Source organism: Canis lupus, chromosome 19 (genome assembly GCF_003254725.2).
Source record: "Canis lupus dingo isolate Sandy chromosome 19, ASM325472v2, whole genome shotgun sequence".
Lineage (NCBI taxonomy): Eukaryota > Metazoa > Chordata > Mammalia > Carnivora > Canidae > Canis > Canis lupus.
Window position 1 is genome coordinate 25,823,244 of NC_064261.1, and position 72,089 is coordinate 25,895,332.

General features: G+C 36.8%; 1 long non-coding RNA gene across 1 annotated transcript; it reads left to right on the top strand.

Annotated features, from left to right (window-relative positions):
* The first annotated feature begins 10,894 nt into the window (after positions 1–10,894).
* On the top strand, positions 10,895–40,887 carry LOC112652479 (uncharacterized). The gene is made up of 4 exons (XR_003131494.3): positions 10,895–11,102; positions 17,917–17,981; positions 18,847–19,090; positions 40,702–40,887. It is a non-coding gene; the product is annotated as an uncharacterized LOC112652479 (long non-coding RNA).
* The last annotated feature ends 31,202 nt before the right edge of the window (positions 40,888–72,089 follow it).

Here is a 72,089-nt window from a genome sequence, read left to right on the forward strand (position 1 = left end):
GTCTGTCTCTAGATTTCCTCTCAGGTCATGATCTCAGGGTCCTGGGATCGAGCCACATGTAGAGCTCCATGCTCAGTATGCAATCTACTTGAAATTTTCTCTCTCTCCCTTGGCCCCTCTTCCCCACTCTTTCTTTGTCTCTAAAATAAATAAGTAAATCTTAAAAAAAAAAAAAAAAAAGTTACCAGAATGAAAAAAAAAAAGTTACCAGGATGTAGTGATGCAGTTTAGTTGCATGCACATTTGATTTCAGTCAGTTAGTGCAGCAGTTGAATGTGTGGGAGGGATTATTTTTAATTTGGTAAATGATTTTAGCTATAATTCACAGCTATTTATATCAATTCACATCATATGCCTACAAAAAAAGTAAAAGCAAATAAAACAGATTTTCTAGTCATCACCAGATATTACTTAATCATTGAAAAATTAATCATTCAAAATTATCTTTTTTTTTTTTTAAGTTAGAAATAAAAAATAAATGTGGAGAAAGGAAGAAAAAAGAAAGACAGTGACCATTCATGGAACTCTGGTCTTAATTACTGCATTGCATCACTGCATCTAAAATATAGACTTCTATTTATTATTATGTGAATTTTATAATAATTATTAAAATTTATTCAATAAATTATGTGTGTGCACAGAGAATTTCCTCAGGTCTTAGTCCCAAGGACAGTATGCTTTATGTTATTTTAGGACCCCTGAACACTTGAAAATTGGTCAATTTCCTTCTATTTTCTTTGCTGGGAAGTTGAAATGCCTTTTTATGACCCATCTCAAACCCTCTCTGAGGACAGAGGCCCTGACTCTTTGTAATTCCAATCTCATGCTAAATTTAAGGAATTTTCTGATTGTGTTTTTCTTACTCCAAATCTTGGGTTAAAAATGGAAAGAGGGACAGTTGGCTGGCTCAAATCATAGAATATGGGACTCTGGGGTTGTGGGTTTGAGCTCCACATTGGGAGTAAGGTTTACTTAAAAATAAAATCTTAAAAAAAAAAAAAAAGAACAGGAAAGAAAGTAAAAGGAAAGAACAGGGGGGAAAGTCTTAAAATATGGTATTATCTACTATCTCTAAAATATTTGGTGAACCATTTGTGCTAAGAGTGGCTCTTCCATGCTTTGCAAAGACACAAACACCCTGACCTGAGAAGTCCCTTTAGCTTTAGCACATAATCAAAACACAAAAGAAACAGGTAGCAGCAGAAGGGTAAGGAACAAAAAGCTGTTGTGTGTTCAGAAGCACAGGGAATATCCTACCTTACAATCAAAACTAAAATAATTTCAGCATGTAGATGAAGATTTGATTTCACACCCAAATATAAAACTTATTTGAGATAATAATCACCATAAGAGGGCCACATAGGCTGCAGTAATAGCCGTGTAGCTGAGGGCCACCCCATTCACTGCTGTATATTTCTCTTTACCCATTAATTTAAAAATTGACAAAACAGTGCCCATCTTTTAGAATTCTTATGATTAAATCTTGTGCAACCAATAAGCTACACATAGTAAGATAACTACATGTTTATATCTTTATAGGTTACAAAAGAATACTAAGCCCCAGAAGAAAAACTATCACAGAGTAGGAGACCTTGACTGTGCCAAAGATAAGTTCCATTGCTTTCTTATTTTGACTCATTTCATGTGGTTAAACATCCAGTATGTCTGGAGCCTCTAAAACTCCTCTCTTCAGGGAACCTGGAGGAAAGGCAACTGAATATTGCCAAAATATTGCCTACTTAAATAACTTTTTTTTTTTTCAGTTAGCCCCTGAAATCTATAATGCTAATTTACCAGGACTTGGAAGCCTATTTTAGTTATCTTGAAATCACAGTTTTACTTTAGACAGTGAGAGAGAATTATCTTAATTACATGCAACTTAAATTTCTTACTCTGGGAGATATACTATGACCTGTAGTACCTATGGGCTCTCACAAATTATTTTATGCTGGGTCCCAAGATTTTAGCAACTTGTTGTTGCAGCTAAGAATACAATCAGTGCTGAAAACCCATGGACTAGCCAATGGTGGGTTGAAATGGAAAGATATTATGAAACCCAGGGTGCAGATTCTCAGCCAAAGGGAAAGCAAGCCAAGGAAAGTGTTGAGAAAAATTATGTCAATCAGTGGATTGGGTAGGAATATAGTTATTAGCTTTCAAAATGCCACCTCACCAAGCAGCTATTCTGCAAACAGCTGTATGATGTGTTTGAAAGTGAAAGCAAGGAGTTTGTTCCAGGCAGGAAAGGATATAGAGTTATTTATAGGTTGGCTCTTGAAAGTAGGTATCTAAGGGCTTTTTTTTTTTTTTTTCTTTTTTTGTCTCCTGATGATAGTCTGTAATAGGTTAGTGGGATTGTGAGCATTACATTCCCATCAAGCTACAGAGGTCTAGGAACCAGTTAATGTGTTTCCTTGCCTCTTTGGCAGATGTTCTAGCGCAACAATTTTTGTTCACTCATCCATTAATTCATTCAAACATTTTAAAACTGTGTAACAGGCTCATTACCAAGATAAAATAGTAGAGAAAAGAAGTATCTTCCTTATAGAACTTATAATCTCCAAAATAATCTTTCTCTCCTTTTTGTAAAGAACAAAGGAAAGTAAAAGAAACAAAGTTCAATAGACCCACAGAAATCAGTTCTGGAGAGATTTTTATGTTCTTCTAGTTCAGTTTATATTCTCTTTTTAAACATTTTTTAAATTTTATTTTTAAGAAGAAACATTAAATTTTAGAAATAAATTACTTTGTAGAGGGCAAGAAGTATATGTGCCATTTTCTGTTTAACTTTAATTAAACAAAAAAAAAAAAGGAAAAAGAAAAATATCTCCAAACCTAAAACTTCTGTAACATCCTCCTAAGAATTTAGTTTAAAGGAAAAAAATGTGGATGGACACTACAAATCCTTTAGAAATAAATAACAATGAAAAATACTAAATACAAAAACTTCTATATATTAGTAAACACAACCAGTGTTGTGAGAAAAGTGATAGCCTAAAATATTTTTGACAAAACAATCAAGAAAAACTGGAAAAAAGTTAACTAAGCTTCAATACAAGAAGCCTTATTATCTTTAAGTAATAAAAGCAACTAAAAGAATAAGAATAACAATTTTTAAACAGAAAAGGCAAAAATTAGAGAAATAGATTTGATAAATATGATTATATATTTGAGAAATTCAGAAAAAGAAAACAAGACACAATTAAAATGTTACAAATAAATAGTAGTGATACATTAAAGATATAAATGCTTTCTTAAATTATCAAAAAATGGATAGGTAAGCTATCATTTTTGAAAATCTTATGGTAACAAGTGATTTTCTGAAAATATAGAAACTACACAATTCACAAAACTTTTTTTTTTTTCCTGAGAAAATACAAAATCTGGTTTGGCAGATAAAATAAATCTCAGTGAAAGTTTTGTACTTCTATTTTACACACATAGAAGTACAGTGCATATAGCCTGCCCAGTAGATTTATTTAGTATGTTTCACTTTGGCAGTAAGAAACAGATAACATACATGTTACATATTCTGTTTCAGAGCCTAGAAAGAGAGGCATAGCTAATTAGGTCATCTATTAGGCTCGTGTAGTACCAATTCCCCGTGTAGAAAAGAAACATACAAGAAAACTCTAGAATAGTATCACTGTGAATAGAAAGTCAAAATTTCTTCATAAAACCTTGGCAAATTGAAAACAGAGCATAGTGAAAGAAGCCTCCAGAAAGCCAGTTCTAGCTTTCCCAGAATCACAGGACTATTTGATATTAAAGAGAGAGAGAAAAAAAAGGAAACCTCGGTATTAATAAATTGTGGGAAAATATTATTGCCTCAATATAACGAAATTAGTAGCTAAACCATGCAGGAGTGTAATACATAATTTCAAGCTAAGCTAGCAAAACTCAATATTCATAGAAATAATAAATAAAAAGGACTTTTCTGAAACTGTTAAAAGAGTGTCTAAAAGAAGAGAACATTTTTGGTGGTAAAATATTAAAAATATTTTTAAAGGAAGATGTGGATGTCTGCTATTACTTTCATGATTTAATATCTTTTGATGAGTCTTCAGCACAGCACAGAAGGAAGTAAAAAAATAGTCATGGGATATACTTACTGAAAATTAAATATTATAGGTGTTCTCTTTCCAGATGTCATAATTGCCTACTAGGAAATCTATGTGAATCAATGGAGGGTATATTAGAAACAAAAAGAGAGTTAACATTAAGCAGTTTAGGTGGAAACGTCTTCAAAATACCCAAATCAAAGCTTTTCTTCATATTGAATACTATTTCACAGACCAAAATACTACTAAAATGTCATACTCAAAGCATAGCAAATTCCATTGCCTTCCTCCCTCTTGACCATCACACCTGAAATGCTGTTTCTTGGCTGCTTGGAAGGTCAGTCCAATCAGAGCCATTAGGGAGACTTTCTGTATTATAGCCTATCTTTTATTTTTCTTTTCCATGCACTTTCTCAGCCAGGTTTGTAGTTCCTGCTTAAATACTGGTTATATTTTTTATTTCCTCTTTTTCCCTTTCTACATGTTTTTCCATGATTGAGCGAGTCTCTTTTTTCTCATTTTTTTCATCAAATCAATCTTAGTACATACACAAAATATTAGGACATGTCACAATCAGCAGAATGTTGAAATGAAGTAAACATTATTAAGCCATTTGTTCATTTTTCATCCATTCCCTTCCAGATTTTGCCAGACTCATCCACCAGATGCTTGCATAAGGGTTTTTCCAGTGGAAACAAATTTAAAAGTGTTTTACAAAAATTGGACCCGTTCAGATAAATTTAAAAAATACAATTGTTAAACTTTCATAGGGAGATTATCTTGAATGTATTTTTATTTTGTGTTTGTATTGTGTGTAGGTGTGACAGAGAGACAGGGACAGAGACAAAACAAACAAAAACCCACAAGAGACACTTGTGAGCTGAGCTGTCAAACAAGTAAGCACACTTCCAAAATAGAAGACTACTTAAAATTAACTCTCATATTTCAACTTAGTTCCTATAAATTATTTGTTTTATTTTCTAGCACCATCTCTATGTATGATCTTTTCACAGAAAAGACCGTAAAACTCATAAATACTTGATTTTTAATTCCTATATTAAGCATGTGACTTATTGCTTATTATATTCTATTGACTCACAGCATTTTTTTAGGAAAAGAAGAGAAAATGCCAGTCAAATATATTGCTGCAAAATTGACGTATATTTTATTTTTCCTTTTAACTGTTTATCTGTGTTTTAAAATAATGGTGCTTGCTCAAGAGGATCTGTTCCAACTTTCTCCCAATTATACCCTTCAGAGAAGCAGGTCACTGTGTGCACATTCAATTGATTTAGCAAGTGCTCTTAGTTTCTTGACTTTTTTGCCACCTCTGCTCCTCAGTCTAAAATATTAAAATATAATTTAGTGTCCCCCAAGTGGTAGTATTCTTTTTACTTAGATTTACCATTAAAGTCACCATCTCCAACTAAAATTCTATTTGACATGAGTAATTTACATATTTAATCTGCAAAAGTCGTTCTGTGATATGCACTGGAATGATCCCGTGCACTCAGATGCTCTTACGTCAAGGAATAAAGTTACACATTAAAATACAAGAATAAGTAATCTAAAAATACTCTGACCATTTAAACTGTGTGTGTGTGTGTGTGTGTGTGTGTCTGTGTGTGTTTGTATCTCCGTATATGTGAAAAGTGGAGGAAAGCTAGTATACTGTTACCAAGAAATAACCTAGATTCCTTCTCAAAGTAATGATTTGTCAAGAACACTTATACTGGTATAAGTACATTGCCTAATTCTTTTGGATTTGGGTGTTTTTCACTGAATTCTAAGTTTGCAATGACTTTTTAAACATCTCTTAAAGGATGAGGAAGTAGATATATACCCACAAATTATCTCGTGAATGTCGGGTTACAATAATAGCATTTGAATTAAGTCAAATTGTGATTTATAGTAATATAATTCTACATAGTGAACAGACATTTCACTTTTATACCCTTTGTGTATAACTCTTCCTAATGTTTCACATTTCCTGCTTTTATAATTTTCTTTCTATTTATGGAATTTCCTTTCACCATTATTTTAGAGTATGTTTGCTGTCCACAAATTATCTTAGTTTTCTTCTCTGGTGTCATTAGTTCATTCCTGAAGGTCATTTTCACTTGGGTACAGAATTATAAGTGACAGTTCTTTTCTTTCAGCATTTGAAAAATCCTGCGCCTCTTTCTTTTGGCCTTCATGGTTTCTTTTTTTTAAAAAAAGATTTTATTTATTTATTTATTGATGAAAGACACAGAGAGAGAGAGAGAGAGAGAGAGAGCGGCAGAGACACAGGCAGAGGGAGAAGCAGGCTCCATGCAAGGAGCCCAATGTGGGACTCGAACCCAGGAATCCGTGATCACGCCCTGAGCCAAAGGCAGGCGCTCAAATGCTGAGCCACTCAGGTGTCCCTACTTCATAGTTTCTAATGAAAAAAATCACTGTGATTTTAATGGGTTGTCCTCCTAGGAAAGGTATCATTTCTCTCTCACTGCTTTTAAGTTTTTTTTTTTTTTTTCTTTGTCTTTAGCTTCAGAAACTTGGCTATGATATGTTGTGGTATGGTTTCATTACACTCCTGATGTTTGGAGTTCACACGGTTTCTTAAATCTGTAAGTTTATGTCCTTTGCCAAATTTGGGAGGAAAATTGGAAAATTTCAGCCATTTTGTTTTCCTGTGAGTACTTTTTCAATCTGACCCACTTTCTGTTCATCTTCAGGGATTTCAATGACATGAATATTAGATCTTGTTTACACTTATACAGGTAAACTGTTAACTTTTTTTTTTCCTTTTAAATCTATTTTTGTGTGTGGTGTGTGCTGTTCATAGTAGATCATGGCTATTTTTCTATCCCCAAATTCACATAACCTATTCTTTATCCCCTCCATTCTACTGTTGAGCCCATCCATTGAGCATTTTATTTGTTTATTGTATTTTTCTCTTCTAAACTTTTCATTTGGGTCTCTTTAATGTCTCTTCTTTCTTTGCTAAGATCATATTTTTTCATTTGTTTCAAAGGTGTGTGCAGTTGCTCATTGAAATACTTTTTAATTACTGCTTTAAAATCTTTGTCAGACAATTCTGACATTTCTGTTATCTAACTATTGGCATCTGTTGTCTTTTCTTATTCACTTTGAGATCTCCCTGTTTCTTGGTATAATGGGTGATTTTCTTCTGGAACATGGACACTGGATCTACTTACATCTTCTGTGTAGGGGACTTCCTCCGATAGCATTCCTGCAAATGAAGGGGAAGAGATGATGTTTTGATTCCATGGTTGTGTGAGTAGAATTCCATGCTTCCCATTTGGCCTCAGCTAACTGCTCAGCAGGACTGTGGGTTCCAGATGTACCAGGCCTCTCATGATACCCCTACAGCTTAGACAGGTGTCACATGGTCTCCACTGACACCACTTTGGTGTGGGAAGAAGATGGATTAATTCCCCTGGAAGTAGGGAAATTCTTGACTTCCTTCTAAGTTTCTTGTGTCATTATCTTGGAAAAGAGTAGGAGTCACCTTGTTACTGCCAACTGGGGATAGAAGTCTGTGCTCCCAGCATGGTCCCAGTGACACCATAGGTGAGGCTGGGTGGATTTTGGGAGCTTCATTACTCCCTGGTGAGGAAGAAATTTCCATCTCCATAGTTGATATGGTGGCCAAGGACAGGCTGCCCAAAATGTACCACTTTGGCATATTGATTATTTTGAATACAAGTTACTTGAGGAAGAGCCAGTGCAAGGACCCTTGAACCTTCCTCTGTATCCCTTAAAGCAGGACATAAATCTTCCATATGAGAGTTACCTTCCCTTTAGTAAGAAGAAAAAGAAATCCTTATCACTGGAGTACAGATAGGAACTTTAAAGCCTAGAAAGCTTTAGAAATAAAACATGTTACTTTTTTACTAATCTACTACATCAGTTCAAATTCCACTGGTCCTAAATAAAGTTCCCAAACATATGTTTTCTTTATTCTGTCAATTCCTCACATTTATTGTCTCTTTGTCTAAAACTATAAAAACTCCCTGCTCCGGTCATTTTTTGAGGTCTCAATGTTACTGTTGGGCCTCTATATACACATAATACAATTTGTGGACTTTTTTTCCTCCTGTCAATCTGTCTCATGTAAATTGAATTCTTAGTGTAGCTGGAAGATCTAGAGAGTAGAGGGATAATTTTTCATTCCTAATATTGGTCTTCTCTGACATGTCCTTAGGGGACAGCCTGGGGAGTGTTGGCTGCCTGTTATTATCTTGAGAGGGTGGGAGGAGTCCTGGCTCCCCACAAGACCTTTGCTGGCTGGTGGGAGTCCAGCACAGCTTTTTCTGTGCCTTTGGCTAGATTAGGGCAGTTATTGTCTACAAGTTTTCTGTTTTCTCATGCTGCCTCTTTTCTGATCCTTTGTGTAAAGAAAGCAGACTTCTGCATTTTTTGTTTTCTTTTCTTTTTTTCCCTGCATGCCTTGCCAGCTCAATCTGTGGCAAGTCTGATATATGTGAGATAAAAAGAAAACCCAGAGAGCTCACAAACTGGTCATCTGTCCCGAAGTCTCCAGTCAGTCTGCTTTTTTGCTTGCTTTATTTTTTTAACCTTCAGAGCCTTCATGTTTGTGTGTGTGTGTGTATGTATGTGTGTGGAGTATGTGTGTGTAAAGTGTGTGTAGAGTATCCAGGGCTTAGTAGTACTTAACAGGAACAGAGCAAAATACAAATTGGACAAAATACAAATACATTTTCCCAGAAGCAGTTGTCCCCTCATTCATTCAAAAATTATTTCTAAATTGTGTATACAAGACTTATTCTATTTTAGGTGCTGAAAATATAGTCTCCTGCTCAGTGGCCTGTCTTTTCACTCTCACAGTGGTATTTTTTAATAATATTGCCTATTAATTTTAATATTGTATAATTTAGCAACATTTTGGTTAATGATGAGTACTTTTTGATTAGCTTAAGAAGCTTTTTCTTTTTAAGAAGTTTTTTCTTTGCCTAAGTAATGAAATATGATCCTGTTATCTTATAGAAATACTATCATACTAATAATATCTTTAATTCATTTAGAATTTATTTTGGAATATTGGGTGAAACAAAGATCAATACATTTTTTGCACATTGATATTCAAATGAGTTATTATTATTTATTGAAAATAATGCTTTTCCCTATTGCAATGCAATAGCAACTTTAACATAAATCAAGTGGCCATATATATGTGGGTATTTTTTAGTATTCTCTATACTGGTCCTTTAATTTCTTTGTCTGAATTTTTTAAAGATTTTATTTATTTATTTCAGAGAGAGAGAGAGAAAGCACAAGTGGGGTGAGGGGCAGAGGTAGAGGGGCAATACTCCTTGATGCAGGACTCACTCCCTGGACTCTGAGGTTAGGACCTAAGCCAAAGTCAGATGCTTAACTGACTAGCCACCCAGGTGCCTCTATGTGTCTGAATTTTTCCAATAGAATAATCTGTTATTTAGAATGGCTTTATAACAATTTTTGTTCCCAGAAGTGTAAATCATCTCATTTTACTTGATTTAGAAGAATGTTTTGATTTAGCTTGTCCACTTACAATACACACCTATACTCATACACATGTGTGTACGTACACACACACACACACACACACACATACACACAGAGCAGCTAAAATGTTGATCAGAATGGTATTAATATACTGATTGTGGATTTGACACTGTTAGAGTGTTAAATCTTCCAGTACATGAATAAAGGAGTATAATTTGTCTTTTAAAATTATCTCAAGAATGTCTTACACTTTGTATTGAGCACTTCTTTAGATCTATGCTTTGGTATTTAACAATCTTAGATGTTATTGTAAATGGAACCTTATTCTTCATTTTGTTTTCTATTATTTTATTGTTCATATAGGGAAAAAACTATTAAATTTTAAACGTATATTTTTCCTTGCTAAATTCACTTATTAATTGCAATAGCTTAAACATAGATTCATTTTCAATCATCTACATACGCAATTATGTCTTCCGTGAATGGAGCAAGTTTCAATTCTATTGTCCCAGCTATTTTTTTTTAAGATTTTATTTATTTATTCATGAGAGACACACAGAGAGAGGCAGAGACACAGGCAGAGGGAGAAGCAGGCTTCATGCATGGCGTCTGATGTGGGACTCCATCCTGGGTCTCCAGGATCAGGCCCTGGGATGAAAGTGGCGCTAAACTGCTGAGCCACCTGGGCTGCCCTGTCCCAGTTTTTATACCATTGTTTGACTGGTTGGCTTATTAGGCTAGTTAGGACCTTCAAATAAAATATTACACAGAAGCTATGATAATAGGCACTTATCAGGATTATCACCTACTTTTGTTCCGTATTATGTTAATATATTGAATTATATTGATTGTTTATTGAATGGAGCACCATTTTATTTTCCTGGAGTAAGTACAATTTAGTCATGAAATATGATTAGTTTCAGTATATGCTGAAATTGATGTGGTACCATTTTGTTTTGGATTTTTGCTTTCTGGTCATAAAAGATGTTCTTTTCTGTTTTTGTAATGTCTTTATGAGATTGTGAAATCAAGATTATTCTGGACTAAACAGATGAGTTCAGTTTGGCAAGGTATCATTTTTTTTTTGTTTGTTTTTGCTTCTGCATAAAGATTACCACAAATCTAGTGGCTTAAAACCACATAGATTTATTATAGCACAATTTCCATTGGTCAAGAGTGTGAACACAACACAACCGGAATCTCTGTTTAGAATCTCATAAGGCCAGAATCAAGATGTTGGCAGGGCTGTGTTCTTTTCTGGAGCTTCTGGGGAATAACCTATCTGTGAGCTCATTCTAAATGTTGGTTGTTGTGGAGATGAGGTCCCCCTTCTTCCCAGTCTGTTAGTCAAGGGGTATGTTTCAGTTCATAAGACCACCTTCTCCAAACCCCATAACTTTTTCTCACATTACCTCTTCATCTTCAAACTAACAATAGTGTGTCAATAGTTCTCTTACTCCTTGTGTCTCTGACCTCCATTTCTGCCTGCCTTTTCTGCTACCAGGCTGAGAAAATACCTCCTTTTTAAAGGTACATATGATGATATTAAGCTTACTTATACATTTCCTGTTTCTTCAATAAACTGGGTTATATAACATAACACAATCATAGGGGTGATATCCCATCATTTTCACAGGTACTGGGAATAAGGGAGGATGTAATCTTGAGGAGGGTGAGCATTCCTAGAAAAATTTCTTAGACAGATAACATTTTATTTTCTTAGCAAGGGATTTCTGAAAATCTTTGTGCAAAGTTTGTGTTTGGTTTGGTCTTCCGTAACTATTCTAGTAGTGGCTTTCTTTTTGAGAAGTTGTTATTTTATTTAAACTTCAATTTCTTTTGTCATGCTTCAGAATTTTTGCTTCTTAGATATATTAAGTGATTTTTAAAAGGAATTAACTTATGAAGACTTCTACTTTCACTGGAATAGCCATTTTAAAAATTTGCTCTCATATTTACGGTTTCTAGGATATAGTGATATTCCATCTTATTCTTAAGTTATTAAATTGTGACTTGTCTCCTTTTTTCCTGATCATATTTACCATATACATTTTCTTAGACTTTTCAAAAGACTAGATTTTGAGGCTACTGATTTATCTTTTGAATTGGTGTTCACTATTTTGTTTATTTCTATTTGGTTATTTCTTTTCTTCTAGTTTTGAAGGTTTATTTTGTTTTCTATTGTCTTCAGATGGATACTTACCATTAATCTTCAGCACTTTTGCAGCATATGCATTTAAGGCTAAAAATGTCCCCTGACCTACTTTTATCTTTATCCCATTAATTCTGATATAACTTAGCTCTACTTTAATTCAGTTAAAATATTTGCTGCTTTACACTTTATGGAAAATATACTTTATGTTTTAGAATAGTGTTATGTTATAGCAAAATTGAGTAGATAGCACAGAGTTATCATATTATCCACACCACCCCCCACACAATGCAGTCCTCTATTATTAATATCTTACTTTACTATGGTAAATGCATATTGATTATTGATACATAATTATTAACTTAATTCCATATTTTCATTAGGTTTATTTAGTTTTTACTGTATCTTTTTTCTCTTCCAGGATACCTTCAGGAGATATTATATTTATCATCATAACTGCTTAGATTTCTCTTGGGTGGGACAGTTTCTCAGACTTCCTTGTTTTGTTTAACCTTGATAGTTTTGAGGAATACTAGTCAGACGTGTTATAGGATGGCCCTCTTAGAATTATTCTGATGTTTCTTCATAATTAAAGAAGGGTTATTGTTTTTAGAGGAAGTTCACAGAGGTAAAGTGACATTTCATTATACATCAAGGGTCTGTGCTATCAACACGATTTATGACTACTGATGTTGATCTTATCACCTGACAGAATTAGTGTTTCTCTGTTTTTCCACTCTAAAGTTATTACCCCTGCCCTTTACAGAATTAACCTTTTTTTTTTTAAGATTTTATTTATGTATTCATGAGACACACAGAGATAGAGGCAGAAACATAGATAGAGGGAGAAGCAGACTTTCTGCAAGGAGTCTGATGTGGGATCGATCCCGAGACCCCAAGATCACTACCTGAGTCAAAGGCAGATGCTCAACCACTGAGCCACTCAGGTGCCCCTACAGAAATAACTCTTTGGAAGAAAATTATTACATACAACCTACATTTAAAGAATCAGTAATTTATTTTTTAAACAATTGTGCAGTGGGTCATATTTTGCTTAATTGCAAAATAGTAATTTTTCTTGTTATTTGTGTCCTTTTTTAATGCTAGCTTAATTTTACACTTTGGTCAGGAAACACGCTGGGTTATTTCAGCTTCTTGAAGTTGTCCAGATTAGCTTATCATTCATCCTATATACAATTTTGGTAAATTGTTCTAAATACTCTTCAAAATAATGTGCATTCTCTCATTGTTGGCTACAGAGTCCTACATATGTGAATTAGACAAATTTGTTCATTATATTGTTCACAACTTCTAAATATTTAGCAATTTTTATCTGCCTCTATTACTAATAATGATAAATTAAAATATTTCTCCAGATTTTCATGGAAAAAAATTCAAAAACAAACAAGAAGTAGTATTAGATTATAACCCAAAGTCTAAAATATATATCCATGAGTCTTTACTGACATAATTTAATGACTTATTAAACAAATTGAAGGGAAGAGACACATTTCTAATGAAGAATTCCAAGTAATTTATGTAGCTTTGTTGCCCTCAAGATGGTAGAACATAACATACCCAACAAAGACTTTGTAGCCAACAACTAACAGTTACTATTCACCCAGGCAATGAAGGTCAGCATTCACAGTGATAAGGCATTTTATAGTATGTACCCTTGGTACAATGTGATGAGAATGACATTTCACCTCTGTGGTCTTCTTCACAAAGGTCACAGCTCCAATCTAATCATAAAAAATCAGCAAAATTTTAACTGAAGGACATTGTCCAAATACCTGATAAAAACACCCAATACTGTCAAGGTCATCTAAAACAAAGGAAATTTGACACACATTCACAGCCACGAGGAGCCTTGGGAGACACAGCAACTAAATATAATGTGGTACCCTAGATGGGATAATAGAGCAGAAAAAAAGATCTAGAAAATGAAATAAATCTGAATTCAGTATGAAATCTATGTAATGATAATTTATCATTATTGGCTTACTAATTCTAACAATTGTAAGATTCTTTTTCTCGTGATGAGAACTTTTAAGATCTATTTTGTTAGCAGCTTTCAGAAATATACAATACAGTACTGTTAGCTCTAGTCACCATGCTGTATATTACATCACCAGGACTTAAATTTATCTTATAATTGGAGGTTCATACCTTTTGACCCTTTACTCATTTCTCCCACCCATCCTCTCCTGAATTAGACATTTTTTAAAGCATAAACTCATTGAACCAAAAACACAGGATAAAGAATTTACAGAAGGAAGAAAGAGAAAGAAAAATATAGTTATTATTATAAGTTCAAAGATGTTAATTCTATTTTGACATTAAAATGTTCACATTCGAGACCCTCCTTGGTTAGGTCAAAAGGTATGAAATATGAAAACACATATACTTTTTTACAGTAATAATGTGATCTTACAGGTTTCACTAATTAGAAGCAAACACATTATAAAGATTATCTATTTTTTTTTTTGAAAACCTGTCTGAAGTGTATCTTTGAAACCTCAATAAAAGAATGACTCAAACTTTATAATACAATCTTGCAAACTGGCCAAAGTGCTAAATAATGGCACTTCAAGTATTTGAACTCTTGGTGTTCAATCTATCACAAATTATGTACAATTAGCAAAGAGAGAAAAATATAGTACCACAGAATTGAATACATATTTTAAAAAACATATTTTGTCTAAGAATTTTGCTAACATTAATTGCTTGGGTAGCAATATTAAAGAGATTATTTATCGTTTTGTTTAAAGGCAGAGTACTTAAATTCAAAACATCTTTGTTGTTGTTGTTATAGTATTTTCAAGTTTTCTTTTTCAATTTTTACTTAAATTCTAGTTGGTTAATATACAGTGTAATACTGGTTTCAGTAATAGAACTTAATGATGCATCACTAATATACAGCACCCAGTGCTCATCACAAGTGCCCTCCTTTTTTATCAGCTTTTTTTTTTTAAAGATTTTTATTTATTTGTGAGAGACAGAGAGAGAGAGAGAGGGAGAGAGAGAGAGAGAGAGAGAGAGGCAGAGACACAGACACAGACAGAGGAGAAACAGGCTCCATGCAGGAAGCCCGATGTGGGACTCGATCCTGGGACTCCATGATCAGGCCCTGGGCCGAAGGCTCGTGCCAAACCACTGAGCCATCCAGGGATCCCACAAGAGCCCTCCTTAATAATACCCATCACCCTTTATTTTTTATTATCTTTTTAAAGATTTATTTATTTATTTATTTATTTATTTATTTATTTATTTATTCATGATAGACACGGGGCGGGGGGGGTGGACAGAGACACAGGAGGAGGAAGAAGCAGGCTCCATGCCAGGAGCCCGACGTGGGACTTGATCCGAGGACTCCAGGATCGCGCCCTGAGCCAAAGGCAGGCGCTAAACTGCTGAGCCACCCAGGGATCCCCCCATCACTCTTTAACCCATCTCCTTCTATCAACTCTCAATTTGTTCTCTGTAGCTAAGAGTCTCTTATGACTTTCTTCCTCCTCTTTTTTTTCTTTTCCCTTCCCTTATGTTCATCTGTTTTGTTTCTTAAATTCCACATATGAGTGAAATCAGAAGATATTTGTCTTTCTCTGACTGACTTATTTCACTTAGCATGATACTCTCTAGCTCCATCCACATCATTGCAAATGGGAAGATTTCATTTTTTTTTTTTATGGCTGCTTTATCCATTCATTAGTCAATGGACATTTGGGCTCTTTCCAAATTTGGCTCTTGTTGATGATGCTACTATAAACATCGGGGTGCATGTGCCCCTTCAAATCAGTATTTTTGTATCCTTCTGGTAAATACCAAGTAATGCAATTGCCTTATTGTAGGGTAGTTCTGTTTTTAACTTTTTGAGGAACCTCCACACTTTCCAGAGTGGCTGCACCACTTTGCATTCCTCCCAACAGTGTGAGGATTTCCCTTTCTCTGCATCATCGCAAACATCTGTTGTTTCCTGTGTTGTTAATTTTAGTCAAATCATGACACATGATTTTTGCCTCTCTCTCCCCTTTTATTTTCCCTTTTTTTAAAGATTTTATTTATTTATTCATGAGAGAGAGAGAGGGGGGGGGAGAGTAGAGAGAGAGGCAGAGACACAGGCAGAGGAAGAAGCAGGTTCCGTGCAGGGAGCCTGATGTGGGACTCCATCCCGGGATCACGCCCTGGGCTGAAGGCGGTGCTAAACCACTGAGCTACCTGGGCTGCCCTCTCCCCTTTTTTCAGTATCTCCTTTTTTCAGCATCTATCTTGTAATCATGAGCTGGTGATCAAGAAACCCCCTCTGAAGATACGATAAACAGACCACCAAGATAGAACTATAGCTATAGAGAGTGCCTGCTCACCTCATGACTCTAACTTGAAAAGAATAAACCCCTCAGATCTAAGCCACTGAGTGTTAGCTTTTGTGTTATTTGTGTTATTCACAACCAAATTGAGTTCTAATATATTCAGTTCTCCATTAATTGTTGAGTGTGTTAATAAATAATATCTTTAATATTATTACAAAGAAATGCATGGCATTTTGTGTATCACTTAAGATTGTGGAATTATCTCTCTGTGCAGTGGTAGACTGGTCTAGATATAGAGAGCAAACAATGAAGAACATCTCTATTGTCCAGAATATATGGGAAATAGAAAAAGTTTGGATTGTTAAGGCCCGACAAATTTGAATTATAATCTTTGTTCATCCATTCAGTAGCTCTATGTCTCTGGATAATGCAATGAACTTTTTCAGGTCTTAGTTTCCTCATATGTCAAATTATAGCACCCATTCTTATATGGGAGTTTTTACAAAATAAAATAATGAAATAATATATGGATAGCAATTTTTGCATGCCTGGCAAATGACAGCCACCAAACAAATGTTAATTCTCTTTCTCCTTTGTTATAAATCTTCTGGCAAAACTCTACTTTATCAGGCACCCATAGTACCTCACATAAGTTGCTGAGAGGTGAAGAGAAAGTTACCTTCTCAGTACTAGTGGCAATTTTTTACATCGAGTTCAATGTGTCTATTTCTCTTCTACAAACATCTTTGCTAGTTATAGAGTATAATTCATCTAAAAACCATACTTATATAATAAATATTATGATTCTCATTTTATGTTGAGGAACTGGACTTCAGAAAGGCTTGGTAACTTTGCAAACATCTATAGCACAAAGAACTGCAAATATGAGATTAAAATGCATGGTCCTGTTTTCAAGTAAAGGTTTTCATTTTTTTTTTCTGCATTCTATCTAAGTTATCCCAACTAGAAAAAGTATTAAGGGTAAGTAAACTGATAACTTAGAAATTGAGTACTTAGGTTTTCTGTAGCTGATAATAACTTCCATTTGATTAACTTTACTGATTCCAAAGTGCTTTCACATGTGTTCTTGATCTCCCCAAAACTTTAAAATATCCTTAGCTAAGTAAGCATTATAGTCCAAATTTCCAGATAAGAAACAAATTGCAAAGTGTCAATGATTTCTCCAAAGTCATACAATCCATATGTGGCAGAAGGGGTACTCAGGCTGTGCATTACCTCTTATCTCTGGATCTTTCCACTCTCCCAGGCACTGTCTATAACTCAGCTGATACAAGTATTTGATCCTGAAATGTTCTTGCAAATGTTATCACATTTCCTTTGACCAGAGGTCTTTATGTTCTAACATAGTTATAATATAAATGCATTTATTTATTGTTTTTAAGATTTTATTTATTTATTCATGAAAGACACAGAGAGAGAGAGGCAGAGACATAAGTAAGGAGAAACAAGTTCTCTGTGGGAAGCCCGATGTGAGACTCCATCCCAGGACCCAAGGATCATGACCTGAGCCAAAGGCAGACGCTCAGCTGCTGAGCCACCCAGGCCCCCCTATAAGTGTATTTAAAATAAATTACTAGTTGCTATTTAAAATGATCCCCAAGAGTGGTGCTGAAGTGCTCTCTCATACAAGTAAACTATGATGTGCTTTTGAGTAGAAACACATAAAAATACACAAAACATAAGGTCACATATTGATTCATTGATGAAGTATGACCAGAGTCTGGCAGGAAACTAACCTTGTATTTCCCCAGGGGTAAAAGGTTCTATATTCACTAATTCAGTGTTTATGGCAAGATGACAGGACATACTACCATGAATAATGAGTAACTGACTGTATCTTTCTCATTTGAATGGCTTCTAGCTCATCTTGGACTTTATTTTGTAAAACACTGAATTCTTTCTTGTTATCAACCATCAACCACGTCAGTAAGTAGTACCATTATTCTCTTAGCTACTTAAGCCATAACTTTGCTATTCTTTCTCGATTTTTCAGTGTTGTCTTTCTTTCACATCCAATCTGGTACCTAATCCTATGGTTCTGTCCCCAAAATGTATACAGAATATATCCATTCCTCACCAGCACCATGGCTACTACCTCTAAACCAACCTCCCACATCCTCTTCTCTGGGCCAATGCAATATAATTCTAACTGGCTTAAATCATCCTGTGTGTGAAGCATATCGCTTAACTCTTCTACCTACATTTTTTCAATAAATGTCCACCACCTTTGAATAAATTCCATATGGTTGATATGCCTGGAATATTCTTGTAACAATCTCTCCAACTATGTTTTATTCCACCTTATTCCTTGTCCCCCATTCTCTAACTACAATAGCCTTGTTATGTTCCTGTCACCTCCTTTGGTTGGTTCTCACTGAGCTCTCCATGTCTGGATGGAACATTGCATTCACAGCAAACCCTACAGATAGCATTAGAATTGCTATTACCATACTGCATTAGAATTATCTGGTACATATATGTCTTTTCCATTCAACTGCAAACTCCTTGTGGTCAACATGCTAACTATCCTTTGTGAATATTGCACAGCTAGCTTACAGCCTACAATAAACTTTCATGAAATATCTATGGAGAGATTCTTCCAAAACACTGCATACAGAGAATAGACATTTCAGAAGTGGATTAGATAACCAGTGCTTTCCTCCTTATGAGGGGGAAGGAACTATAAGGAGAACTGAGAATAAAGCAAGACCTAACACGATATTCACACCCAAACACTCTTCTTGCTTGTTGGTTGTTAAGTAGACTGTGTAATCTCTGTCCTATCCATTAGTAGCAAGACAGGCATGCCAAAACCTCTGACAATATCAACATCGACTCCCTGAGGAAATGCTAACAGAAGTGAGGTGGGACTAAAAAAAGTCATTCAGACTCTGCTAACTCTTGGAGACATCGTCTAGCAACCTCAGGTTTGACTGGAGTGATACTTGAGATGATTGCCTTTGAAAACCTGAGAAAGTTGGAGATGTAAAGGACTGAAATATGATAGCTTTTTAAAAATTGATAACCTTTGTATGGTAAGTTCCCATTTTAAAAATATCTCTTTATAATTCTTTGGGTTGATTTTCCAAACTCAATTTCTAAATCCACTAAGTTTTTGGAAAATGGTCAGGGACATTCTGCTTCTGTGTGATAGCTCATGGTGAAGAATTAGGTTCATGTGTTCAATTAGCTCATGTGATCTACCCAGAGTTATGTTCAAAGAGTTAGGCACAATATTTATAAATTCAACTCTTTCTTCTTTATTAAAGGTGCCATATTTAAATGAAAGTAAATAATAATATTGGAATTGGGATAACCTCTCACACTCAAAAAAAATTGTTTCCAACCTTTGGTACTTAAACAGTTATTGGTAGAAAATTATTTATGACACAATCCAGGATGAATTACCACAAACCAGTGTGTCTAGTCACTGTAGTTAAGAAACCGAGCTAAACCACAGAGAGCTACTCATCCTTTGCTTTGTTCTTTTTTTACACACAGGGACACACACAGACACAGTTGACAACTCTTGTGTAAGGACATCACGTTAAGCCATATTCAAGATGATAGTCTGTTTTATAGGGGGTGAAAAAAAAGTACAGAATAAACAAAAGTACTGAAATATATGTAGGTACATACCTTTCATGATAATTGGAGAAGCAGCTTTTGCCAATCATTTGCCTCATATGGGCAACCCCATTATTCCATTCAGTCATTAAATAATGTCAATAGAAGAGCACTTTGCTGGCTTAGTCTTAGAGGACCTTACTTCTGATCGTGGAATTGTGAGTTTAAGTCCCACAGTGGGTGTAGAGATTACTTAAAAATTAAATCTTAAAAAAATAAGTATAAAAAATCATATTTTGAAAAAGAAAAAAAAGCAAGATAATTTAACTCCATGCTGGGAATTACCATCTCTTCTCCTGGTTTCTCCAACTCATTTTCTCTTGCATTTAGGCCATATGCTCTTTCTCTGTCCTCTTTTAAATAGTTAATCCACAACAGAATTATGCTACAATTATGCCCATGCACATTTTATAGAGATATCTTCTGGTCATTTACATGATTGCCACAAACATCAGAGAAAATGCTTTTTACAGTTGTCTCCCAGCCCACATCTTCACCCTGGACTGGGGGACGTGCAGGGACAGCAAAATACAGAAGCCCAAGCTGAAGTATATATCTCTTTAAGCCACAAAGCTTAAACTTCCAAACCTTAATCTGCATAAACTCTTTACTTATCTCTGTGTTAACACGGCCATATATCCAATAAAATTTGCAAAAGTAATATATATTGCCCACAGAAGATTAAAATAGCTACTATTTGTCTACTTCAACTCTCTCCCATTATACTCTCCATGTTTCCCATGCTGCTGGAATGGCTGTGGGTTAAAAATTAAGTTGAGGATTTATGTGGTTTAATCCCCTCAAATTATGTTAAATTTTTTGATAATGTGATATTCATGATACACAGCTTTTAAAGTTTGTAAATTTGCTTTTTTCTCATTCTAATTTCATATCTTATAATATAAAATATAGTATATGTATTTATATTTATACATATATATTTGTATATATTTATACAGTATATGTAACTGTGTGTATATATATATATATATATGTATGTATGTGTGTGTGTATATACATACAGTTTTTCTTTGAAAGAGCCACCGTCCTTAGAAAAATAAATCTCAGACTCCGTAAAACCCAGGTTTACCTCTGATTGCAAAGTTTACTTAAGCCCATCAGTGACTCAAACACACTTGGCCTACAGGGAGCTTTTTCTGTCTGCCCATGGCCATAACAATGACATTTCTCCTGGATGCACTGGATTTCTCTTGCCTATCTTCTTTCTCCATTTCCTTTCTAATCCTCCATTTTGGCTAAGAAAAGGTATCGGGCTGCCTTCAGGTGGCACTCATCTTTCTCATCTTTCAGTCACTTTCTTCTTTCCTCTTTGTCCTTCTGGTTCCTAATGATCAGTGTGGGCCTGCGAAGGCAGAATGGGTGTTCCCTAGGAACTGGTTTGAAATGCAGAATCTCAAACCCTACCTACCCTTACAAGGTAAGAATATACATTCTAGAAATACCCTAGGTGATCCAGGTGCACAGAAGTGCTGCTCTTGCTGACTGTGTTCCTACTATCTGATATAGCTAATATGCATCTCATGTTAGAATAGTTAATATCTTTGCCTCTTAGCTTATGTGAAAATATTGGTTTGTATTCTAAGTATTTGTTGAACAAAACCAGTCTCTAGATATTGTGTTAATAATGATTGCTAAAATTTATTGAACACTAACTATTGGGTTGAACTAAATGGAACAGCTATTTTTATTGCAGTAAAATACACATAACAGACCATCTTAATCATTTTACACTGTATAGTTTAGTGATATTAAATGCATTTATAATTTTATGCAACCATCAGTAGACTCCATATACAGAAAGAACTCTTTTCATCTTGTAAAACTAAAACTCTATAACCATGAAAAAATAACTTCCCATTCTCTTTTCCCTAGGCCCTGACAACTACACTTATACTTTCTTTCTCTATAATCTTGACTATTGTAAGAACCTGGGACATATGGAATCATGTATTATTTGACTTTTTTGGACTAGCTTGTTTCACTCCGCCTAATATTCTCAAGTTCCATCCATGTTGTAGCATATGTCAGAATTTCTTTCCTTTTTTTTTTTTTTTTTAAAAAAAAGGCTGAATAATAACCCAATGTATTATTTACCACATTTTGCTTTTCCATTCATCCTTTGGTTGACATTGGATTGCTTCCATGTTTTAGTTATTATGAATAATGCTGCTATGCACAGGGATATGCAAATATCTCTTTGAGACCCCACTTTTAGGTCTTTACATAAAGCCCAGAAGTGGGATTGCTGCATCATATGGCAATTCCATTTTTAATTTTTTTAAAGATTTATTAATTAATTAATTAATTAATTAATTAATTTATTTATTTATGAGAGAGAGAGAGAGTATGAGATGGGGAGGAGGGAGAAATGGAGAAGGAAAGACAGAATCTCAAGCAGACCCTGCACTAAGTGCAGAGCCCAACTCAGGGCTCAATCCTATGACCCTGAGATCTTGACCTAAGCCAAAACCAAGAACCAGCGGTTTGACTGACTGAGCCACCTAGGCACCCCTATTTTTAATTTTTTGAGGAGATGACTTACTGTGTTCCAGAGAGTCTGTACCAATTTAAATTCCCAACAGTACACAAGGATTCCAATTTCTCTACATCCTTACAATCCTATCAGTGTGCGCGGTAGCTCATTGTAGTTTTTTTTTTTAAGACTTTTTAAATTTATTCATGAGAGACACAGAGAGAGGCAGAGACATAGGCAGAGGGAGAAGCAGGCTCCCTGTGGGGAACCCAATGTGAGACTCAATTCTGGAACTCCCAGATCATGTCTTGAGCTGAAGGCAGATGCTTAACCACTGAGCCACCCAGGGGTCCTTGCTTATTGTAGTTTGATTTACATTTCCCTAATAATTAGTGATGTTGAGCATCTTTTCCTGTGCTTATTGGCTGTTTGTATATGTCTTTCTTAGAGAAATGTCTATTCAAGTCCTTTGCCTGTTTTTTGAATTTGGTGGTTTGTGTTTTTTGTTGTTGAGTTTTAAGAGTTATTTGTTTTTATGGATATTAATCTCTTATAAAATATATAGTTTGCAAATATATTCTCTAAAATATTTGCATCATGCTATATTGTCTCTGCAGTTTCAAGTATTTCAAGGACTAAGCTTTATCCTCTTTGTATGTTCTACCAAGCCTTGTAGAATACTATCCAGCACACAGTAAGTGTATAAATAAACTAGTCTGGACATGGACTGGTGGCCCAGTACTATAGAGTCATATTAACTGATCAAGGTCCTATGGCTTCCAGATTCTTCCCTACCAATGTGAAGAAGAATAAAATGAGATAATCGGCTAGAATGTCTTTTTCTAAGAAGATATGTCTTTGGCTTTGGCTTTGATATATGGGTCACTGAAAAATGTTACTCATTTACATTTTGATTCTTTCAATTTAATTGGCAGTAATAAATTGAAGTCTGATTTCAGGTTCATATTGAGGCTCAAGTGAGTCTTTTATTTTTGAAATATTAAGCATTCCTAGAAATTTAATGTAGGAAAATTGTCTTTCAGTAAGTCTTTTTGAGACTGGAAATTCAGTAATTTTGCACAATTCTTAAGTTTTTGGTTTTTTAGAATTTCTCTTATTCTCTGCTAATTTCCTTTTATCCCTTATGCCTTACTTCAATTGAAAATAGTTCTGTAATGGACAAATAGATATAAATAGATACATAATACATTGAATATGTACATATACATAATTATATATAAATACCATATATATACAGAATACATTTATGTATGTATCTATCTTCACATACGTAGCATACATATTGCCTACAGATACAAATTCCATGTTTTTGGAAAAGCAACAACTTATTTCTATGATACTTCATGAGTAAGTCATTGATAGCATGAAATATACAAAACTCAATCACAGGATGATTCTGGCTATATACATATATAGTTATTTAGGTAATAATAATTTGGAGGACTCATAGGGACATGTTTGGTTGGAAGTTCCAATTAAAAGTATTCCTCACTGGGACGCCTGGGTGGCTCAGCAGTTTAGCTCCTCCCTTCCGCCCAGGGTGTGATCCTGGGGTCACGGGATGGAGTCTCACATAGGGCTCCCTGCATGGAGCCTGCTTCTCCCTCTGCATGTCTCTGCCTCTCTCTCTATGTCACTCATGAATAAATAAATAAATAAAGTCCTTATTTATTTAAATATTTATTCCACTAATTCCCTAAGAATATCCTTGGGTCCGACTCTGTCTGCCAGCAGCCCAACCTACTGGAATCAGAGAGATGTACAAACCAAAGAATTATAGCACAACTTGATAATATGTATAAATAGAGGACTGTCTTTGAAAAACCAGTTTCTAAGACCTTTGCTTGTACAACACATGCTCAGTCTAAGTTCAGTAAAATTTGATATAAATTCAGTAAGATTTTAATCTGTCCTTGAATTTTTTTGTTTCTTGTCCCTATATCCAAGTTGTCCCTGAATTCAATTTGAGGAATATCTACAGACACCATTTTGTCAGAAACTTAATTATCCTTTTTGGCTAAACAACACAAACATTGTACTCTGAGCATCAGAATAAAAAACATTTGAGGATAGTCTGATCTTTATTTTAGTATTTTATATATATAAAGGCTTACTAAGCAAATTAATAAGATAAAAAAAGACAGCAAAGGGGATATTTACTCAACCTAGGAAGCGAAGTAAAACAACAAAACTTGGAAAACAAGTTGCATGTGAATTCATGCTAATTAAAGAAAATAGGTGTACATATTAAAACATTTGTAAGGGTTTGCTCACTGAATCTTTTTGTAACACTTGACATTAGTAATATGCCTAGAAATAATAAAGTTACATTTAATTAACAACATTTAATGATTAAAACCAAGATTTCTTTCCATACTTCCCCTTAAATAATTAAACATTTGTTTATATTAATACAGTCAGAAGTACATTTTCCTTCTAGTACCATAAGACATAAGATTAAAAAAATAAAGCACCTCACATGATTGCAAAATATGAGAGGAGAATGCTTGAAAATAATTTTTCATAAAGAAAAAATTATTTAGTTAAGTCATTGGCTCTTGTTTTTGTATTTATAACATGGAAAAGTCCAGTATAGCCTGGAATTTTGCTAATTCCCTGCCTCCCTAGGTGAAAAGTAGCTTCTACCAGGAAGCAAGATTTATCAAATATCAAAATCCTCAATGTAGTCGTCAGTGAGTCAACAGAAGCAATATAAGCAAATCAGGCTGGGAGAGCTTTAGCAAACTGCCAGGGGCTAAGTGTAAGAACAGTGTAGTAAAGTAATTGGTTAAAAGTCACAGGGATGTGATGCTGCCACTGGGGATCTCATCCTTCTGTCTTCTTTGCTCTTCTTCCCATGAAAGAGAAGAGGAAGAAGGAGAAGGAAGAAGAAGAGGAAGGGGGGAGGAGCAGAAGAAGGAGGAGAAGAGGAGGAAGTGGAAGAGCGGTAGGAGAGGAATAGGAAGTAAAAGATGAAGGTGAAGGAGAAGATAACTAAGGAATTCTGGGACATTACATAGTTTAGTGAAGTTACAGGGAAGGAATGGGTCATAAGGTTTCTCCTAAGAATTGCAAGATTTAAAGAAGATGTAGTTCTTCGTACAGGGAGGTACATTAGAATTCACCATGCTCATGATAAGGAGGGCAATGAATAGGAGTGTTTGTCATCTTCTTAACTAAGCAGAGCAAATGGAAGTTGCACAAAATAAATTTTGCAAACTTGAATTAGAATATTAGACCTTCAGATAACCTGAACACTATCAGGGCATTTGGGACACCTTTCCCTGTTGAGAGCATTTTTCAGAAAATGACAAGGGAAGATAGAATACTGGTCAATAAATTTGGAAATCATGCTCTTTATGAGGTTGCACAATACCAATAATTGTATTAAAGATCCAATAGTATGGCAGAAAATAGATAAGTTAAAATTTCTCTAATCTAGCATGTCTTAAACTGATTTGACATTTTTGATTTTGTAATATATTTAATAACATCCTGAAGACCTGTGTTCTTGGGAACCCTAATTTTCTTGGGAACTGCTGAGTGTGAAAATACATGTTAGAATTGGCTTGGAAAGGAATTCTAATCCAGGATTATTAAATAGCGATGGATAAACATTGAGGAGTAATGAGGAATTGTTAACTCCGCTAAATAGTTTGCATTCCTTTAAAATACATATGGTAAATAATTTTATACTTTACTAAGCATTTTGATATATATGTATATATGTATAAAAAGTCAAATTTTTATATTTTAGCAGATATTTAAGACAATTAGTCATGGACTGTCTACAGTTAAGGCATTTGGTGTCATCACTTTTGTAGAAGAACATATCTAAGAGAATAAGTCTGGAATGCTAGCTAGCCTTATAAAAATGAAACACAAGAATAAAATCTTAATTACCTTTTCATATGAGAAGTTATTTTGAAATAATATGCACAGCCAAAGCAAAAAAAAAAAAAAATCTCATTATTTGTTAAAATTTAACTAATAGTTATACACTATTATTAGGTTCTAGTTTCTGAATACCACAAGAAGATTAGATTTGAGAAGTTTATTTGCCAGGTAGTCTAGTGATCTTGTAGGACTCATGTCACTCATCTGGGCTTACATTTGTCTCATGTTGCAGACAGGAAAATTAAGTGATATTTGAGGGAATTTGGGACATACTGAGGAAAAAACTTTCTAAATCATCCCTTCAATTTCCTTATTCTTCCAAGATAGGAGAGGGACAAGACAGACATGCCCTTGATTTAAATACCATGAGGGAAAAAAATGATATATTTCCTCAAAGACAGAAGTGTTGATAGACTCTAATTCTTTGGGAGTTTGTCCCAAGATGCTTCTCATTCTAATAACCTTGAAATTTCAGTTCATATCTTGTATTCAGCAGAGAGGAATTTTTTGTTGTTGTTCTTTAATCAGTGATACAAATCAAGTAATTTTTATGGAACATATCCCAGTAAAATCATTGGAGATGCAATGTTGCAAAAGACATGGCTTTTCCCAGAAATGGTTAGTGGAGAATACAAATTAAAATAGAAAAAGAAAATGAATATATTTATATATCTATGTGAAAATATATTTTAGTATATTATAGTATACATAAGTAGAGAGGGAGAGAGAGATACACAAAGATTGAGAGAAAGAGAGAGCAATTAAAAACAAAAACAAAACACAACAGAAGTCTTGAAACATAAATTTGGAAGTTTTAGGTGGAATGATTCCCTTATCCCTTGATTAGATATCACATTCCTTGAGGGCTGCAGCTCATCCTTGACCTCCTTATATCTCTCCTCCCAGCACCAGCACCGTGGATGAAGCAAAACCCTTATAACATAGTGGACAACACAAAACCAATACCTTTGAGTTGATTAGTTCATTTTATGCCATAGCTGTGCATTGTTTTATTCACTCACATATATTCATTCATTCACTCATTCATCAATTAATTCGTTCATTTGCAGTTTACTCCAGTTAGATACTAGCCTGTGGAAAAAAGTTAAAACAATAGGAACATTTAAGTCCTTACCCATCACAAAAGCCTCTCTCTTGATTGCTTTTGTTATCTCTGCCAGCAAGAAGACTGTGAGGAAATTACCATGTGGTTAGCAGGCCTGGCGAATCAATATGCTATGTTATCATTTATTTCCAGCTGCAATGCCGCTGTTGCCCTGGCTACCGGGCACTCTAACCTCCTGGGAGACACCTAGAGAGGTTAATTAGTTTACAGCTGGCCATAATTAGGATCAAAAGGCAGCAGGAAAGAAATTCTTAAGTATCTTGACAGAAACCATATGCAGAGAGAGGTGAAGCTGTCAGCTTGAGCAAACTGCAGTGTTTTAACTAGAAATTAAACATTGTGGGAGTTGTTCGGTAGGAATGCCAAGTGAAGGTATAATTATAAGAGATAAGGTACACCCAGTAATGTGATAGTCTCTGGTGGCTGTGGCAAGAAGACCTTCAGGACTCCAACTGGCCATGGCCATCCCCTGTGAATCAATGTTCTCAAAGATAAAATAAGGTGATTGCATGGCATGATATCTAAGGACTCAAAGCCTGTTCTCCACATGACTAAAAAGGAACTTGGGAGGCATCACAATGAGAAATATGGTCTTGGCCAATTTATTCATAGCAACAATAACAGTAGCTAACAATCTTTTATCATTTGCCATGTGTCAGCACTCAGTATTTTATTTAATCTCCACGGCAACCATGAAAAGTGATGGTTATTTCATCGTTCTGTAGACAACAGAAATAAAGTTACAAAAGGAAAGATCACTTAGTCTAGCCCCTATCCTCATCAGTGAACAAACCCAGTCCAGATGAACAAACTTTAGATCTCAAATCCACCTTCAATCCTGTCTTCTGTGTCTGAAGTCTGTCAATCTGTGTTGAATGCTGATATCTTACTTTCTAATATATTTTAAGGGAGAATAAGCTGGATTCTTATTGATTTTCTCCATTTAACTTATTGAGTTTCTTTTCCAGAAACTGGGGGCACTAGCTGAGAAAGGAAATAAATATGTCAAGAGAAAATTCAACCAGGTTAAGTTGAGCCTCTCATAAAGCCTGTGATAGGAGTGAATATTATTTTTCTCCAAGAGCTTTTTCTATTGACAGCTCAAACCAAAGCAAAACTGAAATTCCAGAGGTGGGCACTTCAGATAGCCCAGATACGCTTATAGTCTCATTTCCTTACCTCATTTGTGTAGCTGCTACCCTTCGGCACTACCTTCTCTCAACTCTGTGGATAAAAGTACCCTGGGCCTTGTTATCTCTTCACATTTAAATTTTTCTTCATGGCATACTGTTTTCTATTTGTTTCTTTCTTTATCTCTCCCAGTGAAGTATAACCTCCATAAGCACAAGGTATTTGAGTGTTTTGTTCATTACTTCATTCCTAGCACCTACAGTAGTGCCTGGAACATAGAAGGCAACTTAACATATATTTTTAAACAAATGATTGAGTGAATCAACGAGTGAAGGATGAATTTCCATTTCATGAATGGGGACTCCAAAACCCAGAAGTTAAGTAATTTGCACAAGTTACAACATTAGTAAATATTACATTTATGAGATCTCAGAGTTTTTTTCATCCTTACCACTGCTCTGTTTAGTACATCCAGTACCAATGCTGCCCCCTCAAGAATGGTGTGGTCTTTGCAAAACTCTGTCCAGCCAAGGCTATTGTTGATAGCTTTCTGATATCCTACAATATAATTCAAATGAATAAGGGGAAAAAGTGGATGATGATGCTTCCTTACTGAAATTATCATTCTCCTTGGAAGCTATGACCAGGACATGCAAGAATTGACTCATAACTTAAATAAAAATGGTCAGACCAGAGACAATCATATTAGTTCTTGAAATCCATTTACCAGTATGTATCAAAAATCTTTAATGTGTTCATAATCTGGGATGTGCTAATTTCATATCTAGGAATATATCCTAAAGCATTACTACAAACCAAGATAGGTGTGAGTTTATATTTATAACCACAATCTTTTTACAAAGACTCTAAATGCCAAATAATGATACTTTAGTGGAATATTTTAATGACACATGAAAATTCCTCAGGTTAATTGATAAAAAGTAGTTTGTCTTTATAACACTATATATATACACATATGAAATATTCTACAGTGTAGCATTAATAGTAATTATATGCAGCAGACTTATATTTTACAGAAAAAGACACTTTTCTGCCAATTTTCAAATTTTAGGTTTTTGTTTATTCATGAGAGAGAGAGAGGTAGAGACACAGGCAGAGAGAGGGAGAAGCAGGCTCCATGAAGGGAGCCCGATGTGGGACTCCATCCCAGGTCTCCAGGATCATGCCCTGGGCTGAAGGTGGCGCCAAACCGCTGAGCCACCCGGGCTGCCCAGTATATTGTTTTATATAAATTTTCAAATATAACAGAGTGAGTCAAAAGTGAAATAAAGGAAATTAACAAAAATTGCCTTATCTCTAGTCAACTATTGGTTATTTTCAGTATATAATTTGCTGATTGGATGATGACAACCAAATGTGAATCACCTTGAAGAATTAGCAAGTTTGGTTGTGGATCGACATACAGTCACAGTTACTAGTTGCAATAGACTAAATATTTTCATCCCTTCCGAATTCCTATGTTGAACCCGAACCCCCAAAGTGATAGTATTTGAAGTTGAACACTTTGGAAGGCAATTGATTCAGGAGAGTGGTGCCCTCATCAGGAGATTAGAGCCAGGCCTCAGAGAGCTCTTTTGTTCCTCAGGCCATGTGAGGTTATGTGAAAAAAGCTTCTATCCACCAATTAGGAGGCAGGTCTGCACTAGACACTGAATCTACCCAGACCTCGATCTTGGATGTCCAGCCTCCAGAACTGTGAGAGTGGCTCAGTCAGGTAAGCATCCAACTTTTGATTTTGGCTTAGGTCCTGAGACTGAGCCCTTTGCTGGGTTCCACGCTGGGCATGGAGCCTGCTTGAGATTTCCTCCCTTTGCTCCTCCCCCTGCTCATGCTCTCTGTCTCTCTCAAATAAGATAAAAATCTTTTAAAAAGCTGTGAGAAATAAATTTCCATGGTTTTTACATCTATGATATTGTGCTATAGTAGCCCCTGTGTTTTTTGGCATTCATTTCTGTTTCCCTTTCATTAGATTTTCAGTAGGAAGTTCTGCAGATGAATCTGGGGTGGGGGGGCGGGAACCACAGAAAGAAGAAAATAAAATCTGGGCATTCCTATCATAAAATAAAGTATTATGCAAAAACAATATTTTCCTAAATGTTTATCCTGTGAAGCATATTCGCTGTTACTGGATTTGTTTCTGACATAGCAAAGTGGCTGAATATAGGGATGGTAAATTCACACCAGGTCAGAGAGCTTAAATATACAAAGAAGAATGAATTAAGAAAAACTTATTTTTTTGAAATAGTATTGGAAGAAATTAAGACGTTGACAAATACAAATCAAACCCTACCTTCCAGACCTCAACAGAGGAAATGAAGAAACACTATTTATGAGCCTTTAAAGCAGTATAATCCTTGGAATGAGACAAACAGGGGAATTTGAAATAAATATAGTGTGGTATTCAGAGTTTTATTTCTTTTTCAATATTTGCAATTACGTATTTGAACATCATAACTGGAAGCAATAGATCATTGCATTACCTGGGATTACATAGGAGGGCCATCTCAAGATATTAAGCCAATCAATGCATTTAAAAATAAGAGCAGAAGCTCAAAAATCACCTACTTTTTGTTAGAAAATCTAATTAGAAATGCATATAAATTGACTTATTGGATGACGCTGAACATCTTACAAGTGAGAAAATGCTTTTCCTAGACAGCTCCTTTTTTGGATATGTGCATCATGGCTGTTTTGTACATTTTTTCTCTGAGTATTAGGTATGGCAATGATGATCCAAGTTTGATTAATATTATAAGTCCCAGGAGGTGTGTAAAAACTCTGTTCAAGCAATCAGACAGTCTGTAATCATTACTACTTCAAACATTAACTTAGCACACAGCTCTGTGGAGTCCCTCTATGCTGTGCAGGGGAATACAGATATAAATAAGGTAGTATCCTACCCTGGAAAACTTCATAGTCCAGTGAGGAAGGCATATAAGGAAGCAATTACAATGGAACGAGATGAGATTCTCATCATAAGGCACAGCTTTGTGATGTAAAGGGGCATCCAACCTAGTCTAAAGAAATTAAAAAAGCATAATGATAAAAATAAAGCCTTCATGGAAGAGGAGGTATCTTAGCTGGGATAGTAAAGTCAGTTTGACATAGGTAGCAAAGGGTAAAATTTGAGTGTGGGGATTTATGACAGGAAAAAGATTTTTGTGCAGTTGAAATTTATCCCATGTCTTAGTACTTTTCTATAATTTTAAATTGCATAAAAGCCCTATTTTACTGTTTTCCCCCTAACTGTGTGTTCTATATTTTTATCCTGGGAGCCAATTTCCAGATATTTAGAGGGAAATCTAGAAATACTAGTATTTTTACTAGTATTAAGTGATTAATTTTACTAGTAATGGTGGAATATTTGTTTATTAGTGGAAACCTGAAAAGCTTAGCACAAAAAAATGAAATAAAATAGAAAAAAGAAAAGAAAAAAGAAAAGAAAAGAAAAGAAAAAAAGAAAAGAAAAGAAAAGAAAAGAAAAGAAAAGGAAAGAAAAGGAAAGAAAAGGAAAGAAAAGAAAAGAAAAAGCAAGGCAGGTGCAAACTTGGATTTGGTCAGTTTAGCTGCCTGTATGTGTAACACTAATGTAGAACATGATAGGAGGGATCAGAAGATTCAATATAAAATTCATTTTATAAAATTCGTATATTCCAGGTGCTTTGTCTGGCAGAGTTTTACATTGAGGACCCATTTATTAGGTACTGGGCACTGTGCCAAGGAAACAATGAAATTAGCACTGATTAACACAGATTGGGAGGAGTGAGAAAGTGGGGCAGCATGTAATATAGCAAGACAATCAAGGAACTGAGTCCAGGTACAATAAAAGGAACGTATGGAAGTGGGTGTGTGGAAAGAGAGGAAGAACCCAGATCAGGAAATCCTGTTTTTCACTGATTTGTGATTCATTCTGAAGACTAGGAGGAAACATGGAAATGTTTTTCAGAAAATGATTACAGAGGTTAAGTTGGAACTGCCTTCAAGTAGGGTTACCAGTTGTGGAAGTAATAGACGAGATCGGGCGCGTTCAGGGTGGTATGGCCGTAGACTTGTGGAAGTAATAGAAATAAAATTACAGAACGGTCACTAGAACCAAAGAACCAAACAGAGTAGTAACTAACTTATTTCAGGAACTCATTATTTCTCACTTTGATTTTTTCCTTTTGTTGTACTGAGATATCAATTATATATGATAAAAAGTACACACCCTCGGTGTTCAGTTTTGTGAGTTTTGACGATTAATCTTGTGTGGACCTATTCTGTTAATCTGCTTGTTCTCTAAGTACTTTTCTGTCTAGATTGTTGTGACTTTAAGGTCAATTTTGAATTCAGGGAATCTAGTCCTATAATTTTGTTCTCTTTCAAGTATATTTTAGCTATTTTAGATTCTTTGTAGCTCCACATAAACTTTAGAACTGAACTATATTTTCTAGAAATAATAGGCATTTTAACTATATTGAGTTTCCATTCTGTAAACATGGCAATGTAAATGTAAGAGAAATGTAAGATTTTAAAATTTCTCTCAATAATGGTTCAGCAATGCAGAGGCCTAGTAGAGTTCTTATTAGAATTATTCCTCAATATTTAATGTTTCTTATGCTTTTTAAATATAAATGTAATTTTGTTTTCTAAAATGTTAATATTTAGAAATGCAGTTGATTTTTTTTTTGTTTGTTTGTTTTTTTGCAGTTGATGTTTTTTATTGTCCCTCTATCCTACGATCTTGCTAAATTAACTTAGTTCTATTGGTTGTCGATTCTTTTGGATTTTTATGAGAATAATCAAGTCATCTGAAAATATAGGTTTTCTTCTTCGATCTTTATATCTTTTATTTCTAGTTGTACCTGTTTACAGTAGAACCCTCGTAAAAATGTGAAGTACAAGTGAGATATCGTTGCTCTTATTCTGATCTTTAAGACAAAATATTTAATGTTTCACTATAACGTATGATGTCAGATGGAAGTGTCCATCCAAGCCTTTTATTATATCAAGGAAAATGTTTACTATTCCTAATTTGTTGAAGATTTTTGATGTGGTTTTGGCTTTCATCAATGTCTTCTTTTGTACTTATTGAGATACTCATTTTTTTTTTTTAGTTTGCTTATATTAAATTGTCTAATTTTTGAAATTTGAACTCTTGAATTCTCGGGGTAAATTCTGCATGGTTTTTGTGTATTATCACTTTTGCAAATGTCTACATTTTGTTTTCAATATTGTGTTAAGGTTATTTTTGCATCCATTTTGATGAAGAATATTGGCTTGAAGTTCTCTTATAATAACATCTTCTGATTTTAGTGTTAGGTTTATGCTGGCCTCATAAAATGTTGGAAAATGTTATCTTGTTCTGTATTTTCTGAAAGAATTTATGTAGGGTGAATGTTATTTCTTTCTTAAATGTTTGGCAGAGTTCTCCAGTGATTCTATTTGGTCCTTGAGTTTTCTTTGGGGAAAGATTTAAGTACAAATTTAATGCCTTTAATAGTGCAGGACTGTTCAGTTTATCCATTTCTCCTTTAGTGATTTTTGGTAGTTTGTATATATCAAGAAATTAGCTCATTTCATAAGTTGTCATTTTAAAGAGCCTTGAGAAGACGTTTTTTAAAAATTTATTTACTTATTTGTGCATTCAGAACAACTACAACTTTAATAGATAATTAGTAACCACTTCCCACTGGAAGATAGTTCTCTAAGGGCTTCAAGCTGGAGACAATTACCACCCTTCCAGATCCTGAGGGACAAGGGTGGATGAGGTAAGGAAGCAGCGTTGTGCTTTCCAAAGAGGCAATGACTCAGAACGCTGTTGAATGGTGATTAATGGGCCATTAACACTGGGGCAGGCCTGGCAGTGTTAGACCCAGGGCTTAGGCACCATCCTCCACCATTTGAAGGCAAAGGGTACCTGGCAGACATTGACTGGCAAAAGCACAGAAGTCACCAATTTCAGTCAAGTAGCAAATGTCAGGTTTAATCCAATTGGTAGTGAAATGGAATAGAGAGGCCAGGCAAAAGTTGGTCGAAACAGGCTTTTAATGGGACGCGCTCTCGGGTGAGGTTCCCAGTGGCCTGCAGGGGAGGAAAAGAGCAGGGAAGTCACAACCAGGCAAAAAGCAGGGGGGTCTATAAAGAGTTTTTGGCGGGAAGATGGGGGCAGGGCGGCATTACAGTTAGGGCAAAGGGTTACAGGTTTGTAAGCTAAGTTAGGGTAGGGCGGCAAGGCGACGTTATTGGGAGGTTGCTGGCCTGGGGTCGGCCGTTTTGAGGTCTCCAGTCATGCCAGCCTAACATTCTGATCTTTTTGTTTTGTTATAATGGTGCAGTGATTCAGATCTGACTGCTTCCTGCTGATATAGGGGCATCGTTGGGCATGTCAGAGGTGGGCAGGCAAACGTAGGGGTGTAAAAGGAGTTGGTTGACTGACACCCGAGACATTTCGCGAATTCATTTTAACTTTGGTGAGGGTGTGGAGACTGGTCTCGACTATACCTGTTTCACTGATGTAGTAACAGCATCCTTCACTGAGAAACATGCAGGCTCCACCCTTGTCTGCAGTGAGAAGGTTCAAGGCACCTCAGTTCTGGAGGGCCACCTGGGCCACTGAGGTTATCTGGCATTGGAGGGAGGCCAGAGATTCTGCCAAGGCCTCAATGGCCATCTGAAGTCTTTCAGATAGGTCCCTGGAAGAATCTACAGAGTGGATTAAGGTCCCCGTACCCAATCCTGTGGCCACCAGGGTTAAGCCCAGGGAGATCCTGATAACCAGTGGGAGAAAGATTGCCCTTTTTTGTTTTTCTGGGGGAAGGCCGGTAAGGAGGGCTATTTCTGCCTGACTTTAGATAGTTAATTGTGGAACTAGGTAGATAGGCAGACAGAAGAGGGAGGCAGAGGTATTGAGAGATTTAGATAGGGTGCCATTGCACCAAAAGAAACTGCCAATAGCAGCGTGATGAGAGGTGACGTTTGACCAGGTGACGTTGCAAAGGGATGAGTTAGGGGTGGAATAACAGAAGGGGAATTGATGGATGAGAGGGTCAGTAAATAGGGGAACATTAGTGAGAGAGGGATGTGGCACCAGAGGTGTGGGTGTGGGGCTGGTGTTGCTGAATGCATTGGGGAGGGGAACAGCCACAAGGGGAGTTTTGCCTAAAGCGGCACAGATAAAACAATGGGACAGATTGCCCATGCCAGAAAGGTTGGCAAAGGAAGTGCCTTGTTGCAAAAGTTTTACCCAGGAGAAGCCTCAGGCAGGAACCCTGGTGGGTTAGTCTGTAGGTGGGTTTGGAGAAGTTGTTCCTGTGTTCATATGGTGTCAGCTTGATCTTTTAGGGTGGGTTGGTTTTGTAAGATCTTTATGAATGATCTATAGATTTGGAGGGAGGTGGTAGGGTAGGAGTAGTAACCCCAGTGGTAAAGTTTTGCCATTACCCCTGTTGCCCAGCGGGGGTCCCAAGGGTCCTGAACAGTTAGGCCATATTTGCCGGACTGTTGGTAGAAATGACAAGGTTGACGAAGGGCCATAGAAGGACTGGTGAAAGGGCCCTGACAAAGATGATGAATATTACAGTAAGAATAAGGACAGCCTCCATTAGTTTGGACCCAATAATTTTGACAGTTAGGATGAGTCTGATGATAGGTGAAATAGATTATGGGATTAGAACTAGGATCAGGACTAGGTGGAGGGAGGGAGTAAAATCTATCAAAGGTGAAATTGACACTAGCCTGGCAACCTAAAGGTTGACAATCAGTGGTAGAAATAAGGTGAGACCAGATTCCCTGGTTCCAGGTTTCTGTCATGTAAAACCTCTACCTAAATCCAGGGTCAGTGGTGGAGTGACTAGGAGGTAGGACCAGGAGGAGGAGGATGGCGCAAAAGCTGTATTCGAGTAGGTCCTAAAGGTTGTGCCATCCATACATCTTGCTAGGGGGCTTGCTTTAATTTAGAGATGTGTACCCACGGGTGGTGTCCTGTGAGTTTGGTGGCCATGGGGGTCATAAGGACCTCTGTATAGGGACCAGTCCACTTAGGCTGTAAAGTTTTGGGGTCTAATTCCTTTAGCAGGACAGTATCCCCGGGGGCCAGGGCTTGGGGAGTATCTCATGTGGGTTCTCCTGGAGTAGGGGTGACTGAATCCGTATGAGCCCACAGGAGGGCTCTTAGAAGAGTTAGGTAAGGTAGGTAAGATAGGAGAGGAGGAGGTGATGATGGAAGATTTTGAGTGAGCAGGAAGGGCTGCCCCAAGTAGAGAAGCTCCAAGAGACTTAGACCTGATGGCCCTCAAGGGGTAGCTCTGAGCCTTGTTAAAGCCAATGGGAGGAGGGTTGTCCAGGACAGGTGGGTTTCAAGGGTAAGTTTGGTGAGATGTTCCTTGAGAAGGCCATTGGCCGGCTCTACCTTACCCGAAGACTGGGGGTGAATAGGATATGGAATTTCCAGGTAATATTTAGGCCCTTGGAGACTTGCTGGGTGATGCTGGAGATGAAAGCCAGGCCATTGTCAGATTATAGGGTCCACAGGAGGCCGAATCTTGGAATGATGTGTTTGATGAGTATGGTGGGGTGGCCACTACATCTGCCATCTCCCGAGCTGTGGGGAAAGCCTCTATCCACCCTGTAAAGGTCTCCACTAAGGTTAATAGGTAGCAAAAGGATTTATGGCGTGGCATGTGGGAAAAGTCAAGCTGCCAGTCCTTGCCAGGTTGGTAGCCACAGAGCTGGTGATTGGGTCCCGGCCTGCAAACTCCCCCTTGAGCATTTACAGTAGAGCAGGTTTTACAAGACTAATGCACCTCTCCGATAACCGTTAGGAGATGTGGAAAAGCGGTTCTAGGAACTGGTGTAAGGTCTTGGGACCAATGTGTAAATGGTTTGGAAGAGTGAGTTTCTTTTGAAAGAAGAAAAGCCTTTTTCCCCGGCTATTCTTCCCATTTTTTAGTGTCTGAGTTTCCTGTCTGTGTAAGAGGGGGAATGTGGTGTGTTGAGGAAGAGGAGGGGAGCTGGTGAGGAGCCTAAGGCAGTGTCTAGGGCAGTGGAATTGGCTTTGTTATTGGCCCGGCACACCGGGTCCTTGGAGAATTGGTGTCCATGACAGTGGATAATGGCTACTTCAGTGGGAAGGCTGAGGGCCTCTAGTAGTTTTGAAATGAGGGGCCCATTGATTATGGGGGTTCCCTAGGTTGTAAGAAACCCGAGCTCGCTCTTGCCAGAGGACAGAATGTGTATGTGTGAGGAGGGAGGCATATTTGGAGTCAGTGTATATGGTAACTCATTGCCCTTTGGACAGGTGAAGAGCCCTGGTGAGAGCTGAAAGTTCTGCCTTCTGAGAGCTTGTCCCGGGGAGGGAGGGGACTGCCTCTAGGGTGGCATCTGGGGTAATGACAGCATATGATGCGTGTCTCTGGCCTTCTGGGGCAATGAGAATTACCATCTACAAAGAGTATTTGGTCAGAGTTAGGGAGGGGTTGATCGGATGTGAAGTCCTGGATGTGAAGGAGTCAGCTCCTCCAGGAGTTGAGGGCAGGAATGGGAGGGTTCTGGGTTAGTAGAAGGGGTAGGTAGAAGGGTAGCAGGATGTAGACGAGGAGAAGTTGATAGATGTCCGGACTTTTGATGAAGAGGAGGTGAGTAGAAACAGTGGGTGAGGGAGAAAGATGAATGGTGGCCTTGAGGTGTGTAGGATATCCCAGCCAAGGAGAGGAGCTGGTCAGGAAGGAATTATAAGGAAGGAATGTGAGAAGGGAAACCCATCCAGTCTGCAGGAGAGGAGTGGGGTGGTCCATGGAATAGAGGAAGTGCCATCAATTCCCACTACCCCTACTGGAGAGGGGAAACTGGCCCCTGAGTAGGAAGGCAGAACAGAGTAGGTCGCCCTCATGTCCAACAGGAAAGGGATGGACTTACCCACTACCTGGAGCAGGACCCTAGGCTCGGCCTAGGTGTGGGGGTGTCCAAGTCTGGGCCCTGTCAGTCATCATCCAATTCGAGTAGCTGGAAGGCTGGACTGACCGGCTCAGGGTTTCCTCTGCATGGAGGCGCTGAGGATCCTCCAAGACCAGGGCAGGCGATTTCCAGTGGCCCCTCATTTGACAGTGAGGGCATGGCCGCGTTGGCTCCTGGGGATTGGGACATTGACGGGCCCAGTGTCCCTCGGTGCCAGGTCTGAAGCAAGCCCCAGGCGGGGTGTTGTCGGTTCCCCCTTTCTGTGGGCTCCCGGAGCCCTCCCGCCACAGGGCTGCCACCAAGGCTGGGGTCTAGGGTGGGACCTTCTGCTGGAGTCTAGCCTGCCTCTTAAGTTCAGCCCCTTCCTCTTGGGTGTTAAGGACTTTAAATGCCATTTTCACCAGGTTGGGAACGGGAGTTTGAGGACTCTCCTCGGCCTTCTTTGACTTTTTATGGATATCCGGGGAGGACTGAGACATATAAGGGGTCGCCAAGGCAGTAGCCCTGGCCGGGGAGGCAGGGTCCAGGCGAGTGTACTGGGTTAGAGCCTCAGTGAGCCTATTAAGGAAAACTGCAGGGTTTTCACCTGGGTTCTGAACGACTTCCCGAGTCGATCATAGTTGACAGCCTTGTCCGAGGCCGCCCGCCTGCCAGCACTGAGACGACGGGCCTGCGGTGGCACGGGTGGCCCTCCTGGCCCGCCTGATAATCCCGCCGGGATCCACAGCAGGGACTGAGCGCCCAGGGCAGCAGCGTCGGTCTCATGGCCCTGGTCGGCGTGTTCTCGGGCAGCAGCCTGACACGCTCTCTCCTCCCGTGTAAGGGTTGTGGTCTGGACAACATGCAAATCATGCCAAGTCAAGTCCTACGCCTGGGCCAAATATTGGGATGCCTTGATATAGTTTCCCACATTAGCAGAGTAAGAGCCCAGCCACTTTTTAATTTGGGAAAGGTCCTGGAGAGAGAAAGGAGCCTGGCCCCGAGCAACCCCTTCAGCTCCCGCCACCTCTGGAAGGGGGCAAGCCAGGTCAGGGGAGGAGGGGACCTTGCGGGATCTTGCCTGCTGGAGATCAGGGGGGAGGTAGGGGTGAAGGTTGGGGGTCAGAAGTGGGTAAAGAGGTGCGCGGTTGGGAGGCAGGAGGAGGAGAGGGGGCAGGGGGCTCCAGATAGGGGAGGGCTGGTGTCCCCTTAGTAGGTGGACGGGCCAAGGTCTCAGGAGACTCCGAGAGAGGGGAAGGGGGAAAGGATTCGGGGGCTTTTGGAGCTGAGGGAATAGGTGGAGGGAGGGGAGGGAGGGAGCGGCGCCCGCACCCAAAGGATCTGAGCGATAGAGCACTGGGAGCAGAGGGAGGGGCGAGGGCGGAGGTGCGGGACCTCGGGCCACTTGCCCTGGTGTCTAGAGGTTGTCCAGGTGCGTGAGAACTGGGCTGCAAAAGTACCCTCAGGGGGCCAGTGAGTGATTGTTTAGGCACCAAATGTCGGGTTTAATCCGATCGGCAGTGAAATGGAATAGAGAGGCCGGGCAGAAGTTGGTCGAAACAGGCTTCTAATGGGACGAGCTGTCGGATGAGGTTCCGGCCGCAGGGGAGGGAGCCAGGAAGCCTTGGGCCGGGGAAGTCACACCCAGGCAAACGGCAGGGGGACTATAAAGAGCTTTTGGCGGGAAGATGGGGGCGGGGCGGCACTCCAGTTAGGGCAAGGGTTACAGGTCTTTGTGTGCTAAGTTAGGGTAGGGCGGCAAGGCGGCGTTATTGGGAGGTTGCTGGCCCGGGGTCGCCGTTTTGAGGTCCCCAATCTCACCAGCCCAAAGCAAAGTCATTAATGAAGGTGCACTTGAAACCCAGGAGCTTTAGCAACTGGCAGATCTTTTCTTTCAGGCAGCAAGTGCCCTTCATCTGGGGCCCAAAAGGTTTGGGGATACACAGATTCTTACCCATCACAATCATCTGCAGCAGATCAGAGAAGGTTCTTGAGACTTTAAAGATTCAAAAAAGGGACGCCTGGGTGGCTCAGCAGTTGAGCCTCTGCCTTTGACTCAGGGAGCGATCCCAGAGTCCCACATTGGGCTTCCTACGTGGAGCCTGCTTCTCCCTCTGCCTGTGTCTCTGCCTGTCTCTCTGTGTCTCTCATGAATAAATAAATGAAATCTTTTAAAATAAATGAATACGTATTTAAAGAAGACATTTGTATATATCAAGAAATTAGTTCCTTTCATGAATTGTCATTTTAAAGATTCTTGAGTTGACTTTTGGTTTTCTGGCATTGGTGGGACCTATGACTTACTTTTAAACAATAAAAAGTGGCAAAAATGATGAGTGTCACTCCCATGATTATGTTTATTATTTAAGACTCTCTTTTGCTAGCTGACTCATCTTAAACTCTCTCTCCCTTGCTAGCCTAGAAGAAGCAAGCTGCCACAAATACCTCAACTGACAAGAATAGAATGCTGCAAATTATCACATGAGTGGGGAAGTGGATATTTCCCCAGATGAGAATCTAGCACTGATGACTCTTTGCAGCCTTATGAAACCCAACACAGAAAACCCTGCTAAATCATGCCTGTGCTCTTGATCTAAAGGAAACCGCCATTCAATAAATATTTGTTTCTTAAGCTCCTGACTTTGTAATAATTTGCAATGCAACATAGGAAATTCATGCATCTGCTAAGCCACTTATATTTAGTAGCTTTTTGATAAATTCCTTAGTATTTTCTACTTGGACAATCTGTCATCTGTGAATAAAGAGTTTCATTTCTTGTTTTGCTATGCTTTTCCTATTTTGTCATACCTTATTAAGCTGACTAGAAGTACTAATGTTGAAATAAAGAGGCAGGAATACGGATTCTTGCCTTACCTCTGACCTGAGTAGCAAATCATGATTTTATTTATTTTTTATTTTTATGTATTTTTTTTAAAGATTTTATTTATTCATTTGACAAAGAGAGAGAGAGAAAGAGAGAGAATGTGAGAGAGCATAACTAGGCAGAATAGGAAGAAGCAGCTTCCCTGTGAGCAGGGAGCCTGATGTAGGGCTCGTTACTAGGACCCTGAGATCATGACCTGAGCCAAAGACAGATGTTTAACCCTTTGAGCCACCCAAGTGCTCCGAAAATCGATTTTAATTGATATTTTATTTTATACATGACATTAAAAAAATCAAGTTGAAAAAAGTTCTTGCTATTCATAGTTTGTTTTCGTGGGATTTTAAATGTGTATTGAATTTTGTTAAATGTTATTTTCTACCCATATTAAGATGATCAAATGATTTTTTGCTTTAAGTCTCTTAATATGGTAACTTGTATATTATTTGAGTAGTTAATATTAAACTAACCTGAATCCCTCAGGTTAACTCTACTTAATCATAATAAATTTGCATGCGAGTGCATGTGTGTGTGCTTACATATATTGACAACATTGAATAGCTAAGATTTGGTAATTTTATTTTCTTCTGTTTATGAGAGTCTTTTTTTTTAAAGATTTTATTTATTCATGAGAGACACAGAGAGAGAGAGAGGGGGTGGGGCAGAGACACAGGCAGAGGGAGAAGCAGGCTGCATGCAGGGAGCCGATGTGGGACTCGATCTCAGGTCTCCAGAATCATGCCCTGGGCCCAAGCCCGCGTTAAACCACTGAGCCATCTGGCCTCCCCGATGGTGGTCTATTTCAAGCTTCACTGTGTACTAACTTCACTCTAGTATAAGCTTCACTCATACTAACTGATTTATTTGAACCAACATCAAATGACTGCCCTCCCTCTTTTCCATTTCTTACTTCCCATATTTTTGTATTTCTTTAGTTCTTTTTTAATTTAGAAAAACAGTTTTCTTGAGACAGACAAAAAAAGTATTTAATTTTTCTTCTTTAACTTATCCTGCTTCAATATTCCTTTTTTTTTAAAGGATTTTATTTATTTATTCATAAGAGACACACAGAGGGAGGGAGGCAGAGACACAGGCAGAGGGAGAAACAGGCTCCATGCAGGGAGCCTGACATGGGACTCGATCCCGGGTCTCCAGGATCACACTCTGGGCTGAAGGCCGCACTAAACCACTGAGCCACCTGGGCTGCCCATCCTGCTTCAATATTCCTAATTCAATTTTGTCCTATCACCTCAAGAAGTACTAGTAACTAAAATATCATATTATAATGAAACACACTGTATGGGAATTCTGCATGAAATCATCATGACTAGAAAAAAAATAGTGAAGGCTAGAAGAAAAAAGAGTATGGCATTAAAATATGATAAATCCATCAATTACTTCATCATCATTATAAGCTGGCATGAGGCGGAAAAAAACCTTTCAATTAATACCCTGTCAGGCTGAGTCTTTGACTACTTCCTGTTCCATTGATTCAGCTCCTTTACTTTCTCTGAGAGCCAAATCACTTCCCCAGGAGATTACCATGTGGATCTCTCTCATTACTTCCAAAAATAAACCAGTATTGGCAAAAAACCCTGAGATAGAAGTATACTGTCAAGTTAACCTTAATCTGAAAACATAAGTTCTTTATTAATGAAAGTTATGGATTCAATTTTGATGTTTTAGAAACATGGACCATTATTAGGAAGCCGGGTATGAATCAACAGATGAAAAAAATATATAAACAAGTATGCATATTTATTAACATGTATGTATTTCCATTCAACACAGATGATTTTGGAGGAAAATAAAGTCAATTTTCTTAAACGCTATTTGGGCCTATTCTCCTAACTCAGCCTACATCTATAGAGATTAGTCCTTGCCCTTGGTGTTTGATCTACTCAGTATCCTCTAGATGAAGAAGATTGACCTACTTTTGTTGAGAAAAAAGAAACTTAATTCACTTGTTATTCCTTGCAGACTGGATAAATTGATTTTTAACTATGGGGATGAAATAATTAGGAGGTACACCATGTACACCAGGTGCAGGTAAAGTCCAGTGAAGGCAGAGTGGCAGATTCTAAGGTCTTCCAAATAATTTACATTAAAAAAAAGAGGAGTAAGAAGGTTTCTTAGAAATTTTATGTCTTTTTAAGATTTAGTTTTTTAAGTAATCTCTACACCTAATGTGGCACTTGAACTCTGAACCCCAAGATCAAGAGCCACATGCTCTTGTGACTGAGCCAAAGAGGTGCCCCTAGACCTGTTAAGAAGAAGTGACTAATAGTATAAGATTCAGTTGCTGCTCTAAGAACTTCCTCCCCAGACCTTCTAAGTTCTGAGCTTTCCTTTCTCCTAACCCCACCTCCATGAACTACTTAATAAACTATTCATTTCATATATTTTTACCTATGTTTGTGAATATACCTTATACTAATATTTCCTTTAGTTATAATTTAGTTTACTTTGTTATAGTGTTCAGTTATAAATATAGCTCATAAAAGGATTTCTTAAATTAGGAATTTGTGGACTCATTTTTTTAATTAGTTGCTTTATAATATTTGGAGAAATTTACACATAATAATTAGTCATCTATGCAATGAAGCTATGAATTAAAATTATATTACAACTGTAACAAATAATGTCTGTACTCATTGAATTACTAGATCTTATAGATAACTTTTGTAAGTTGCATATTTCAATTAGAAAATCCAAGTATGCAGATACATGATTTCACATTTTCTTTATGTTAGAAATCTGGGTAAATTTCAGTAGAACTCTGGGACAGGTTTATTTTTCTGCAGTTTTTGTGTATTCATGTGCTGATTCATAATCACACATTTATTGAGATACTCTCAAACTTGGTCACTATTCTAGTTTCTGAGGTCACAAACCACATAGTTCATAGGGGAGACACAGATACAAACCCACAATTGTAGTGTAAGGCACAACAATTGTGGGTTCTATATATACAAACTATATGAAAGAAGAATTCTGTGTGGTTCCAGGGAAACTTCAAAGATGGGAGTCTCTTGAAGCTTCATCTTAAAAGAATAAATGGGTGGAATTTAGGTAAAAGGGTTGGAGGGACACGGTTACAGGAAAAGCAGCATTTGTAAGAGCACAGACCCCCTTAGACTTCTCCCAGGGCCCTAAGTGGCTAGAGGGTGTGGTAACTCTAAAGTGAGTTTCAGATTAGGAGATACCTTCTACATTTTTCTAAGGAATTTGAGCTTATCCTGTAATCACTAGTTAAGTTCCACATTTTTATTATCTCACTTCTGGCGTACTTGCCACAATCTGTGCTTAATTTATCTAAATTTTGATATCTTCATTTCTCAATATAAAAACAGAAATTTTTCCTTTCTAGGCATGTAATGAACAAGGGTCATTATGTGGCCATGCTGAGCATGCTTTATGAGTACCGGTGCTCAGGGTAGTTAGTGACACAATGATAGCTCCCTTCCTTAAGCACAGAACTACCATGATCAGATTTGTGTTTCAAAGTAATTCTACCGGGAATTGAATACAGCTGAGATTAGAAGTAGGCAGTCATTTGGGAGACTAGTTCAGGAATACATCCATCTAATTCAGGAATACAGAAAGACAGAGAGCCCAAGACTTTCAGGATGAGAATGGGCATGAGTATGAGCTGAGTGAATAATTAATAATAATAATAAAAATAATAATCATAACAACAACAGCCAGGTACCAAGTTTGTGAACTTTCCCAGGCACCGTAGTAATTTTCTCATTAGCCTTCACAGCAATCTATGTGAGAATAATATTTCCATATTTTTGATAGAAGCGAGTTGAAGGTGTAAAAAGCTAACATAGCTGCCCAAGGTAAACACCCTAGAATGCGTTGGGTATCAGACCCTTGTTATCTTAACTCAAAAGTCATTTTGTGTAGTGATGTCATCAACACGACAGCATAGGAAACCCAACCATCATTCTCCAAAACATCAACAACTAGACAGCTATCCATAAGCAATAACCACCTAAGAAGAAAAGGAAGAAAAGGAATCTTCATTCTCCTGCATTAACCCATCCCCAAAACTGACATTGCTCAGTACCACGTGGAACCTTAATAGCTACAAATAATTCATTTCATTGAGAAAAGAAGTATAGGGTGAGTGATCAGCTTCCCCAGCTTTTCTGGGCAACACACGAAGGTTTTATTTCAGTCTTACCCCACCTAGACCTGCAAAGCTGAAATGTATAAAGATGGCAAGGAACAAAATAGAAAAACAGGGGTGACCAGTGGGAGCCAAGCAGTGAGAACGATCACAGTTCACAGTGACCTGCTCTCCAGACAAATCCAACAGATTCACTACTGAAAAACTGTCACCCAGCACAGCCACTGGGGAACCCTGCATATTTCAACAGTTTTCACCTCACAGATATTTGTGTTCATTGACTTCTGCCACTTGAGATCCTCTCTGTTCCCTGCCTGCCTCTATTCCCATTGAAGACTGGAAGTGCACCAGCAGCCAGCTTAAGCCTGTACAGCTGCATGATTACAAGAAGTCAAGCTAGACTCCCGCAGTTGCCCCCTGTCACCATGGATGTACTTGGCCTAGCCTTTCCAGCTATATACTTGCATGCTGCCATCCTCATGCCCTTCACTAGTCTCCACTGTACCGTGCACACCTAGGGGGAGACTATTCAGTCACAGGAGAGCATGCTGATAGCCAGGGCACTCATGGGTGCTTCTGGGCCTGGATCAAGTACCAGTACAAGTATCAAGTACCTTATGTCACCAGCCTGAACAATCATATTCATCTGCAGCTAGTCCCTTCACTTGTATTCCTATTCCTCCTGGCCTGACCCTCCACTGGCCTCTACTGCAGTACTCACACATGGAAGAAGACTGCAGTCCCAGGAGAAAACTGACAGGGAAGGCCCCTGCATCTGCCAGAAGCATGTAATTGGCTCTGGTTATACAGTCTGCATGGATCCCTCTACTACATGTGTGTTTCCACCTGGCCTCCGCCATCACCATTACATGACCTGGTCCTTTGCTGATGGACCTGGAGGGGCCACCAAGGACTTCAACAGTCTTTGTAGCTGCTACAGAAATTCTGCAGTGCTCATCATGGGTTGTCAATGCTGTGGACCCCAGCAGCTTGAGTTGAAAAGACATAAAGCCCCATCAGCTCCTGTATCCCCCATATTTGGATGCCCTGCACCACTAGACCCTTGGGTGAAAGCCTGCTCCAGCATGCTCCACCTGTAGGTGAAAGTAAAATTTTCTTTTACTGAAGTCAGTCCATGAAGCTGAAAGAGATAACTATTTTCTTCAAATGATCTCGTCAAGATGTTCTGCTTCTGATGCTCTCTGTTGCATTTTAAAATTTCATTCGCCTGAATGCTTTAGCTTTAGAATTCCTGGTTGATTCTTTTTTCTCTTTATGTTTTCGATCTCTTTGCTGAAGTTCTTATTTTGTTTTTGTATTGTTTTCCTGATATCATTAAATCATTTATCTCTGTTCCATTGTAGCTCTCTTCAGAATAATTCATTCTGAATTCTTTGTTGGGCAATAGCTAGCTCTCCATTTCTTTGGGGCTAGATACTAGAGGTTGCTGTATTCCTTTGGTGGAGTCATGTTTCCTTATTTTTATGATCCCTGTAGCCTTGCAATTGTGTCTGCACATTTGAATAAAATAACCATTCTAACAGATGTGAGATGATAACTTGCTTTGCAAACCATATATCTGATAAGCTGTTAATATCCAAAATATATAAATCAATAGTGAAAAAAACAAATAATTGATTAAAACATGGACAGAGGAACTAAATAAACATTGTTCTAAAGAAGACATACAAATGACCAACTGGTACATGAAAAGGTACTTGATGTCATGAGTCATCAGAAAAATTTAAATCAAGGAGCATCTGGCTAAGCATCTGCCTTCAGCTCAAGTCATGATCCCATGGATGAAGTCCTGCACTGAGTTCCTTGCTCAGAGGAGAGTCTGTAACTCCCTCTCCTGCTGCCCCTCCCGCCACTCATGTGCTCTCTCTCGTTTGTTCTATCTGAAATAAATAAATACCATATTTTTTTAAAGAAGAAAAATTTAAATTGAAACCACAATGACAAACTATGTCATACCTATTAGAATGGTCATCTGGTGACAGTAATAAGTGTTGTTGAGGATTTGTAAGAAAGAGACTACTTGTGTATGGTTTTTGGAATTGTAAACTTGTACAGAGACTATGGAAATCATTATGATGGTTCCTTACAAAACCAAAAATAGAACTACCATGGAATCCAGAAAACCCACTTCTTTTGGGACTATATGCAAAGAAAACAAAATCGTTATCTTGAAGAGATATCTGTATTTCTCTGTTCATTACAGCATTATTCATAGTAGCCAAGATATGAAGACTAATGTGCATTGATGGATGAATGGATAAATATGAATATTTTATACATGGATAATATATGGAATATTATATTATTCAGCCTTTAAAAATAAAGGAATTCTGTAATTTGCAACAGTATGGATTAACCAGCAGGGCACTAAGCTAAGCAAAATAAGTTGGACAGAGAAAGATAAGACTATGTGATCTCATTTATATTTGTAATCCAAAAAAGTCAAATTGATAGAAAAAGAGAGCAGAGTAGTGGTTTCCAGAGGTTGGGTTGGAGGAAATGAGGAGTCATTCATTATAGGGTAAAAACTTCCAGTTATAAGATGAATAAATTCTAAGGATATAATGTACAGAATGATGATTATAGTTAATACTATTGTATTATATACTTGGAAGTTGCTAAGAGAGTAGATCTTAACTGTTCTCACTGCAAAACAAAAACAAAAATGAAACAACAACAAAAACCAGTAATTGTGTGATTGGTGGAAGTATTAGCTAATGTTATGGTGGTAATCATTTTGCAATATATAAATGTATTAAATCCACACATTCAACATTTTAAATTTATACAGGGCTATATGTCAATTATATTTCAATAAAACTAAAAGGAAAAAGGTATGTCTATGTCTATCTTCCCCAAAAAAAGGTCATTTTATGTAGTACCATACTAAGCTTTTGTTTTTAATGTTTTTTTTTTTTTTATTTTATAGGGTGCCTACTAATACAACAAGTGTTTTAATATGAATTATCTTTTTCCTGTTCCCTTCTCTTCTCTTTTTGATCTCCTTGTTTACCTCTTCCCTTTCCTTCTTTTGGTACATGTAATGCCACACTGAAGATTCTCTTTTTCTTTCTCTTTCTTACTTTTTCTTTCTTTCTTTCTTAGAGAGTGAAAGAGAGAGAGAGAGAGACTGAGAGAGAGTTGGGGAGAGCAGCAGAAGGAGAGGGAAAGAAAATCTCAAGCAGGCTCCATGCCCTGAGATCATGACCAGAGCTGAAATCAAGAATTGGATGCTTTACTGACTGAGGCACCTAAGCACCCCATGGAGATTTTCAACAAAAGATAAAATAGGCCTTGACTTTTTTTTTTTTTTTGTGAAGAAAAAAATAATCTAATTTCAATCATTGTATACACTAGCAGTGCTGAGACAGTTGTCCACTCAGTCAAAAATTAAGTCACTTGTATATGCCAGACACTATACTGAAAAAATATAGACATGACACCTGTATTTAAACAGGAATGTAAAGGAATTTAGGCATGGGGAAAGAAAGCACAATTTAATGACTTAACTCCCTCAAAACATCTAGAGGAAAAGTTGAAAAACAGAAATGTTCATGAGCCTTTCTACACGCTGTCAAATAAACATGTATTTGGCAACACATGAATGTTTGATTTAAACAACTGAATAAAATATCTTATGAATTTTTAATACCTTACCCAGAAAAGTTGTACACATACACAGATACGTGCACAGACACACCACAAATTTAGAAGCAAATAGATATGAAACAACTATGTTCCCAGTGGCACATACCCCCTTCCCCAAATCAGAAAAGTGAGTTATGCTCTTTCTACAGGTTATGACATCTATCCATGGGATTTTTGGAGAAACAAGAATGTTTGTGAAGGACAAATACTGGAAGCTTTAGTGAGATGCGGTGTATTACCCTGCCTGTTTAATGTTTGATTTCCTCCATGCTAACCTCATGTCTAGTATGACCAGCTCATAACTACTCAGTTTTGAAAGGGTAAGTTTTAATATAAGAAAAGTATGAGTTTGAATATTGGTTCTGTTATTTATTTGGTGCGTAACTTTGAACAAATTGCTGAAGTTGTTTGCATTTCAATATTTGGCTTTCAAAAAATGTTCCTTAATACTTTCCTTAGATGCCTGTTATATATATCAGATTTCATCTATAGAAAGAGGCAGGCACAAAATAAATAATAGCTATTGCTGTTATGATTGTCGTTACCCTAAAATATTTCTCTCAGGAATATTTTTCCCCCACTTACTTTTCTTAATTAATATCAAGTGTCTGGTGTATTATGTAGAAGCATTGGTAGACTGTTAAAACAGACAGGGTGGAGTATGGGTCATTCTAGAGCAGACAGATGATCATTTTGTCCTTTGATTAGTGGTTCTCAAAGGGTGTTTGTTCTCCATACCTGTCATGTTTATAAACGCAAATTTGTGGGTGTTAGTCTATGCATCAGGGTCTCTTGGGACTGGGTAGCAAAAACTGCTGTATCAAGCTCATCAGATGATTCTTATGCACATTAAATTTTGGGAATCTCTGTTCTGTACTCCCTTATGCTTTTTACTTGTACTCACTCATCTAGACTTCTTTCAGGGCACTGCTTTTGTCCTGGAAAAGTTATGTCAAAGCCAAATCACAACTGAATTTAACAACTCTCTCCATCCAGTGTTGGATACAGTCTAACTTCAGGGTGTTTATTCAAAGTGCAAACTTTGAAGGAAGAATTCTTATAAGATCAAGGGCTTTGAGACACTCAGTGGCCACTCCTTGAAGAGTTCTCAATGTAAGGAATTAGGTTTAGAGAGAGTAGAGTTCTCTTTTTTCTTGAAAGGAGTATTATTTTTTTCTTTCCATTCTGTTAGAGTTAGCAGGTCAGGAATGCCAAGAGAACCCTACTGGACATCAGAAAGAATGGGAGTAAGGAACAGTCAAGCCTGTACCTTGGTTTGCAGAAAAATTACATGCAGCTGTAAGAATAACAAAAAATACATCTTTAAGAAAATATTAATGGGAATATTTCTAAGTGCTGGGCTTCCATATGTACACCATTGGCAGGACCCAAAACCCTCTAACACTCTGGCACTATCACTAGCTCCATTTTGCAAATGAGAAAAATGAGGTTTAAGTGACTCCCCAAAAGTCATTCAAGAAATTAACAGTGAGACCATTTCTTTCTGTACTTTCTTTCTGTACAGATTCTTTCCTGTACTTCTTAATTCCATGGCTCATGCTTTTAGCTACCATGCTCAAATGCCTCAAGAAAGGTCTTGGGTACCTATCTGTCACTTAGATCAGGAGGAGGCATTAGAGGTGGCATTAGCAAATGGTTTAGAAGAAAGAATATCAAGTCTGGCTGCACTCTATATCTTAGACTTAAAGGAATACAAGATTGAGAACAGAATGTGTTATCTATAGTATTTGATCTCATTAAACAGGTTTGGAGTTTAGACATAGATTTGTATCAAATTCCTATTAAATAATGAAAATGTATATTTACCTAGTGTCTTCAGAATGCATGCAGTAATTTGAGAAAGGTAATTATTAAGAAATAAGTATTTGGGCTCATAATTTTTCTTTTAAGTCTAACTATGACTCGCTGTTTCTTTGACAACTGATTTCACCCACAAGAAAGTGAATGTTTTATATTAGTTGCTTTGTTAATGTTGCTGTTACATTTTTAATATAATCTTCTAGAGGATATAAAGCACAGTTTGGCCATTTTATGAATATTAAGACAATCTGTCAGTCATAAGCTCTTATGATTCCAAATATCTTCAGCTGGCATAAGAATAGAAATTCTCTTTTAGGATGCTCACTTAGCTTCAATATGAATTTCTAATTTAATGATGAATAAATAACAGCCATCAATTATTTATGAGAAATGTATTTAAAATTGTAGTAATAATGATAATGATATCTTGTATATTGCTTTTATTCTAAAAGTCGTTATTTTGCAAAACTGAATCAATGGTTCAGAATATGGCACTTATGATTAAAAGTAATTTCAGAAATTAAAAGAAAATGTCCCAATATATATCAAAGGTTGGATTCCTTCACAAGAATGCTAGGTTATTGATGACTCACTGGTTCTCTGCATTTGATTATGGGGAAATTAATTTTTTTTGTATTTATGGACTGAAGCTTTTTAGAGGAGACCCTTTTTCATTAGTGGCAGCATCATTCTTTCAGAATGCCAATTCCGACTCTCAAAAAGGGCTTTTACTTAACCTTCTCTTTCTTCTAATGGCCAGTCTTCAGGTTCCATGGATGCTTCAAGTTTCACTTTTTCCTTTACTCTTGTCCTTAAATAAATCTCATTTTTGCCCCTGCCCCCCAAAAGACTATGCTCTCCAACACTGCCTCTTTCTCATCCCAACTGTTAGGTAGGCATTTTCCCAATGCATTTTTGCAGTTCTCATCTTTATATTGCTGATAAAAAAGAGTAAAAACTTATGTGTTTGTTTCTCCTTATCAGAACAAATGCAGTTCTGTTCCAAATATTGAAAATGTCAGGGCCCTCCACTGATGAGATTAACCCAATTTATATCTTCTTCTCTTCCTTGCTACTGTACTTTTTATTTTTTATTTTTTTATTTTTCTTGCTACTGTACTTAAACGTGTCTACTTCTCTTTCCCATCTGACATGGTCATTTATACCTCAGAAGTATCACTTATATACCATTTAATGAATGGTTCTTCCTCTTTTCTCAAACTATCCATATCCTACTGTTCCACTGGTTAGGAAATGGTGCTATGAAGTGTGCATACTGGAATGTACACAGTGTTGGCCAGATGTAGGTTCAGGTACCTCCCTTTTCACTAGTATCTCTATAACCTCCACCAAGTTACTCAACAGAGCTGAGCCTCAGTCCTTAATAGTTCTATTTACAGTGACCTATTACTTACTCAGAAGGTGTTTTTGTTTAGCATATTAAAGTATTATGTCAACAATTCTCAACCTTTCATGAACATAATTTTTTCTAAAAATTTAGCTTTCACCATAATGGAAACAAAAGTCAGACTAGCTCTGAGGAAGACATTTACATACACTTATACTTTTTTAAAAATAATGTACTTATTTATTTATCATGAGAGACACAGAGAGAGGTGGAGATATAGGCAGAGGAAGAAACAGGTTCCCTGAGGGGAGCCTGATATGGGACTCGACCCCAGGACCCCAAGATCATGACCTGAGCGAAAGGCAGATGCTCAACAACTGAACCACCCAGGCATCCTGGCTATACTTATATTTTATAAGTTTTAAGAACACAACAATTTTAATTGAAAGAATAATTGTTTTGATACAGAATATTAACTATATGTTCTGTTAGACATAGATTGTAGAAGATTCAACATTCCAGAGAAAAGGTGAAATATGTATGTGTTGATTAAATAGTGAATTATTTTATCAGAAACACCATTTTATAACACAAACTACTAGCTGAGATTGAATTCTCAATCACTTACCTCATCATTCTCTGGTACATCCCTGACCTTGTTTCATATATGTGCATTGCCACTATCACCTAATTTCAAATGTCTAATGAATTAATCTTGTTTTTAACTAATTTTGCATCCATCAGATTAAGAAAAATAATGCTGGGCATAAGTTTATAATGGATGGATAGAATTGCTTAGGATTTAGAAGTGGGTTTAATTGTACTGAATGATTAATCCTGAGACAAATGCTTTTTAGTCTCTATAAATTTGATAAATCATATTCAGAATCAAGGTTTGGGAGCTCCAAGCTCAGATATTTTTAAAATTGCCATGTCCTTTTCCCTGAGCCTTCATTAGAGTCACTGCTCCCTTATTTCTAATATCTCATCTGAAATGAAAAGCTAAACATGATCCTAATATATTTTTCTAAGATTTTATTTATTTATTCATGAGAAACACACACACACACAGAGGGAAAGAGGGAGGCAGATACGCAGGCAGAGGGAGAAGCCGGCTCCACGGAGGGCCCCACACAGGATTTGATGCGGGGATTCCGAGATCACACCCTGAGCCAAAGGCAGGCGCTCAACCGCTGAGCACCCAGGCATCCCATCCTAATATATTTAACATGAATTTGAAAGTATTCTCTTGGAATTTTAATTTTTTCTGTCTACACTAATTATAATACGACTTAGTTTTGATCTCTGGTGAGCACAAGTTTGAAGAGAGAAAATATTGTGTATATGTTCCATACTATATGTTCAGGATTGAAATGGATCCACCCAACAGATATTTCTCAAAATGTTTATAAATTATAGAAAACGGTGAATTTTAAAAGTTTTAAGTAGTTCAAGACTCATTGTAGAGCTTTGGCAAATTCATTTCTTCTTGTAGAATATTCTGAACAGCTTCATCCTTCAATTCTCCTCTTTAAAAACAAAATAAGATACATTTATTTATTTTAGAGACAGAGAGAGAGAGTGGGGCTAGGGGCAGAGAGAGTCTCAAGCAGAGTACACTGAGTGTGGAGTCCCACATGAAGCTTGATGCAAGGCTTGATGTGGGGCTTCATCCCTATTATTACCATCTGAGTTGAACCCGGAGTTCATCTGAGTTGAAGAGTCAGATGCTTAACTGGCTGCCCCACCCATATGCCTCCTTCTCTTCTTATTGTGCCAATTCCACATTCCTGATCTGATCCATTTCACGTGACTTGGTAAATCCATTCTATTCACTGGAGACCTGAAGGCAGGAAGCACTGGAAACTAGACTTAAGCAGAGCTGACTGAAAGAGGTACTCAATAAATCTGTATTCCCTTCTTTGCCAGAAAATAATGATGATCAAATGTTATGTTTAATTTGCAGCTAGGTGGAAAAGAGCAACAGTTCAAGAAAATTTATTTCTATTTTTTTAACCTATTGTTGTTCATAAACTTGTTAGTGATGGTGACTTTGTTTATTTTTAATTTCACGTGCAGACGTACAATCCCTAATGGACACAGCACCTCCATACATATTAAACAGTTTTGTGATAATAAACCAATCAAGCTGCTTCTTTCTTCCCTGCTGATTTGATTGGCATGCTAATCAACACAGTATACCACTTCCAAAATACATTTGTCTTTTGGCCAATTTACAACTTCACACTCTGTGTGATTACAGTCAACATTGAGGATTTTTACTGAGCCAAATACTGTTTTCTTAAATAATTCTGGTTCATTTAATTACAATTTCAAACCTATGCATTACCACCAAGAAACTGCAATTTGTTAATACACACAATATTATAATTTTTAGAAAAAATAAAGGTTTATCTGATACTGTATAAAAATTACATAATTACAGTGCCATGAGATATTACAATCTTAAAGTTGCTTAATATCGCAGTATAGCTAAGATAGACTTGGAAAACAGAAAAGCTAATTTTCTCCATTCTTTTTTTTTTTTTTTTTTTTTTTTTGAGACTGGTCAGTTCAGCCAGCATTCCCATATAGGATAGAGGTGTTTAAAATAGCAACATAAGGGGCACCTGGGAGGCTCAGTGGTTGAGCTTCTGCCTATGGCTCAGGTTGTGATCCCGGGGTGGTTCTGGCATCGAGTCTAATATCAGGCTTCCTGCAGGGAGCTTGCTTCTTCCTTTGCCTGTGTCTCTGCCTCTCTCTGTGTCTCTCATGAATAAATAAATAAAATATTTTTTAAAAATAGCAACACACACACACAAATAGCAACACAAATTCTTATTTGGTTAATTAAATAGCTATATATTTGCTACCTATAATTTGCTAAATTTTGATTTAATTACTCGGGTTAGAGGGGGTAGTAGTAAAATAAAACATTCCATGCCTTCATCGAGTTTATAATATGGTGAAAAATGGTATAATCAACCAGCCAACAAATAAATAAAAATGTCAGAGAGTGAAAAGTGCCATTGAGGTAGAGAGGATGGTACTCTAATAGACTGATGAAGGAATGTCTTTGAAGAATTAAGAATTAAGTGTGCTGGTAAAGGAACTAGCCACATAAAGATCACTGAGGACATGTTCCAGGAAGAGATAGAAACAACTAATCTTCAGACTAAAGTTCTAATTATTATAGACCTCACAGGCATCTAGCATGTGTAAGGGAAAGAAGGGGCACCAGTAGATACTGACATGAAAATAAAAGAAAGAGTTGCAGGAGCTGAGGGGGCAGTAGTGGGTGATGAGAAATGGTCTGTTTCCAGGAAACAATTGGAAAGAGTGGTGCTGGCTCAAGGATTGGAAGTGGGGATGACGGGAAGAAAATAGGGCCTAGGTTTGGGCCTGAACAATTGAATAGATAATGATGCCAATAACCAAAGTGAAAAGGCAATAGGCCTTATTTAAATGGTAGTAAAACTGGGAGTTGTGCTTTCCTTATGTTGAAGAACAGATCCTTATTAGACAATAGGGTAGAGATGCCATGTAAGAAGTTGTTCTCCTCTCTGGAGCATAAAGATGGAGCTGAAGATGTGCTTTGTGAAATCATTACAATACCAATAGAGATTAAAGCCGTGTGACTGTGGGAGAACAGTTAGGGAGAGAATGTGGATAGCAAAAATGACTGAGAATGAGTACTTCTAGTGTAATAGAATAATTGAAGAGGTTTGATGTTCACGACTCCTGGAGAACAAGGGTTTTTAAGAAGTAAGTGGTGGTCATCTGTAAAAAAAAAAAGTAGTATATAAGAGTTCTAATAAGGTATGGATGAGGAATTAACCAGTGGATTAATCCATTTGGGGTTTTATGGATGACCTTGATGATGCTCTTGAGTCATTTTATTCACCCTTTAAGCATGCTGTTTACATTACATTACCTGGAAGAGGTTGAATTATTATTTCCAATTCTCCATTCATTCCTGTAATTGGAGAACATGTTTATATTTTTATATGATTTATTGTGCTTCCCAGTAGAGTATGCAGGGTACATATCCCTTTCTTTTGACTTAGGGTTTAGCCATTGGTCATACAGGAAATAACAATATATCTATAACATTTAAATCTTTTACTAGTCAAAAGTCTAGCATGGGGTCCCGAGGATTACCAAATAGATATTAGGAAGAAGCATAGAAGAAGCAGGTCTATTTCTCCCATTGCAATGGGAGAAAAGGTAGAATATATGGGGAAAGATGAAGGCAGGTTAGTAGTTAGATTGATTATAATCTGAACCTTTCTGGTAAGACTTCTATAAACTATCTCAGTTAAAATCTATACAGACTTTCATGCTCCGTCACTAAAACAAATGTTTACCACCAAAAGTAGTCTCAGCCCCACAGGCTGAGATTTAAAGCCTACTCTTGCAGTACTGGCCAGCGATAGGGATTCTTGGTGACTATCAATCTGAGAGTAAATCCCAAATAAAAAAAAAGAATACCTTTGCCTCCCTCTTGATTATTTAGGATGAGAGTAGACTCTGAAAACTATAGATATCAAAGTGTGCAATGGCTCAACACAATATATCACAGGACCTTCGATACCTTCTTTCAACATGCGGCTCCAATTTTTCTAGAGCAATAATTCTCAAACTTTAGCTTTGTTTTGAGGTCACCTGTAGGGCTTGTTTATTTAAATTATTTTGATTTTATTTTTTGTAAGGGTTTATTTTTATTTTTTTAAAGATTTATTGAGAGACAGAGAGCATGCACAAGTAGGGGGAGGGGCAGAAGGGGAGAGAGAATGCGAGAAGCAGGGTCCCTGCTGAGTGTGGATCCACATGGGGCTCAATATGGGGCTTGATTTCAAAACCTTGACATCATGATCTGGGCCCAAATCAAAACTTGGACACCTAACTGACTGAACGACCCAGGTGCCTCTTTGAAGGGCTTGTTTAAATGCTAGATTCTGGGTTTCATCCACAGAATGTCCAGTTAAGTGTTCTGTGGTGGGGCTGAAGACTCTACAATTCAAAGAATTTCCCTGACTGACAAGGCTACTATCCTAGGAACAAGAATGTTAGAACCACTACCCTAGAGCAACCACTATTGACTTCAGCCAGCCAGTGAGAAAGCAAAGAGGGTTTGAAGAGGGATGTTGGGTACTTTTTTTCTTTTGCCCCCTTTACTATTTGTCCTTCTCCATCCTTCTCTGCTGGAAGAGGCTAGTTTGCACCAACAGGCCTCCCTGAACACTGGATTTCAAATAGGCTTAACCAATTAGAAACATGAGCAAGCAATGAGGAGGATGGAAAGAAAGATTGGATGGTTTATTCCTATCCCACTGGGGTTGCTGTCAGCTGACTGTGTATGACTCAACTTATATCTATCTCTTGGCAGGCAGAGATACAGAGAGATACAGCTCTCTCTATTAATGTTTCTGGTACCTGTACTCTCCTCATCACTTTCCAGGCCTAGAGAGACCAGTGACCTCCCTACTACCAGCCATGGGAGTTGCACCATCATTTACGGCATCTATATCCTGCTTTTGGTTATATAAAGATATTATTAAACTCTCCTCAAGTTACTCAGTTTGAACATACCATTTATTTCTTACAGGGAACATGACTGGCACAAGAGACAGAGCAAGCTTTCTTTTTTTTTTTTTTTTTTTTTAAGATTTTTTTTTTTTTTTTTATTCATTTATGATAGTCACAGAGAGAGAGCGAGAGAGAGAGGCAGAGAGAGAAGCAGGCTCCATGCACCGGGAGCCTGATGTGGGATTCGATCCCGGATCTCCAGGATCGCGCCCTGGGCCAAAGGCAGGCGCCAAACCGCTGCGCTACCCAGGGATCCCCAGAGCAAGCTTTCTTAAAAGACTTGCCTAAAAGCTAAAGTAGTAGCTTTATTCCTTTGGCTAGACTGCATGTGACACTAAGGAACAGATCTAGCTGTGTTCACAGAAGGAAGAAATGCTATGTTCATAGGAAGAAGAAAGAAGAAATAACATTCTAGAAAATGAATATCTAACATCTATCTTTCCATACACACAACTTTTTCTATTTCCTTCTGGAAATTTATGTACATGAAAATCAGCTTATAATTATTTGAATTTAGAATCTAACTCTATATCACATACATACACAACAATGCTTTTAATAACTGGCTTAGCTTTTTAGGGAATATATACCTGATAAATTGAGAAAAGAACATCCTTTATTTTATTCATAACTTTACCAATAGATGTCTACTATTTCTGGAAATTCCATCACCAGGAGTGATTATCTGAGTGACCAATACAAGGTAATGGAATCATGGTATTTGACCACTTTATTGTGCTTTTTAGTGTAGTTTTGCCTAAGTATTTACACAATGAAATATGATAAAATATTTCAGTCAAAGATAGGGAATTGTCTTGATTTTAATTTTAAAATTATGTATATGTGTAAGTTATATTATGATTCTATTATAAATTATCAACTAAAACATGTTATAAAAGATGGTCTTGGGTTTTGTAGGGTTGAGAATCATATTTTTAAAGTAAGGATATTTTTGAAAAGATATCTATAGTCATGCACAGGTGGGAAACCAGAGCTATGAACTAATGAATCAACACAATAAATAAATAGAGAAAAATAGACACATGTCGGTGATGTACAAGTGATGGTTGAATAGAAATTGCCAAATAGGGCAGCCCTGGTGGCGCAGCAGTTTAGCGTCGCCTGTAGCCCAGGGTGTGATCCTGGAGACCCGGGATCGTGTCCCACGTCAGGCTCACTGCATGGGGCCTGCTTCTCTCTCTGCCTGTGTCCCTGCCTCTCTCTGTGTCTCTCATGAGTAAATAAATAAAATCTTTAATAATAATAATAAAAAGAAACCGCCAAACACCCCAGCCCTAAATGCCTTGGAGAATTGCAGCACTGTTTGTAAAAATACTCCCATGTGTGAATGCTGACCTTGCTAGTTACTGTCTTCCCAGATTTACCTCACTTGGGGAAGTTTGAGTCTTAAGAACACTTGAGAAAAGACCCAGAAGCAAGTATCAGATCCATTTATTTGTTCATTGAGTAGCATAATTTTAGTAACGGCAGGGGTATTATTAAAACAACCCAGGATTATGGCATATTTTCCTTCCTTTTATCATGTGGGTATGCTTGAAAATTAGGCCCCTGAGTGTAAATAAAATATTAATCTTTACACCTCCATTACAATAGCAGAAAACAAAGAACTACAGGAAAGAGATTTTTTTGAGATTTTTTTTTTTTTTAAGACTGAGCTAATCAAAGCACTCTGAATGATAAAGGAGAGCATCCACATGTTACTGGCAGTATGAAATTTGCATGCTATTTTGGTCTCTTTGGAGCTCATAAATGCTAATATATATTACTTCATTTCTTCCTCACAACAGCCCTGTGAAATAGTTATTGTACTTAATTTTCTACTGAAGAGGACATGGAACTCAGATTAAGTAGCCTACCATTGCTAAGTTAGTAAAGTGTGGAGTTAGGAATCAAGATTTAAAATTCCAGGTTTCTTGTATCACAAGTAATATCTCCTGCATGCTGAACTTTGTATCAGAAATTTCAGAGGTGATGAGAGAAAGAGGTGGCCTTGGATTTGATCAAGAAAGCCAGACACATCACATAAAATATGTAAAACACACCCTCCTTTCCAACTGTCCTTCAACTCTCTGTATTTGATTTTTGACACCAGCATACCAATGAAATTGTTTACTCATCTCATTCTTTCTTGATAAATGACAGAACAATTGTTCTTCCTCATTTTATCTTGTTCTCTGAAGTCTTTACTATGCAAATTTTAAAGTATGTATATATACATTTTTCAGGGTTAGTTCTTAGCATTCATTAGAATATAATTAAACCACTCCTACAGATACTCTTCTTAGCTGAGCCCAATTACTCTGGTGGTGTAAAGCTATGGACTGGTGGTACTCATAGCTTTCTCCTGAGTTCGTGACCTTATGCCTCAAATGGTAACTCCAGACCTCCTTGTAAATGTGTCATTGGCACTTTAGGCTCAATGTGCTCAAAATGAACTCTTCCTTGTCTTTTTCCCACCCACTCCTCAGCATGTATATCGACTTCACCCAAACCCTCATTCTTTTTGCTCATAATCATGAGTTCCTTCCCACCGTCTGGAAGCCTGATATCTAGTCTTGCCTCACCCTTTATTCAAATCACCACTACTTTTTATATTAACGATTATAACTTCCATTTTTGTGCATTGTTTTTCTTCTCTTATTTACATGACCACTAAGTTCAGCTCACCATCATTTCCTAAGCAAATTACCTCAAATCCTTCTGATTTTCATGTGATCCCACTATTTCCATGTTTTGATCCATTATCCATGCTATAGCCAAAATGTTCTATCACATATAAATGTCTGATATTATTGCCCCCTGTTCTCACCTCCAATTACAGTCAGTTATACAGCAAGAATATGCAGGGCAGACCATATCATATTCCCTCTTCCCATTGGCTACTGAACATTGTTCTGTCTACATCTAGAAATCCTTTACAATCCCAGTCTTTCTTCAGTATGCAGCCTAGACAAACCTGACTGAGGAGATCTTATAAGTTTGGGAGATTTTACTCTTGATCATGGGCTTATCATTACCAGGATGTTTTGCTCACTACTTTAATTATATGCATACCTTTTCTACCTCACTCTCTCAACTTTAATCAACCTGAGATAAGGGCTTACATCTTATACATCATTGTAGCCTCAGAAGCTAATGGTGCTGGACACATAGAGAGTGTTCTGTCACTATTAATCAAAAACAATGGAGGAGTTAATGAATGAATGGATGGGTGTGGAATACAAAGAGCATGTGTAGTCACATATAGAAGTGCCTCATTCCTTCCTGAGTTGGCTGGAGCTGACTATCCCACAGTAGTGCTGCTTACCTCACACCTGAGTGATCCCAGCTTGACTGAGAAAAGTTGTTACCAGGTATTTTGAAAGAATCCTCAGTGTAGGAGTTTAATGGAAGGACAGACTTTCATGTATGAGTTATCTCACTTCTCTGAGATTGTCTCAGATTGATAGATGGATAGACATAGACACACACGCAGACTACTACTTTCCTCATAGAGTTGTTATGAAGAGTAAATTAGGTGGTAGATAGAATTTGCAGGGTAGGAACAACTTAATAAAAGTATTTTTGACCTTGTCACTATAAGGCTACTGGTTAACGATTTTGATGGAAATCAGTTTTGACCATGTAAGTAGTAAATTCAATCATTCAATCACTTTAAATGTATTCTTACCAAATTAACTACAGGGCATTAGCTCAACTGTGTAAGACTATGTTTCTACTAGGACAGTCATAAATTTCAACCATTTATGACTTCAATAATTTATAATATATGTATGAACTTCAGGAATTTCCCTTGCAGAGAATGCCTGGCTCAAAATAAATAGTCAATAACTGAAGTTTACTGTTATTATTATTATATGAAAAATATTAACAATAGAGGAACATTCAGGTAATGTTTTGTGATCATTCAACACTCCAGAAATATTTTTACTTTTGTTAAGGTATGATTTCAAAGAATATCTGATATTTACATTTTCCAAATGATAGTAACAATATTAGTAATTTCCTTTTTTTAAAGATTTTATTTATGTATCTATGTATTTATTTTAGAGAGAGAGTGTGAGCACAAGCAGAGGAAGGAGCAGGAAGGAAAGGAGAGTGAGGAGAAAGAATCTAAAGCAGATTCTGCTCTGAGCATGGAGCCCAACATGGGGCTTAATCTCATGAACCTGATTCATGACTTGAGCCAAAACCAAGAGTCAGTTCTTAAATGAGCAGCCTGAACCACCCAGCTGCCCCTGAAAATTTTTAAAATTAGGAAATAAGCTATATTGGTATACTTTATCTTCAACCCACATGGTCTTAAAGACCCTAGAATGTGTGTGTTTGAGTGTGTTTTTGTGTGTATGTGTATATATATGTAGAGCAGAAGAGAGGAAAATAATGAGAAAATTCTAACTTTCATTATCAGTGGTTAATAATTTGGGAATGTTTTCTGGGTCAGAGGGTTATGTGATAGTTGCAGTTTCAGGCTCACATTGTAATTTTCAGTTTTTGTTTTCCCAGGACTTAATTTGATGGACTCTGAGGGCAAAGCTAACAACTATCATGGAACAGTGTGGTGAGCACTGGTTTTCCCAATGGTTTATAGAAAGGGACACAAGTCCTTGATGTGTAAGTCATTGTTTCTTAATGAGGGAAGGTCAGTAGCACATTTGCTTAGATTCTCATTTTCTGTTGCATTATAAAAAAAGATTTGACCCGAAAAAATATATATAAAGGTTTAAAAATAGGTAACTTCTGAAAATTAAATTATAAGCTATTTATGGCCCACATTATCCTCTGAGGCTGTTTTTAGCCAGATGCTCCTACTAACCTCAAATTGAAGACCACTTTCAGATAGAAGGTGATACTGAGGATATAGTTACGGGGTAAGGACTTTGGAAATCCCTCTCTCAGGTTGCAGAATTCATGTGCCATGTCAGAATCTCTCAATCAGCCCCAAGAAAATCTGGGAGCATTACATTTGGTATGAAGAAGAAAGACCTAGTGAAATGTAAAAAAAACAATGGAGAAGGAGAGGACAATGAAAGGAAGTTAATTCTCAGAGTAGCCACGTTGATGGACCCCAAAGAATTAATTGCATTCCCCCAAAAGCAGAATGTCTATGTCTCAGGAGAAGAGAAAACACATCCTGTCAAATACTTAAACAGAAATATTTAGAGATACAAATCTCTTGGGAAATATAATGTATTAATAGTACAATTTTAAAATTCTTTGCTTGCATTTTTATTGTGGAAAAAAGTAAACAACTGGGAGAATAATAAAAAAACTGAAATCAATCCTTTATTCATAAAGCAATATTGAGAAAATATACTTATATTATCTGTTCTTTTGATTAATGTAGGTTATTAGTGTTATAATTCACTTAGAGCTCAGGACCAATAAACTTTCAGTCTGCTCATGTTTAATGGAGAACATTCCCTTTCACTATATTATTTTAATTATTTCAACCTTAACATTTTTACAAGTCAGTATTCTCTTTCCTACATTAATTTATGTGACTCCACAAAGTGAAAACAATATTTGTAAGGTGCTTATTTTAGGTAATGTTTATGTAGGGCCATCAAACCAAACCAAACCTAACCAAAATGATGGATGCTAAGTCACAAAAGCATTGCATTAGTCAGTCACTCAACCGTGATAATGAATTTCTACCAAACAGATCATATGGTGTTAGCTTAATTGAGTAGGAGTATCAGCCCCAACACAGACAATCTAGCTCTCAGTTAGAAAGCAAAGTCTTATCTGATTCAGTCTTGCTTGGCAAACTTGACTTCCAATTATAGTGACTACTGACAAACAGCCTTCTAGCATCAGAGAGTGTAAAGTGTTAAGAAAAGTATTATTAAACAGATTGATTTCAATCTGTTTGATCTCTTGCCAGCTGTGTGACTAAAATAACTGCATCATTTTTCTCACCTGTAAATTGACATTAAAAACTATCAGTATCAGTTGCTGAGCCCTGTTATAAAGATTGAATTTTTTATACATGTATGAAAACTTGACTCAGTGGGGGCATGCAAATGACTTGTAGACTTTCTCACTTTTTCCTCTTGACCACTTAAATGTCTTTGTTTATTTTTTATTGATTACTTCAAGACATGCACAAAGCACTATCAGCACACTTTTCTTGTCTCCAGTATTCCCCTGTTTCAGTACATATAACCTGTCCAGTAAGTTACTCACCCACAATTCCCACTAAACTGTACTTCTCAGCAGTGAGAATCCTCTATCATACCTAGCCGTTAGAAGACACCAGGCACAGATCAATGGTTCTACAACTCACCACTGCTCTGTGAATCTTTCTAAAGCACAGCTTAATTTTATGAATCTTTTGCTTTAGAATATAATTAGTACACATCTGACTTGAAGACTTAAAATTACAGTAATCAAGACAGAGTGATATTGCCAGAGAATAGATAAATAAATCAATGAAACTCCTCAGTCCCTGTCTATTAAACAACACTCTAGTTCCTAAACTGCACAATAGATGAATGGGTGCATTTCATCATCTAGCTCCCTTCAGGTACCCAGAGCCCAGATTTTTAGAGCATTATTGGATACTTAGGATTACACTTCTGCCTTTGTACCTTTAAGTCCACTTTTCTCAATTCCCAGGAATTTCTTCACCAGCAAGCCATTATCCAAAATAAAACCATTCTTTAAAATCATTTCTTAAACTTACCACCTAAGTGCCAGTGTGCTTCATTTCCTTAACATTTCCATACAGAAACAAGATCATACATCTCTGATTCTTACTTTCCTTAACTGTCTGTTTATCTGTGTTAGTTTTCTGCTATTGCATACCATATGACACAAAACTCAGCAGCTTAAAGCAAACATTCATCACTTCATACAGATTATTCCAAGAATCAGGGATCCTTGGGTGGCTTAGTTCAGGGTTGCAGCTCAGCCTCTTTCATAAGGTTGCCTTTTAGGTATCAGCCAGGGTTGTAGTCATTGGAAGGGATGTTCTTTTCCTAGAACAAGGTTGTGAAGACCAAGAGGCAGGAAAGAGGGCTTTCTCAACTCGGCAAATACTTTCTACAAAAATCCTACAGCTAAAGTACTATTTAATGATGAAAAACTTGAAGCATTTCTACTAAGATCAAATATAAGGCAAAGATGTCCCCTCTCACTACTTCTTTTCAATGGTGTACTGGAATTCCTAGCTAATGTGATAAGATAAGAAAAGGAGGTGAATGATATATATATTGGAAAGAAAGAATATAAAACTGTTTCTTTGTAGATAACATGATCATCGATGTAGAAAATCTGAATCAACAAAAAAATCCTGGAACTAATAAGTGATTACAGCAAAGCTGCCATACTTGAAGTTATAATACAAAAGTCAGTTGCTTGCCTTATGAACAAGTACAATTTGAATAAACACAATACCATTTATATTCGTACCCAGCCAAATGAAATAGTAAGTATATATCTATCAAAATATGTATAGACCTTATAGATAAGGAAACTACAAAATGGTGAACAAGATAAAAAAAATCAATGAATCAAGAGATATTCCATGTCCATGAATATAAAGATTCATATCATTAAGTTGTCAGTTCTTTCTAAATTGAGCAATAAATTCTATGTAAGACAAACCAAAATATTAGCAGCTTCTTTTATGGATATTGACAAACTGGTTCTAAATTAAAGAAATGCAAAAACCCAGAATGGCAACACAATATTGAAGGAGAAGAACAAAGTTAGAGAATGGGCACCATCTGACCTAAAGACTTACTTTAAAGTTACAGTGATCAAGACAGAGTGATATCACCAGAGAATAGATAAACCAGTGAAACAAAATAAAGAGCTCAGAAACAGACTTAACATCAAGAGAGGTGACAGATTTTGACAAAGAAGAAAATACAATGGTGCAGAGATTTCAACACGTTTTACTGTAATAACTGGACATCTTCATGTAGAAAATGAATCTAGACAGATTTTGGACCCTTTACAAATACTGAATCAAAATGAACTGCAGACCTAAATGTAAACTGCAAAACTTTAAATTCATAGAACACAACATTGGAGAAAAGCTAGATTAAGAAAATAGAGGAGCTTATTTAAATTAAATGTTCATTTCCTACTGTAAAATTACCAGCTGTAAATGAAGCTCTGCCCCTTCACCAAAACACACATCAGACACTTATATTCAAAGTACATGCACACTAAAGAGTGAATGTCAACAGACAACGTATTTGACACATTTTTTCACTTATTTTAAGGTCATAAATTGTTAAGTGACCTGGAGCCATTGTGAAAACAAAGGCTGTGCACCAGCATGCTTACATCTTTATCTCTGGACTTCTGTTTTCATTTTTCACAAGACTGTTTTTATTTTTGTTTATTGGCTTGTTTGTTTTTCTAAGAAGTTCCACAAGAGAATTCTGATTTTTTACTTTTCTTCGCTACTCCACAGAACCTAATTCGATAGCCTCTACAAAAACTATCTTTTACAATCATGTGGCAGAAAAAGGATGGAATTTAGTCAAATAACCTGTTCTGCTATGCTGGGCAGGTTCCTTATCAACTCTGGGTTTCAGTTCTCTGAATTTTAAAATAATTATACAGATTTTCATCATATTAAATTATTATATTAAAATTATTAGTTAATGGATACACCTAATTCTCTGAGCTGTACATCTAACAGAAAATCTTGCCTTATATGACAAGTTGCAATACATATTTACTGAACTCACAATGTTGAATATGTTTGCTAATTTGTTTAAAAAGCAAAAAAGTCTTGTATATTAAGATTCAACTACAATAGATGTTTAAAGGATATGCCTAAGGCACTTACTGATGTAACTTTTTCTTTTTAATTTTCAACCAAAATATTAAGCAAAGTATATTAATCATTCGTGTGAACTATGATAAAGATTCTTTCCATTTTTAAAATTGTTTATTTATTTACTTAGTATATTTTTTATTAGAGTTCGATTTGCCAACATATAGTATAGCACCCAGTGCTCATTCCATCAAGTTCCCCCCTCAGTGCCTGTCACCCAGTCACCCCACCCCCCGCCCACCTCCTTCCATCACGCCTTCTTTGTTTCCCAGAGTTAGGAGTCTCTCATGTTCTGTCTCCCTTTCTGATATTTCCCACTCATTTTCTCTCCCCTTTAATCCCTTTCACTATCCCTTGATCAAATTGTAGTTAGACTTCTTTACAACAAAGCCTCATCTTCAGCTCCTTCCTTGGCTGGTTTTAGCAAGAATCCTGTGAGAATATTTTGAGGTCCATTTAGCAAGAATTCCCCCACCCCTGATGTCTATCAAGTTACTCCTAGTAATTTCCCATCCACTGACCCTCTCACTTTGCTTGCTGGCTCTGGATACCATCTGTCTTCGCAGCATGCAGAATTGAGTTCATTTCTGTACTGAGGCCTCTTTCCCCTTCTACAATAGGTTGAATGAAATCTGTCTTGCCATTTTTAACAAATGTCTGGTGTGAATTTTTTGTTGTTGTTGTTTATGCTTTTGGAGAAAGTAAAATTGCTTATATTTACTTGAAGAGCTTTGAATAAGAATCTTCCAGCTTCGAAGTCTGTGTTGTTGAACTGGATTCTGTCTATCCCCACTCAGAATCCATTGTTCACATGACTGTCACAATATTCAAAGGGAGAAAATAGTCAACTAAGATTTTGTCTTGTCTCAAGATGTCTGAGATCTTGAGCTTTAGGAGGTGTCATGCAGACAATCAAGAGGACAAGAACATCAATTTGATGAATAAATTTAATTAAAACCACAATTTTCTCCCAATCAAGAAAACCCTCCACAAAGTTAGAAGATAAACAATTTTATTATTGAATAAGCATTAAACCAAAATGTGAAGAGGCACATTCATGGATAAGCAATCTGTTCAAGAGATTGCAAAGACAAAAAAGAAATCTCACTCTTTTGTATAACTACATGGACACAATCCATTCAGTGAATAAAGTAGATTTTGCAATTTGGAGTCAAGTGACAGCTGAAATTATGCCCATCTCCTCCCCAGAAATCAGGAGATACAGCATCACTTTCCTTGGTGATTACATTTCAAAGAGAAGAATCTCAGCTCCTTGTGGAAGTATTCCAGAGTTTTGAGACTGTCTAGAGGTTTATTTAGCCATTAAAAATATTTATATGTATTTGAGAAGGACAGAGAAAGGAATTCTGAAAGAAATAAGAGAAGACAATTCTTTAATTTTCAACAGCTAGAAATAAGCCTCTTTTTAACTTGTATTTACTCCTACGCAGTACCATAAAGTATCCTACAACAGTATAGCCAATACTCTATGTGAAATCAGATCTAGCAATTTTATTTTCCCAAAGCAATGAAACACTTTTAGAGTCATTTATGGATATTACTAGTAAAATAATAATAATGACAACTTATTAAAATTTACAACATTTTAGGCAGCTTAACTACTGTTTTATAAGATATTGTCTCATTATCCAACCCTCACAATAACATTATGACTTTGATAAGCAAAGCAAATTTCTGATTTTTTAATTCAAATGTTTCTTCTCCTGATTTCATTTGTCAAAATGTGGAGTGTGTGTGTGTATGTATGTGTGCTTAAAGGGGCTGGTGATAAGGGTTGAGAGAATGTTTTTTTACCTCCAAATGTAAATTTTGCGGGGGATCCCTGGGTGGCGCAGCGGTTTGGCGCCTGCCTTTGGCCCAGGGCATGATCCTGGAGCCCCGGGATCGGGATCGAGTCCCACGTCGGGCTCCCGGTGCATGGAGCCCGCTTCTCCCTCTGCCTGTGTCTCTGCCTCTCTCTCTCTCTATGTCTATCATGAATGAATAAATAAAAACTTTAAAAAAAAAAAAACAAATGTAAATTTTGGATTTGTTCTGAAGAATACTATCTCAGACCTTGAAAGAGCTTTCTCAAGTAAAATATGAGTCCAATCCATTTATTTAAAAGAAGAAAGAAAGAAAGAAAAGAAAAGAAAGAAAGAAAGAAAGAAAGAAAGAAAGAAAGAAAGAAAGAAAGAAAGAAGAAAGAAAGAAAGACAAAGGATGATCTATTTTTTCTTCAGCTTTAAAATATATATATTTAAGATTTTACTTATTTATTTGTGAGAGACACAGAGAGAGAAAGGCAGAGACAGGATCCCCGCAGGGAGCCCAATGTGGAACTCGATCCCAGGACCCCAGGATCACATCTTAAGCCAAAGGCAGATGCTCAACCACTGAGCCACCCAGGCATCCCTAAAATATTTTCAATAAACCAATCCCACTCTTAATAGTTTTAGTTTGAACCAAATCAAATCAAGTTCATTTTACATTGTAGAAAATCTCCTGGTAAAATAGTGGTAAACATAAGCACTCAAGTGAATAAGCTAATGATCTACATGACTGCTAAGAAAACTGAGAATTAATTGGATTTTGTGTACACTCATGATAAATCCCTGGAGTTCTGCAGGCAGTGGCCAAAGATACTTTTACTTTTATCAAGTAAGATAATGGGATTACCAGCTAGTGTTAAGTCTTTAATCTTTGTTGATAAAGTGAGAAGAATAAACAAAATACACTAGGTGGGTTTAAATTGCCGAAAAAAGAGAGAGGAAAAGCCTAATGTGTTAGATTGCTTATTAGGGAAACAGAATTAAGTGTAAGCATATTTGCATAGTTGAAGGGAATTTCTAGCCATGGTTGCAAAATATAATTTTAAAATTGGTTGTCTAATGCCAATAATTGACATGTATAATGAGCGACATAATTTGTGTTCTTTCATTTCTACCCCTTTGATTGGAATATGATGCATTGCTGTTTTTGTTCTTCCATGCATATTAATTGCGTTATGAAAAGGAAGGAAGTTAATCATTTCTTTCATTTTTTTAATGAGAGAAATGAGTGTGGTCCTTCTATTATGATTTACATTGTTTTTCTTTAGTAATATTTTTATTTTCACCTTCAAACTGTATATTTAACTATCTTGTTACTGAATGACAGCTTCACACAACTGACTTATGTTTATTAATTAAGCTGAAACATTGTATGTTTTTAATAAATGCATTTTATCATCCTTGATTAATCATTTTTCATATAATTGATGGCTGCCATAAAATATACTATCCCATATCACAAGAAGTTTAGCTATTTATGAAGTCACCTTGCAAAAAACATTCAAAATTACTCATTTGAAAAAAGTGTATGTCTTGAATAAAGCTAAAAAAATATCTGGAAATGTAAATATTCTTATTTTCATTTTCAGTTGATGACATTGAAACTCAGAGAGGTGAGCTACTTTGTTCTAAGTCACACAGCTAGGAAATTGTAGAACCAAGAATACAAGTCAGGTATGTAATCCTCACAACTCCTGTGATCATTGATTCTGAAGCCCTAACTTCTGACACCTTATTCATTCAAAGTATTCATTCAAAGAAACCTTTTGTGGTTTATTTGAATGAATAAACCACATGTGGTTTTACTTCTAGGCTCCATTTTTCTACCTAAGAAAGAAATCAAATTTCATTTGATAAACCTGAGTATCACAAAGGTGCAAAGTTATATACATCCATAGAGTTACATTAGTAAGTACCCTATATCAATAGACTTTTCTAAATTAGATATCATCAGATTCCTCAACAGTGCTTCAGATCTAGTGGAGGCACACGTACAGAATTTTAACAAAAATTTTGAGTATAGGATTCTGCACTTTGACAAAGTATTAACCTTGAGGGTTAAATATAATTTCAAAGTCACAAGTTTTCAAAAATATGAATACTATTCTCCATTTAAAAGATTACCAGATGTTATGCTTTAACAAAACAAGCAAGTACATTTCTAAAAGTATTCAGTATGGCATCTAAAAAATGAAGGATCCTGCACAGCAGAGTGGCAAAGTGAAGTCTGAGGATAAGCACTATGTATGTTCAAAGAACTGTTGGTCCAGTGGAAGAAGGAGAATGGTGAGCTAGGATGTAAAAGTATACAAAGGATTCGTTAATGAAACTAACAGATGACTTTAGTATTTGAGCATCTTGGAAAAATGTATAGAATTTAAAGTCTAGTGTAGCCATGAGAGAAAAAAATGCACATACTGATAAAACTAATCAAATAACAATTTTTAAAATTGGTGCTTATTAATATAAATAAAACATTTATAGATATGTATGATAAAAACATTCATTAACAGAATTCTTGATTAAACCATATAAATTATGTATAAATCATACAATACAAACCATGACAACTTAACAAAAATATTGGCATGTAACAATATTGGGAAAATGCCATGTAAAGATTCTACTGTAAGAGAAATAAGCCCTCATCTACTATATTAAGTGATGTCTAATATTGATAAACCAAGAAATATCCTAGTATGTTAAACATATTATTCAGCTAGTTTAGGGTGTATGCCTGAAAATAGGATTATATTTTGGATTTGGTTACCTTTGGTGAATGGGGCCATTAAATGAGGTGGGGGTTGGGCAAAAGACTGCATTTTTCATTTTGAAACTTTAGTCTTACTTGATTTTTAAACCTAAATATATAATTCTTCATACATTAAATTAAATTTAGCAAGAAGAGAAAGCCCAGTTATGGTTAGCACATTACCCATATTAGTGGCTTCTCCCTTCACAAATAATACCTGCTGAGACATCTATTATGTTCCCAATTAGAGACTTATCTTCTAGTGCAAGGGTACAAATGGACTTCAATTCATTCACCTAATATGACTGCATAAGATAGAAAAGCAGTGTGTCTACTTCATATATGCTACAAGTCAGTTCTACTTTTAGTTTTTCACCTGTTAAATCCCTTGCTGACAAAATTTGCACCTAAGTTTCAAATCAAATTAAAACAAAACAAGATTTACATTTTATCGGTATTCTTTCAACATCCCATTGATCATCTGCCGAATTTGAATAGACCAACCTTGAGAGAATGGGAAGGAGAGGAAGCTAAGATATATAGAACACCTGCTGTGTATTAGGCATTATGCAGATCTTTTACATAAATTTTCCTCTTTAATCCTCAACAAAAATGTCTTTGAGATCTCTACCAGAAGCTCTAGCTGTTTCCAGAGCCTGGGTCTTCAACCACTGCCTAAGACTGCCTGCCTGTATTTCCTCATGAATAGGAATCACATAGGCTGAGTTCTTTTTCTCTCATCCTTGAGAGAAAATTATAAAACTAAACATAGTTTAGTTTAGCTACTGATGAGATCCACTATGGATTATTTTAAGACTATCTCGCCAGCTCTCATTGAGCTAAGTAACCTACTTTATTTCATTTAGCAATCAATCTAACACCACTACTTCATTTGATTTAGCAATCAATCTAATTCCACCAGTTTATTTAAATTGTGTATGTGTGTGCATTTTT